This window comes from Procambarus clarkii, chromosome 45 (genome assembly GCF_040958095.1).
Source record: "Procambarus clarkii isolate CNS0578487 chromosome 45, FALCON_Pclarkii_2.0, whole genome shotgun sequence".
NCBI classification, from domain to species: domain Eukaryota; kingdom Metazoa; phylum Arthropoda; class Malacostraca; order Decapoda; family Cambaridae; genus Procambarus; species Procambarus clarkii.
In genome coordinates this window covers 23945303-24017391 of record NC_091194.1, presented here as the reverse complement: position 1 = coordinate 24017391, position 72089 = coordinate 23945303, and the positions used below count along the sequence as shown (strand labels likewise).

General features: G+C 45.5%; 2 protein-coding genes across 2 annotated transcripts; both read left to right on the top strand.

The window, feature by feature from the left end:
- Positions 1–41415: 41415 nt before the first annotated feature.
- On the top strand, positions 41416–42384 carry LOC123770077 (uncharacterized protein T26G10.4-like). Its single transcript, XM_045761751.1, has one exon. It carries the CDS (start codon positions 41416–41418, stop codon positions 42382–42384), a length of 969 nt encoding a protein of 322 aa, XP_045617707.1.
- Positions 42385–45539: 3155 nt separating this feature from the next.
- LOC138350316 (uncharacterized) lies at positions 45540–65569 on the top strand. Its single transcript, XM_069300937.1, has 7 exons — positions 45540–45658; positions 48901–49017; positions 51425–51577; positions 54869–55162; positions 62094–62481; positions 63409–63582; positions 65240–65569. Exons 1-7 carry the CDS (start codon positions 45540–45542, stop codon positions 65567–65569), a joined length of 1575 nt encoding a protein of 524 aa, XP_069157038.1.
- Positions 65570–72089: the final 6520 nt, after the last annotated feature.

Sequence of the window (72089 nt, the reverse complement as noted above, 5' to 3'; positions counted from 1 at the left end):
ATCAGGGTCCAAGGCCCGGAAACGGTTGTGAGTCTGAGGAAGGCGGGAAGGACGAGGAGAGGAAGAGCGCAACACGCGAGCATAAGAGATATTAGCATAAGGCGGGAGCCGGCGAACCTGGCGCCTCGCCTCAGGAAAAGATAAACGCTCCCGGTGCTTCAAGTTGAGGACGGCTGCCTCAAGCTTGTAATGGACACACGCACGGGAGAAGGTAGGATGGGCCTCACCGCAGTTGAGGCAACGAGCCTGGGGAGAAGCGCACTCCGACTTAGAGTGACCTTCGCCACCACACAAAGGACAGAGAGAGAGAGTCCCGGAGCAGCGGAGGGCACCATGCCCAAACCTCCAGCACTTGTTGCAGAGCCGAGGAGAAGGAATGTACTCCTGGACAGAGCACCTGGCACCAGCAAGAATGACAGAGGGTGGAAGGGTCCTACCATCAAAGGTAATCTTCACAACCCGGAGGGGTTGACTGCGACTACCACGAGGAGGACGAGTAAACGTGTCCACCTGGAGAATAGAGTGGCCCTGGGCAGCGAGGATATGTCGAATATCGTCGTGGCAGTCGCGCAGGTCCCGAACACCGGTCGCAACATGGGGCGGGAGCAAAATAGTGCCAACACTGGCATTCAACTGAACGTTCTTCGAGACCCGAACGGGGGTCTCGCCAAGGCAGGATAAGGCAGCCAAGCGGGAAGCAGCATCCTGAGAAGGAGCAGCAACGACACGTGTACCGAGACGAGTGGGGTTGAAAGTAATGGAGGCATCCACGGAATCAATGAGATGTCGATGGAGGGAGAAATCGTCAGGAGGCGCAGAATCAAGAGGGAGGAGATCAAAATATTTGGCCCACGAAGCGGGACCAAACAAGGCTTGATAGGTAGCAGAACTGGAAGGAAACGAGCGAGGGCGGCCGTGACGAGGACGGCGGTGAGAACCCCCAGAGAGAGAGGGGTTAAAAGGCGCAGTAGTTACAACTAGAGAAGGAGCCGCGCCAGGGGACGAGGTAGTCACCACTGGGGGCTTGGGGCTCGACCCAACCACAGAGGAGGGAGGGGAGCCAGAGGAAGGAGTCAGAGGCGCCAAAGGAGGAGCAAGGTCGGGGCCCAATGCAGCGGAGGCTACAGAGCCCGGTCTTCCAATACGGACCGACTCGGGGGCTTGGTCGCCCACCCCACGAGCCTGAGAAGGTAAACCAGAAGAAGCCGAAGCAGGGGTAATCATCTTGACGAAAGAAAGAATTCACTCACGAATGTGCCCCCACACCCACCATGGAGCCACAATTAGAGGCAGGACACCCAACAAGAAGCTATCGCCGATCCTGTCGGGGCCTCCTAGGGGTGCGTCGCGAGTATACGCCCCACAAACGCCACCTTAAGAAACCGACAGTCCGTCGAGATCGGGTTCAGTGACGAAGTGGGGATTGACAATAAAAGGTTCCCCTCGCTCTCGACGTCGGGTACTGCAGTTCTACGGGTGCATGAGTATGCCTCCTCAAGCACCCGGGCGTCAAAATAGAAGAAGTCCAAGGGAAGAACCAGAACGAGCAAAAGGTCGGTAGGAAACGGCAAGCAGATAGGAGAAGAGGGGGGAGAAAAACGAAACAGAAGGAAAAGGAAAAGATGCCCAGCAGAATTGGAGAGGACGGCAGCAGGAGCACAAGGCTAGAAAAAAAAAAAAAAAAAAAACAAGACGGAGGACTGTCCCAAGGAGCATCACACTCCGGCAGCCGCCCACTAAGCCCCCACACGGCGACAACGAGCTGAGCGGGGAGGGGGAAACTCAAACCAAATAAATCCCCAGGGCCAGATGAAGTGTTTGCCAGGACGCTTAAAGAATGCAAAGAGAAGCTTTGTGAGCCACTGTCTAACATATTTAATAAATCAATAGGGTCAGGCATAGGAGCCAGAGTCATGGAAGGTTGCTAATGTGGTACCAATTTTTAAGAGATTGGTCACTTGCATCAAACTATCGGCCAATTAGCCTAACGTCTATTGTGGGAAAGTTACTTGAATCGATAATTACAAATACCATTCATCTTCATCTAGAAAAACAAATTAATAAATGATTCGCAACATGGATTTACAAATGGCCATACATGTTTAACAAATTTGCTATCATTTATTCCAGCATAGTTGAGGTAGTAGTTAGTGATAATGATGTGATGTGTACCTTGACTTAAACAAGGCTTCTGTTGCAGTGCCACATGAAAGACTGATTAAAAAAAACCAGCGTTGAATGTAATGAAACGCCATTTTCTGGGTGAGTCCCGGAGGCTCCCCGGAGCTATCCCAGGCTGATATGCTAATGTCAGACTTTGGCATCAGTCATGTGTATGGAGTTCTTAGGCCTACCGGGGACCACGGCCAGAACCGGGCCCCCTCAGAGAGGCAAGGGGAGCAATGGCCTATAGAAGCCCCCGTGTAGTTGGAAGCATTCTATGTCTGCCATCGACCGGAACAGGCACCCAGAAAGGTAAGCGCCCCAAAACAAACCCCTATTCTGGTTAAAATTGCTACCTAAAACCGAACTAGTGGATAGAACTCCCCAACCGAAAACAAGCAAACTAGTGTGACGTCACACACTGCCGCGCCGCTGTCTGCGCAGCTCCCCCCTCCCCGGGAGGGGGAAGGGGGAGCCCCAGACCCCCCGCGCCGGCTACCCACACCTCAGTTCTTGAGGCTGGATGTCAAAAACGCGAAAAACCGCCGACCGGAGGGAGGGAGGGATGCCGGGGAGCCTCCGGGACTCACCCAGAAAATGGCGTTTCATTACATTCAACGCTGGTTTTCTGGGGGGAGCCCCGTCGGCTCCCCGGAGCTAACTACCCACAGACAGAAAAAGAGGGACTTACCCGGGAGGCGGTCGTCGCTCACCCCTCAACTCGAAGCCGAGACAACTGGCTGCAACCGCCGACCCAAAGCAACACAGGCCCGACGAGGCCCAGGGACATTCACAAGGTAACGAGCAGCCAGGACCCTGTTCGACCGCCAAAATCCCCGCGCCCGAATATCAGACCAAGACATATTCCCAAAGACGGCAGCAAGAGCCGCGAACTTACGAACGTCATGGGCACGGGGATAGACCGCAGGCTGGCTGGACCTAATAACCCTGCGGACGACCTGAGAGACCCGAACCCGCGAACAGGGAAGAAGGGAAACCGGATCAACCCACAGCGCGTCCCCGGACACAGAAGCTGTGGCGCGCAAATAACGGCGAAGCGCCGCAACCGGACACAAAACATGATGCACCCCCGGCCTGACCAACCAAGCATCAACCACCCATGGACCCCTCCGGAACGCAGCAGTCTCATTCTTCGCCAGAAAAGAAGGAGACGGCTGCAAACGAACAAAACTATCACCACGACCAAAAGAGCAGAAACCCCTGCGCCGGAGGAGAGCATGAAGCTCCCCTACCCGACCCCCAGAGGCCAAAGCCAACAAGAAAAGTGCCTTGGAAAAACAATCCTGGACCGAAGGGGCCACAACGAAACGAGGAGATGAAAGGAAAGCGAGCACTCTGTCCAAAGACCAGGACGGCTCAGGCGACGCATGAGCAGGCCGGAGGTGAAACAATGCACGAGACAGCTTGCGAAACGGCGCAGACGTAACATCGATACCGAAAGCAAGCTGAAGCGGCTCCGCCAGCGCCGCACGATACGAAGCGACAGTGTTAGGCATAAGATGACGGTCCTGAAACAACCACGAGAGGAAGGACAAGACCACCCGAACAGACAAGGAGCTAAGACGATGAAGACAAAAAGAAACGGAAGGACCGCCAGGAAACTTCATACTGCCGCCGAGAAGAAGCCCTCAGGTGGGACACCAACAAGGAGGCCACCTGATCACCATAGAGATGATGATAGACTCGAGTAAAAAAAACCATACGCTAAGACTCTAGAAGATCGAACCAGCTACGTGACGTACCGGCCCGATCTGCTGAAAGAGGCGGAGCCGCGGGAAAACCCTCGGGTTCGGACACCGAGCAACCAGCGCCTGAAACCAAGGCTGGGCCGGCCACCAAGGGGCCAGAAGGACAACTCTCCCCCGGTAAGTCTCTAAGCGAGTCAGGACCTGGAGCAACAGCCGAACCGGGGGAAAGAGGTACAGGAACCCCCACCACGACCAGTCGAGCCGAAAGGCATCGACCCCGACGGCCTCGCAATCGGGGAAGGGCGCCGTATAAACTGGAAGACGCCGCGACCACGCCGACGCGAAGAGGTCCACCTCGGGGCGCCCGAACGTCTGGCAAAGCCAACGGAAGGACTCGTCGTCGACCGTCCACTCCGTGGAGAGGGGAACGAAGCAAGACAGGGCGTCGGCCAAGACGTTGGACACGCCCCGTACGTGAACCGCCAGGAGAGCCAAACCCCGAGAACTCAGCAGACGAGTCACCCGAAGCGACCAACCCCAAAGAGACAAGGACCGCATCGAACCCCCACGGTTCAGGCAATGAACCACCGGAGAGCAGTCCGAATGGAGCCGAATCGTCGATCCGCGGGCCACCCGAATCCTCCCCAGAGCAAACCACACTGCCGCGAACTCCCGCACCGTACTGTGAGCTCGACGGAAGGACGGATCCCAACGCCCCTGGCCGGCCTGGTGAGCACTGGTCACAAAACCCCAGCCGAGAGACGACGCATCCGTGTACACATCGAGCGAGGGCTCGGGTAGGCGCCAAGGCACTGAACCCCGAAAAACCCGAAGAGGAAGCCGGTGACGCAGCAACCGACGCAAGTCCCCCGGGGGTCGAACTCTGCGATCGCGAGAGAGGCGGAAGGGGGAACCCCGAAGGAACCAGAACAGCCGTCGAAGCCAAACCCGACCCGGCGAGTAGACCACCATCGCGAAGTTCAGGCTCCCGCACAGCCCCTCGAGCAACCGCCGGGTGACCCGAGGGCCCTCCAGAAACAGACGAAGGCGGGACCGCAGCCGCAGGAGAGACTCCGGAGGAAGAGACAAGGAGGCGGTTCGAGAGTCCCACACGAGACCCAGCCAAGTCCGAACCTGAGAGGGAACCAGACGGGACTTCCTCCAGTTCACCAAGAACCCGAACCCGGCGAGCTGGGAAAGAACCAAATCCCTGGCTAGCAAGCAAGCTGATTGGCTGGGAGCCCAAACCAGCCAGTCGTCGAGGTAGGCCAACACCCGAACACCTAGGAGACGCAAACGAGCCACCACAACCCGTGTAAGGCGTGTGAACACGCGAGGTGCCAGGTTCAACCTGAACGGGAGACAACGAAAGCGGTAACTTAGACGCCCCACTACAAAACCGAGCCAGTCCCTGAACCGCGGATGAATCGGGACATGCCAATAAGCGTTCCGGAGGTCCAGGGACACCATCCAAGCTCCCGGCTCCAAGAGGAGCCGAACCTGAGACAGCGTAGTCATCCGAAAGGAGGGGCAATGAACCCAGGGGTTCAGACGGGTCAAGTCCAGAATGAACCGCAGGTCCGCGCAGTCCCGTTTCGGAACCGGAAACAGACGGGAAACCCATCTGAGGGACGACGTCGTTTCGACGACGCCCAAGCGTACCCACTCCAAGACGACTCGACAGAGCGCAGGGGAAGAAGCCTGCCCTGCCAGCCCCGACCCCCCAAAGGGGGAAGGGGCCACCCAACGCCACCGCAGGCCGCGAGACACGACCCGAAAGGCCCACGAATCGTGGGACCAGGCGCGGGCGAACAGCGCAAGCCGCCCCCCCATCGCCCCGTCAAAGGGGCAAACCGCGAAAGGGCCGGCGACCCTTACGAGACCCAGAACCCCGCACAGCGCGAACACCGCGCCGACCAGACGAGGGAGGGTCCGCAGGAGGAGCCAACCCCAAACCTGACACCAGAGGCCTACCACGACGAGAGGAACCCCGAGCCCTGGCACGACCTTTCCGGGAAGACCAACCCCAGGACCCCCGGAAAACCAACAAGTCCGACATCGGACGACAAGCCGCCGACGCAGCCTGAATAAACTGCGCCACAGCCGACTCCCCAAACAGGAGAGGACAAAAAGGTGAAGTACGCCTAAGAGCCAGAGCCCAAGCAGATTCCACGGAGGAACCCAGCACCGCCTGCCGACACGCGAGACGGGAAGCATAGAACAGGGAAACCGCATCCCGCAAAATCAGCGTGAACAGCTTCAACAAGGCAGCCGACGAACGCGCAGCCGAGGACAAGGTGCCGGACCCCGGGACTGACCCAAGCGTCCCCACATCCTCCACGAGCCAATCCGAAGACAGCTCCAGGAGGGAAAAAAACCGCAAGGCCGAACACAAAAGGCCCCGAGCGCGCAAGTCCTCCGCCACGAGCGCCGCCGAAAGGGAGGGAACCTGCACATGGAGCTGAATAACGCCCACATCGCGGGGAAGGGCAGGGGCAAACAAGCACTCATTCAGGTACTCAAGTTCACCCCCCAGGAAAACCTGAAGCACCGTGGAAGCTTCCCGCCACTCCAGCGTGCGGGAACGACAGAAAGAATGCCAGGAATCCAGACCAAACAAGGGGCAGTCTGCTAGCCAGGACGACTCCGGAACCTCGTAACGGAGCCAGAAAGGGAACGAAGTCCCAAACCTGAACGTGGACGGATCCATTTCCGAGGCATAATCCGGGTCACGCAGGAGGTAAGCTGCAAAGGCCGCTCGCACCACACCAGGTTGGATGCGATAAGCCGAAAACCTCCGGAAGGACGGAACCGACGTACCCGGGGGAACACGGAACCGTACCCGGGGAGGGGCCGACACCAAATCCAACTCGTACGCAGAGGGGGGGAAAGAAAACCCCACTCCTTGTAACAATAAGCCCCGCTCAGTGGGAAGAAAAACCCAGGCGGGGTCCAGCGGGGCCCAAGGCCCCCAAGTCAGCCCCTCCCCAGCCTCGAGGTCCGTCACCACAGGACCCGATGCCGAGTCCTCTCCCCAAGCCCCGACCCCACAAGACAAGGACGGAGCAGCCGGAAAAGCTGGAGGAAGGGGGGCCCACTGGTCAGACCCTGAAGCTTCGGCCGGGAGACAAGACTCGAATGCCTCTGCCACCCCCCCGGAAGGGGCAACCCCCGAAGCTGCCCGAGTCTCGAGATCAAGTAACCCCTGCTCCGACCCTGAAACCCTCAGACGCTTCGGGGCCGGAAGCAGGGGCGGGGGACCAGAACGAACAGAAGGGGAAGGACGAGGAGGTGCGGACTGAACCAGGATCGAAGCGACCCCCACCCCCAAGTCCGGGTCTCGAAAAGCAAAGCGGGGCAGCCCCGGGGCATCCGGGGAAGCAACCAACCGAGCGCGTTGCAACAGACGAAACCTAGACTGCAACGCACGTGCCGCCTGTACCCGAATAGAATCATCAGAGGATTGGGTAAATTGAGTCACAAGCAAGCAGCAACACTCACAGGACTCAGGGTCGAAAGTATCACCGACCCAACAGGCAGCGTGGCAGAGGCAAAAACAATGAGGGTCACCCTGAGACAAGGGGACCGAGCAACCCTCAAACTCGCACACAGCGAGTGGGGACTCCGGGGTCACATCCATCGGACCCACGCGCCCCCTAGGGGATTCCCAGGGTCCTGAGCGTTTACTTTAAGAGGACTCGCGCTCAGGTAGTCCCAGGCAGGGTGCTGCAAACTGGCGCCCAAAACTACCAAGCAAACTTCTAAAGCTGAACCCCAGGGACGTGTACACTCACGGGGACCTAGCAGGGGGCGCCACCGAGGAGAACAGTGGAAGGGCAAAAACAAACTGAATAAAATGACAGAACCCCCCACCAGGCAAAAACAAAAAGAAAAACAAAACCCCGCAAGAGGACAGCGAACCCCAAGGAACAGAGCCGGCCGCGATGTCGGGAATTACAAGCTGAGCAGCACCCTGCGCCCCTACCAGTGCAAACTGCCTCTTACCTGCCGGTAACAAGGGAGAACAGAACACCCAAGAGCCCAACAGGCGGCCGAAAAACCGAAAGGTAAAACGGACCAGCAGAGGCAGACCCCGAGGAGCCTGTGGAAGGTGGCCCCAAGCCCCAAGGGCAGTACTTACAGGGCACCTAGGGAAGGCAGCCCTAGGCGCATGCAGCCCGAGTACTGAAGATAACTCCTGGCTCTCGCACCCACAAAACTAACACCACACTCAAAGCACAGTGCAGTAGCGACACCGGAGCCAGAGCACACGACCATCGCCTATAGCATCAGCCTCAAGAACTGAGGTGTGGGTAGCCGGCGCGGGGGGTCTGGGGCTCCCCCTTCCCCCTCCCGGGGAGGGGGGAGCTGCGCAGACAGCGGCGCGGCAGTGTGTGACGTCACACTAGTTTGCTTGTTTTCGGTTGGGGAGTTCTATCCACTAGTTCGGTTTTAGGTAGCAATTTTAACCAGAATAGGGGTTTGTTTTGGGGCGCTTACCTTTCTGGGTGCCTGTTCCGGTCGATGGCAGACATAGAATGCTTCCAACTACACGGGGGCTTCTATAGGCCATTGCTCCCCTTGCCTCTCTGAGGGGGCCCGGTTCTGGCCGTGGTCCCCGGTAGGCCTAAGAACTCCATACACATGACTGATGCCAAAGTCTGACATTAGCATATCAGCCTGGGATAGCTCCGGGGAGCCGACGGGGCTCCCCCCAGAAAAGAGGGGGGCTCATGGTATTGGGGGAATTGGAAATTTCCAACACTTAATTACTAATATTCAGTACATTAAGAAACTATTCTTGTACTGTGTAATATATTTTACTAGTACTACTAACCAGAATAGTGAAATAAACATTTAATTAACACGTAATAATGCCCCTGGATAATTAGTTATAATCAAGTAACATTTACTAACCCTGATTATCATATACTTTTAATTGAGTAGTATTAACAGGTACTAGGCTATTTATATTTATTCATTATTATTTACAAGTGTTAGTAAGCCACACACGTTACAGCCTAGACCCCCATTATTCCTATTATAAATTTACTAGATTAAAACCAATGTCTACATCTGTCTTTAATGGGCTATTGTTAATGCCCACACATTGAGACCTATATCTCACTGAGTTGAGATTACTAGTTCACCTAAAGCAACTGCTCACAATTAATAACCTTGTGTTGATAACCACATTAACTTTGTCACCTATTTAACCATTAATTTCTTGGTGGTAATACCACCTATATGATTTTTGCCAGACTATTTTGTGATAACCTGTCACAGGAGTCTAAGGCATACGTGACCAGTAAATTATTAATATTGATCTTCACAGAAGATTGTGGTCAAAGAGCCAACATTAACTGTATATATTAAATTTCTTATATGCGTATTTCTACAGGTGTATATATATTCTTTATATCGAAAAATACAAAAATAGCACTATATGTATACCAATATCTGCACTTCATATAATGTATTTTATACCAACCCACAGAGGTAGAATATTTTTAGACTGGAACTGTACTAAGGTGTGTACAACTCTAGCTTAAACTATTTAGCTACTTAATAGGTAGTTTAATTTCTAACTAGTATCGAGTTACAGTTCTGATGTATTACTATTTATTGTTGTGCAAAGCCTAAACAGGGTGAAATGTATTATTTTACACAATTGTGTACCTATATTTCATTCTCTCTCATTGTATTCACCTTTGAGTACTACTAGGTGTCACTATACCAATCTAAGGTGATTATGAGGAGCTGGCCCCAAGGTACTACCATAGTGGCATTCAAGTATCACTCAAATCTTAGCTATTTACTATTAGGTAGGTAAGCTGACCTCTATACGAGGCAGATAAAATCAGCCTAACCCATTAGTTAAATATTAGACTATTAACATACCTGCTACATATATATGATCAAGTAACAGCTTTCTATAAATTGCTATATAACCTCTAAGGCTTCAACCCATAGCCAACATGGCTACACCAGGAAAAACTAGAATAATTTTGAAAGGCCTTCAAAGTCACTTGACAAGGTTAATCAACCAATGTGACAGCTGGGTACAAGTAGACACAGTTGATCTCGCATCACTGGAATTCTCAGCAAAGATAGCTAACCAAAAATTCAAACACAAAGGAGATTATTGTGCTGTACATAAAGTACACTCCATGTCAGTAACACTGACCCAGATGAAATAGATCTAATTATGTCTGACCTAGCCAACTATGAAGAAAAAAATTCAGGCCAGGTTAAATTACTATAATAAGATGCTTGCAGCAGAAAATGTTCCTGATGGATTGGAACACTTTTATAGTATACCCATACTACAACAAGCAACCAACTCAACAAATTAAATAAATGAGCTACCACATGATGAGGATACTCCTCCAATCAAGTCTGACCCTTACACGGGATCAATAATTGAAGTTAAACCTTCCTTTTCTTCAGTTTCCTCTAATACGCATATAACTAACAGAATCTGAACAGTTTCAGATATTACATCCATTTATTCCATGGATTCTGAGAATTTAATACATGAGGCTACTGAATTAATAAACCTTCCAAATGAACCTAGAGAAATAGTGAGGCTGCAATAGATAGTGAAGCTGAAACAGAAGATGCAGCTGAAGCTGAAAGTGAAGCTGACGCTGAAATTGAAACCGACTAAGCAAGAAGCATTAAACCAAATAAGTCTTAACCACTCAAACCAGTCTCCTAGAGGTAATGCCGAATGTGTTAGCATCAAGCAAGCAATCTAGCTCTCTAGAGAAAGTGCTGATAGAGAAAGCTATCATAATTCGGGTAAACCAACCACTGGGCTTAACCAGATCAATCGGTCGACTCCTTGCAATCATTTATTTTAAAACTCGAGTTACTGTTGGAATCATTTAGTGAAGTGGATCAACCCACTACTGCGTATATGACATTGTCATCCAAAGAAAATTGTCTAGCGAAATGCTAAATGAATTATATTCGTATCATAACAATACTGTCCTGACAATGCAGGATATATTAGCAAGTTTGCGAAATGCAAATATTAAGCAAGCAAGCAAACCAGGCATTCAATGCTAATACTGAATCAACAGAAACTGTACCCACGTCAAATTCCGTAATTAAAACTCCTAAAGTGACACAGTCATTAGGTGATAAGGGTACTGATAATGTAATACTAACAGGCCAAAAACTGATTTATCAGCGAGACCTAGGAGTACTATAAGTGCTCCCAAGAACCCAAGTGCTCCCAAGAGTCCAATAATTAATCCCAATAGTACAACAAGTGCTCATAAGAAACAAACTAATATATGCAAACGACAAAGCCTTCAAAACATGTAGACAATGTTACATTTAAACCGACGAATATTAAACATGCTGTGGCCTGGGGGTTATGTTTGTACATTCTTTGTACAAATTACCCTAATACACACACCCCGAGTCAGACGACTCCAACAGGTACACAGATGTACCAGGTGTCTCAAATCTGAGTCTGGCCCTAGCTTCGGTGCGGGGCAGACGTGTTGCATCGGCGCTCCAGCAGTTTGGTGTTGTTTGCCCGTTTCGGCCGGTTGGGGGCGGGTGTGTGTCTGCTCGCCTGTGCTGACGTGGCGTTACGATGGGGGTCCCTCTACCCCCAGTCGTCCGGACTCAGTCTGTGGGACTAGAGTTCTCTGTGCGGGCTGGTTACCCGGAGATTGCCCTGGCTTGTGAACTGCTCTCTGTCCCTGTGTTTGCGATTTATGGGGTCGAGTTGGTAACGGCCCGTAGGGCCATTGTGAAGTTTGCCGAGGAGGCGGCGTATCGCGATTTTCTCCGGCGATACGAGGGGCGGACACTGCCTCTGCCGGATGGTGCGGGCACTGTCACCCTCTCGGATAGAAGTGGTGCACTTACTTACATCAGTGTGCATGGGGCTCCCTTGGAGTTTCCAGAGGCTCTGCTACGGCGGTATTTCGGGCGGTTTGGCGCAGTTATTAGTGTGAGAGTGAACGTGGTGTCTTCTAGTCCTCTTAAGGGTGTGAGGTCTAACATTCGCACCCTGGGCATGAGACTCCGGGCGGATATTCCGTCCTCTGTGCGCCTTATGGGGTACAACGTTCGGGTGTTTTACGCCCGTCAGCCGCGGACGTGTTATCGTTGTGGTCTTTTGGGCCATCAGGCTGCTGACTGTTCTGCGCCTCCTGTTGCACCAGTGAACCTCTTCAGTGAGGAGGATTTTCCGCCCCTTCCTGTGGGGGATGATTCGGTGGGTATGGACGTCTCTTCGGCTGAGGAGGTGCCCTCTGTAGCAGCTGTTGCTCCGCCTGTTGCGCCCCCTGTTGTTGCCGCATCTCTTCCAGAGGTTGGGTCCTCGCCTAGTGCTCCGGCTGATGTCCCTGCGCCTCTTCCGCCTGCCGTTTGCTCAGACCCCTCGTCTTCCAGTTCTTCCTCTGCTGTGTCTGTCCCGGTCCCTGCACCCTCGCCGTCTGTCCCGGCTGTGCTGGGAGATGAGGTGGATCCGGAATTCCCTCCTGTGCCTGGCCTGGTGCCCCGTGTGGTTGAGGAGGCTGCCGTGCTGCGGCGTGCGTCGGTTCGCTCGGTTGGTGCTGCGCGGGTCGCTGAGTCTGCCTCCGGGTCTGATGATGTGCGGCCCGAGCCTAAGCGTTCCCGGCGTTCTTCTGTGTGGGCTGATGTTGGCGAATTCGACGAGTGTCGTCCTTCCGTTGACGGTGGCGTGGCTCCGGATGTGGTGCACACTACGGTGGTGGCGGAGGTACACTTGCCTGAGGATGCCGGTGCCGGCGTTTCGGCCTCCACTTCTGGTCCGGTGTCCGAGGGTCCTGCTTCAGGTGCGTTGCCTGCGTCGGATGGCTCCGGTTCTTCGTGGGCGGTGGTTCCCCCTGCTGTAGTTGGTGGTGAGCGGGGTGGCCTGGTGGTGATGTTGAGAAAGGATGCTCGCTCTGGATGTTCTGTGGCCCCTTCCTCGTTACCCGTTTCCTCGGCAGCGGTCTTGCCGCCTCTTCCGTTTCCTGCAGTCCCTTCCGTGTCTCCTGCGGTATCCGTGGAAGTGCTATCGTCTCAGCGTCCGACACCTGCTCCGAAGGCGTGGCAGGCTCGGCGTCCCTCGTCCGCTTCTCCGGTGTCATCTGCTTCCTCGAAGGGCGTGGTTGGCGCTCCCCAGCCTCGTTATGCGACTTGCGTCAGTGACCTTAGGCATTGGCCGATGCCGCCAGATATAGATGTTCCTGAGTTTATGTTACCCGCTCGAGCGCGGGGGGTCGAAAACCCTACCGACCTTGAAGATCTCGTCTGGGAAGCTTACAAGGCGAAATATCCTTATGATCTTTTCCCGGAGAAGTACATTTCTCACGAGGTTCCTCGCAAGTGATTTCTATGTATTTTGTGTTGCCTGGTTGTGGGGTGTGTATGTGAGTGGGTGGGGTGGGTATTGTTTCCCGGTTCCTGCGTGCTCCGGTTTGTATTGTGGGTTTTCTTGTTTGGCTAGTGGGGGGGGGGGGGGGGTGCGGTTCCTGTACGTTTGTGTGTTCGGTTGTGGATGTCGTGTGCGCTTGTTTGTCATCTTGTGTGCCCTTCAGGCTGTTGGGGTGTGCTCTTTGTTATGTGTGCATTATGTGTTTGAGGTGTTAGCAGACTTGTTTTGTATGTTTCTCGCCTCTCTGTTTCCCTTATGTTTGTATTACGCTGTGTTTATATTTGTGTTATGTTTGTATATGCATTTTTGTTTTGTGGTCAGCCCTTCTGGCTGGTCTTCTTCTTGATTTGTTCCTTTGTCATTGTTCATGTGTGTGCTTTGTACTTTTGTTCTATGTTATATTTGTTCTGTTTTTATTGTACATTATACGCATGCTTGCATGTAAAAATAAAAAAAAAAAAAAAAAAAAAAAAAAAAAGTGTCTCAAATCACATAATACTAGCAGCTGTGAAACCCACTGAACACCTGTAATAGGTGTAAAACGAAACAGCATCATGCTGCACTGTGCAAATTTATTAAATCAAATTTTACAAACCCAAGGGTAAGAAAAACTCTACCCAAGTACAATGCTACAAGGTGTGAGAAGTTTACAGTGTACAATCACCTCCATTTCAAGGAGATGCAATATTGCCCACTGCCCAACTCCAAGTAAAGAATAAAGGGGCTAAGATAACCATTCGTGGCCTATTCGATCAAGGGTCCCAGAAAAAAAATTTATTCCCCAGAAAGTGGCAGAGGCACATAAATTAAAACCAATCACACAGGTAAAATTAAACCTGTCAGGGTTCATGATAGAAAACCCCAAGAATACACAGTAGTGCAACCGCTCGTACGACTAGGTGGACATTTCAGGCCCGTTCAGGCCAGTGATATATCAAATCCAATTTGACCTAAATATTAAGGGTCTAGGGTACGCTGCCCATTTCCTACTGAAAAATGGAATTAACTCAACAATGCGAATCTACCAGTATGAGCAGACTACTACCACCAGTTTATTGCTGGTCAAGTTAAGCATGAAACTGGGCATGAATTTGCTCAAATCAGCAGGAGGCTATCTACTTACAGGTAAAGTTTTGAACCTGAACAAGCCTATACCTGCTAACAGACAATATTAATAGAAATTAAACATCAGCTGACAATAATTCTCCAGCAACAAGCATATAGGAGAACACAGCTGAGTAATTAAACCCAGATTGAGTTTTGTACAATTAATATTAGCCGAGAATCTTCTGAGATTTTCTGAGTTTCTATGAATCTCAGTGAAAAATCAGTGGTTCGCAGACTAAACAGGTGCATGTCCCAGGGACCAAGTCTCTGACCCCACTGTAGACTCAATTATTCTCAACAGTAATAACTGACCACACTCAGTCCCCTTATGTTAAACCAATAAAATTAAGCTAGGAAATTCTAGTACCCAAGAATCTCTCAGGAGGATGAGTCAATGGGAAACTTTTATACCTGCAAATTTACCAGGACCAAGGTCCGTTATATTCTGGTGTTTAAGGTCTGCCAAGAAAACCCTAGATATTTGGCGTTTAAGGTCTGCCAAGAATACCTTAGCTTAGTCTTCCAAATAAGACCCATCTTGTGAATTGGCGCATAAGGTCTGCCAACCTTATGCAAGTCTTAACCAGATAACCAAATATATTCAAAGTTTTCTGCACTAGGATTCTAGTGATTCACCTGATGTGTTGTTTTAGTTTTGCTTGAGCTGCTACTGCTGCTTTCTCGCTTCTGCCCATAAGCAGTCGTAGGAAAGTTTATGAAGAAACCAGGAAAAGTAAAACGGAAGAATTGCAAATCTGTAAGTGAACATATAACATAGAACTATAAAGGTGTGAAACGTATAGGTTGGGATAATCCGTAACAAATTACTTTCCAAGCAAGATTGATCATAGTAACAATATTAATTCTTTCCAGCAACCTTAGGTTTCCCATAATCGAATGGATTAATATTAAACTTTAAGTTGCTATGCTTTGTTACGTCTCTAGAAGGCTATAGTACTGTAACTTAACCTGATTAATACCTATTAACTCAACAGATTATACTGCTCATGATGAGTCACTATAATGACTGCTAATGAAATTTTTGTGAAGGTGTGAACAGACCTTTCTTAACGGTAGGTTCTATGGAGGCAGTTTTATTTCTTACCCAGCAACGATATGAAGGAATTCTTATGGAAATACGGGAGGGGAACGAGAAGCTGACGAAGGTAATTATCTATAAATACCCTCAGATTCTAGATCCCGAATTCATCCTCGACGACCAACAATTTGTGTGGGCCAAGCGTCACCTTATTAAAGGTGAAGCTAGGAGTCAGGTGGTGGCTCTAGTGAGAGGTGAAGTTCCCGAGTGTGTGTTCATCACCGGGGTTGGCTACACACATGTACCAACGTATGTGGAAGAGCCCATAATATGCCTGAAGTGCTGCAGATGGGGGCATAAATCGTGGAGCTGTGAACATGATCCACGATGTCGTTTCTGCGGAAAGTCTCACCTCTCTAATGTGCGTAGAAACAGACTTAATCTGGGTGAGAAAATAGTTCCCAGATGCTGCAACTGTGGAGGTGTTCACAATGCCAGCTCGGCTGTGTGTAGCAAGAGGCCGAGTATGGATGTTCCCCGGCCGGTGAATGTTACAGAGCAGGCAAGAGCTCTTACCCAGACATCGGGAGCACAGCAAAATAGTCCGCCCCAAACAGCGCCAGTGAACCGGACGAATGCGTGGGTAAAGGAGTCACCTTTACTTCGTCAGGCTCAAGCAACAAGCAGTCACGCCAACACTCAGGACTCCGGCAGTGACAGTGTAACGGTGAGTGAAGTGGCTACTGTGGCTCAGAAAGAGGGCCATAATGATATGGTCAAGGAGGTGTGGGCTGAACTAAGAAAAGTTGTTGAGTTCCTCCGAAATCTTGGGCAGAGAATCGAGTTCATCGAGGCGAAATTAAACGTTCAGGAGGTCAAGAAAAATCACAAAACGGTGAAGGAAAGTCGGGATATAATGGTTGAGGGCAATAATGAAATACTGAGTGATGAAATGAAGGAAAGTGAAGTGTGTGTGTGAATGATGGTAGTCTTAGTGAAAGGAAGAACCCTATAATTACACATAAAATGAAGGAATCATTTGGGCCAATAATGGACGTCACAGGACTGAAAAAATCTCTTGAGAAACGCAATGTCGCTTTTACTGGTGAACTTGGGAGGAGGTGGGAGATGTTATACAAGGTATGGCTATCATTTAGTGAACTTATTGGGGATGACTTAGACAGTGAATTGTTTAATAATGGATCACCCTAGACTGAAAGTGTTGTCATGGAATGTTAATGGTTTAAGAAACAGAGTTACAGATGTTCATTGTTATGTGATGGGAAATGATATTGATGTTGTAGCTCTCCAGGAGACAGGGGATAGGAATGAAGGCTTATTGAAATTAAATGGCTATAAAGGGTTTCACCTCTTCGCCGCAAATAACATCAGAGGGACGTCGATTTATGTTAAGAACTCCATACCAGCAGAGTTAGTAGAACCGCCATCAAAAACGCAAGGTATAGAGAGTGTCTGTGTTAAATTATCATTAAGGGAAGGGGAATTTATTGTAGTTAATTTGTATGTATCCAGGAACTGCTTCGACACTATCTACCTGACTGCATTTATACTAATCCTTCACTGGTCATTGGGGTTATCTTGAGATGATTTCGGGGCTTTAGTGTCCCCGCGGCCCGGTCCTCGACCAGGCCTCCACCCCCAGGAAGCAGCCCGTGACAGCTGACTAACACCCAGGTACCTATTTTACTGCTAGGTAACAGGGGCATAGGGTGAAAGAAACTCTGCCCATTGTTTCTCGCCGGCGCCTGGGATCGAACCCAGGACCACAGGATCACAAGTCCCGCGTGCTGTCCGCTCGGCCGACCGGCTCCCCTTACTTACCTTAATGGGGACCTTAATGCTCGGCACACAAGCCTTGGGACAGTGGGTAGTATTAATGCTAATGGGGTCAAGTGGTTACAGTTTCTACAAGATCATCCAGATACCTGTCTCTTGGGGAAACAATGAACCAACTCGCATCAGGGGAGGGTGGCTTGACTATGCCTGTATTTTAAACTCTCAGGGGATTATGGGGGAGACTCGGGTTGTTCGGGAACTACTTAGTGACCACTTTGCCTTGAACGTTGAATTACCACTGGGGAAAAAACAAGTCCACTTTCAAAGGAAAATGCTAAATATTAATAAAGATATGAAAAATTATTTTACTCAAAATATGGGAGATTGGTATCAACAATACACGCCGCTTTGCGTTGATAGTTTTTACGAGGACATGGTCGAGGACATAGAGAAATTAGTACAGAGGGAAAATAACGGGGGCAGGGGAAGCAAGACGCATGGACCTAAGAAATTTAAATATTCTAATGATCGGCAAGTTAAAGGGGTGGGAGAGAATGCTACGGAGTGCACATAAAGAATGTTTAATAAATGGAATGAGGGATGAAGAGAAAAATACAATGTTGGAAGTGGCTAGGGAATGCAGTCAGGTGAGGATGGAGGCGCGGGACAGATACTGGCAAGACTTTGCTCAATCCATTGGTAATACTAAGAACCTTAAAGACATATGGAGAGCAGTAAATAAAATCAGGGGTTGTAAGACCAAATTCATTGCTCACTCAGATCCAGGGAAGGCTGCTAATGAGTTAGTAGATAAATGGGCTAGTGTTGCTGGTATGGAGTCCTTACCTGCAGACACGAGTCACCATTGAGTCATGGGAAAATATTAGAAATGGAGTAACTTTATGTGCCTTAAATACAAGATCTGTAACATGCACCGAGATAACTCACGATGTGCTACTGGATGCTATAAAAAGTTGCAGCTCTACTGCTCCGGGAAAAGATGGAGTAACGTATGACATTCTTAATTATTTAGCCAGTATGAAACCTAGTCCCTTACTTGATTTGTTTAATATGAGTTATAGAGGGGGGAAAGTTACCAAGAAAATGGAAAGAGGCTGTCATCATTCCTATCCCTAAGTCAAACGGAGGCTACAGACCTGTCTCCTTAATATCCTGCTTTTGTAAAATGATGGAAAGGATTTTGTTAAATAGGCTACTCTACCTTGTAGGTGATAACATGTCCAGTAATCTCTCTGGTTTTATCAAAGGCAAAAGTACTGCGGATTGTCTCTTAAAGTGTTTGTCTAATGTGGATGACAATTGTAGAGTTTTTGTTGATCTACAAGGAGCATTTGATAAAGCCAATGGGGAAGTAATCTTATACGAATGAGCCAATTTGGGAATAACAGGGAGATTGCTACACTGGGTAAGGGATTACCTACAAGGCAGAAAAGGTCAGGTGTATTACCAGGGATACATGTCTGAGGAACGGATGTTTCAGTTAGATACCCCACAAGGGGGAGTTTTAAGTCCCACCTTATTCAATGTATTAATGAACAAATTAGCATCAGAGAAGTATCCTCCAGGGGTCACGACGATCATATATGCTGATGACATTCTTATACAAGGCACTTCTGGGAACAAAATTCAAACTCCTCTTAACATACTTGGTACAACCTGTCACAAGTTAGGCTTAGTTATAAATGCAGATAAAACCAAATATGAGTATAGGAAACGAAGAAATATAACACTAAATGGTGTGGAACTGAGCCGTGTTCAGAAGTACAAGTATCTGGGCATGTATGTTAGATACACACGTGAGAGTAAAAATGCTGAAATAAATCATATCAGCACCTTATGTAAAGCCCGTATGCATCCTCTAAAAGCACTGGCTCTTTCTGGTAAAGGTGTTGGGGTACCTATCTTGCGGATGTTATACACAAGTACTGTTCGGTCCCTGATAGACTACGCAGCACCCGTATTGTCTTACACAGGCCAAGGCAGAATTCAAAAAATAGAGCTGATACAGAACAAGGCTATGGGGATTATTCTTGGATGTCAAAGAAATGCAATGATTGAAATAATGAGAATGGAATTAAATTTCCAGAGTGTGTATGATAAGAGTCCGTGACATTAACACTAGATTATCTATTCGTTTCATGCGGAGAAAAGGAGAGGATAAGCTGTTTGAGAGCGTACAGACCTGCTTGAGTGACGTACACACTTCCAGGAAACTGAGGGAGACACGCTACACGAGGGGATTAGCTCATGACCTCAGGGAATACGACGTACTTGACAGCTGTAAACCCTCTCGACAGTGTAATAGGTCTGCTCCCTGGAAAGTACAGAAAATAGACGTCGAAATTGTACCCCTCAAGGTGAAAAAGATTCATCATGAACCGGGACAATTACGGTGTTTGTATGGAAGCATGATATCTGTTACCAAGAGGCAACAGTTTACATGTATATTGTGACGGGTCGGAGGATGGCAGGGCAGGGTGTGGTGTCCTAATAAGAGAATATACAGAGTTTGGGACGGTGGACAGGATAATTGAACTCCGGCTTAGTAATTATATATCATCCACACAAGCTGAACTGCAGGTCATTCTGGCGTGTTTGGAGGAAGTACCTCATGACAAAAATGTTTTTGTTTTTGTCGATAGCCGAGGAGCACTTGAGTCTTTAAACAGTCGAAACCCAGTCTTCATGTCCATAGTTGAGGGTTGTAAGAAAAGAATAACTGAGATAGAGCTGAAAGGTCATAGTGTGAAATTCGTGTGGATTCCATCTCATGTTGGAATAGTGCTCAACGAGGTGGCGGATGACTTGGCCAAACGTGCCACATCAAAACCACAAGTTGACATTGGATGTGAATTCACAATGAGAAATAAGAAGCAAAATCAGAAATATTCAGGCACAGGCAGAAGTGGAGAGGAGAGATATAATGTATGAGAGAAGTCAAACCATGCAACACTACATGTATGTGAGTCAAAACACCCATTTCACTTATGGTAAAAGGAGAAATGCTTGGAGTGACTGTGTACATGCGGCTCAGGCTTGGGTACAAATATTACTGGGAATATGGGATAGGTGTTCATGATAATGACACGAAGTGTAAACTATGTGGTATGTTCAGGTCTCACACACTTGCCCATTATGTTCTTGATTGTTCATTGATTAATGTATATTGAAACACTGAGATAAGGACTGTTCCTGAACAAATAGCCTGGATGTGTCACAACGGAAAGGTTGATGATATTCTTGAGAGAAGAATTTTGCACCAAGACTAATTTTTTGTTGAATTATCTGCATATCTCTTGCAAATTGTCTATACAGTATACCTAGGTCATAAAAGTATTTGTGTGTACGTCTGATACCATACTACTTATGTAAATGAGGAAATGTAGATGTTTATCTCAGAATGTTTGGTAATATGTTTATTGTTTGTGATGTGGGTTTATGTATGCATTAACACAATTCATACATAAACGAAGAACGGGGTAAGAATAGCTTGAGCTACCTCATCCCTTTGTGTGTATTTTACATCAATAAACTTATTTCAATCGAAGAGATGGTGCAACTCTACCAGTGCTCAAAATGTTCTACGCTCAAGCAATTAGGTCACTCATTGACTGATGCTCCTGCTTTTACATCCCTTATTGGTAACCAATGGAAGAAACTTTAAATGTCACAAAATGAAGCCCCCAGAACAATGCTGGGAGCACCTATATGGACGAATCTTGAGAATCTAAGAATGGAAAACTTACCAGCCTTACAAAGCAGAAGTAAAGTTGTTGAATAAACCTCATTTTGCTAAGACAGTTGCCTATGTTGTTATTCCTTACTCTGCAGTGCTGACCCCATTTAGTAACACTATTTGCTACTTCGAAATTAATTTGAATTGGCAAGTGTGAGAACCCATCGGCTACCTGCTAAATTTCATGCAAGCAAGTTGCAGAGAACGATCTAAGTGTGGACGGTCTGGTTTTGCTTTAAGAATTGAAGACCGCCTTTGCCTTCATCTTCACCTGAAGTAGATCTTTGGCGTCTTGCTCACGCCTCCACTGTGTATTAATTTGTTGGTCGAAGACAAACATTCGAATCAACATCCCAATAACCAGTAAAATCTCTCACTCTGGTGGCCAGCACGGTGCTAGACTGTTGTAGGAAATTGGTCACTTCACATCTGATGGCCAAAGTGGGGCCAAGACATGTATAAGGGATACGGAAAACAACCTCACAATACCGTTTGGGAGAGAAAGCTGTTGACAGAACGTCAATATGGAGTCGAGATTTGCCTCAAGACGAAGCTTGGGCTGATATCTAATTTGCTTTTTAGGGTGAAAAGGGAGCGATTGAAATTGAAAGTGGCGACTCTCCCACGGTGCAGGAAACTGAAGTTCTTGTCTCTTTGTACAAATTATAAATCTCTCTCACACTCGGTTCATTTTCAGTTTTAGTTTAAACATTTGGAACAATGGTAGGATCCATTTTAGTTAGAACATTGGATCCATTTGGAACAAGGTTGACCTTCTGAAAAATTATGGAGGGTTTCTGTGCAAGGGTAAGGATGAGCTAGCCTAAGCATTTTTATGCCATTTGACAGTTAATTTCAGAAACACGATCAACGACCCTCGGGATATTAAGTTTGTTTCTCATTAAGTATCTGTGGTACGAAGGCACACACAGATTATCCTCAAAGCTTCGTTCTGTAGTTTTTCAAGCCCCCAAGATATCTTTCAGGTATCAAAGCAAATAGAGGTGCAACATAATCCACTAAAGTTATGATGAATATATATACATCATTTTGTATACATCATTTTGACAATGCTGACATTGCCACCACAGCCTGAGTGATAACTTTCAGAACTTTGAGTGTCTCTTTATACTGACGACAGAGTCTGAATACTACAGGACCATACAGTGGCACCTCAAGGCCAAGGTAATTAAATCTTTTAACATAGTAAAGCTGGGAGCCATCATACAGTTGCATCTTGCGAATAGCTGCTCCCTGCCTGGGTGGACGCCGATTTAGAAGTTTTTCTCTGCTGAGATGACTAAACCTAGGTAAGGCATGAGTCTAATAAAGAGTTAAGAGTTCTGCGTATTAGCATACCCAGTGTTGTGCATCACTTAGTCTGGTGCAGCAGGAGCGGCAGTTTATGAAGAAGGTGGAGGACTCGACCCAGAACATCAGACGTAGATACATGCTCACTCACACACACAATTTGCTTACGATTGAGTATAAATTTGCGTATAAATCAATTTGAGATTGATATAGTAGCATTTCCACTGTGTCCACAAACTTCACCTATTTCTAAGTTGTTTCCAAACAAACTGTTGTCTCTTGAATCCCCTGAACTGCCATTTCTCCTCACCATCAATGCCTCTGTACTTGAAGTTCACCTCTACACCAGCCAAAATGAGTCAGTCCTGCCACCTCTCCACACCCAAGAGCCTGGCTCAGCCTGGTAGACTCTGCGGCTAGCAGGGCGCCTCAGCTAACCGGTAGTTTGCCTTCACAAACGAGCAGTTATCCGCCATCAACTAGCAGTGGTACAGCCTCAACACAAACACGCCGCCAGCCACAGACTAGCAGTTTGCTAGTAGCGCTTGTTACCACTGATGACACTGGCTGTGACGTCATCACCGCCAGGCTATATAAAGGGCACCGCCTCCCTACAGAGTCTACGGGCTCACCATAGCCCGTGTTACTTGGAACTTTTTGTTCCAGGTAGCGAATCTTTAACAACAACCCTACAGAGCCACAGTCCCGCTCCTGTGCCAGGTAAGTCCACTACGGGCTCACCATAGCCCGTGCAGCTATGGTGAGCAGAGTATGGTGATTCAGCTACTCAGAACTTTTGTTATGAGTAGCTGAATCTGAAACAACCTGGAGAGCCACTCACCCTGTGCTCTTGGATCACCTTAGTCTCCTGCAACGCCGTCTGCCGTCAGCCTACGTCGTGTGCCGGATGCTGTGGTGGTATGGTAGTTGTCTTCTGCACTCCAGTATACTCTTGTATTAGATTTAAACTTTCATTTACTTATTTGTTCTATAATAACATCCAAGTGTTCTCAGGTATCAATTTTGTTCACAAAGATTTAATCAAATTGTTTTAATTTGATTTTAATTTGTTTCCACCTGCGAGTTAAACACTGCAAGGGCCAACCCAGCAGTTTTTTTCTATCTGTGTGACAGAGCAATACCACCTTGGTTCAGAATTACTGTGATACCTTAACTCTTCACACTGTACAAATCCTCTTTCACATAGTTTAGGTTTAATGCAAGACAATGTACAATATATTTTAATACCTCGTACTATATGTTGTTAATGTTATATTGCTTAAAGTTTATAGTTTTTTATATTATAACCCAACGAATCCCAGAGCACATCCAATGGATTAGAACGTCTACCACAATATGGAAGACATTGAGGAGTTCTTAAATTGAGTGAATAAAATGGGAGATTGCTTTGTGCTGGCGCTAACGGGAGCCATCACGGAGAAGGGCGCCACGTCTTGGTGGTTAAGATCACAGACCCATTCTCCACTGAACCCGAGACGATGATCTGGATGGAAGCTAGTTAGAGAGTAGCTTGTTTGTCCTGGCTACTCAAGACAGTAAACAATAATAATTCAAATGTAAATATGAAATAATAGCTAATTAGTCTGACCATTTCCGTCTATTAACTGTTTCAGGTGTCCATGCTCTCTTCCGTCTTCACGTACATCTTGAACCTGTTGATTACGTACGAGTCTTGGCGAGACCTGCTGAAGGTGACAGTTGTAACGTACGATTATGTTATGTTGTTCAGTAGATTAGATACACAGTGTTTAGTGGGTTTTCATATTTATTTAGTAGTCTTGGATACAGCAGTGTCGTGGACGTTGAGACGGAGCTTGGAGCAGAGCAGAGCTAAATGTGGCCAGAGTCGCAGAGCTCTATGTGGGAGAGCGTTGTAGCTCGATGCGGTCCTAGTCTGTTGTCTGTTCTGTGTTGAAGCTGTAGCGTCTTGGGGTCGATTAGAACTGCATATGCTGAGTGCTACATTCTTGACTGTGGAAAGTGTACTGTCGGCTATTCTCATATCGCCTGCTTATATTCGGTGACTACACATCAGCTTCCTCCACTAGTATAAAAGGATGGAAGAACTGTTACCTGTAATTAGGTTAGAGATTATAGTTTCTACAATTAGTGCTAATTAGTTACGCCATTAAGCTAATGAGAAGTTGGAGTGAGTATATTGTTTGTACTCGCTACGGAGTGGTACATCATGCCTGTGGTCAACCCGGACGGCTATCAGTACACCTTCACCTCCGAGAGCACCAGGTCAGTCAACAGTGACTGACAGTGTTCATGATATGCAGCACAGTGCAGTGTTCATGCCATACAACCTCCTACAGTGTACATGTCATACAAGACCCTGCATGTTACGGCCACTATGGGTCGCAACCGGGTTCTTTGATGGTAGAACCAAATTGATAGTATCCTACCCCAAGTCGGTAGTACAAGAAAATGGCGATGTATCTTCTTGAGGTTATCTTGAGATGATTTCGGGGCTTTTGGTGTCCCCGCGGCCCGGTCCTCGACCAGGCCTCCACCCCCAGGAAGCAGCCCGTGACAGCTGACTAGCACCCAGGTACCTATTTTACTGCTAGGTAACAGGGGCATAGGGTGAAAGAAACTCTGCCCATTGTTTCTCGCCGGCGCCCGGGATTGAATGGTATTAATGGTACCAATTTGAAATATCACTTTCGTCGAGCTAGAGCCCAAGTAGCTTAACGTCTATTGTTGGAAAATTGCTTGAATTGATAATTGCAAAAGCCATTCGTATTTATCTTGATAAACATTAATGAACGATTCAAAACTTGCTTTTACCGACGACCGTTATTGATTAACAAATTTGCTATCATTCTATTTCATCATAGTTGAGGTAATTGACAGTGGAAAAAATTGTGACATTGTATACCTTTAATTTAGCAAAGCTTTTGATAGTGCCACATGAAAGATTGATTAAAAAAGAGTGCCACGGTATTGGGGGTGCCATCTTTAGTTAGATTAGGGCAAATTTATGCAGAAGAACGTGTTAGTATTGTATCCCACATTGTAGTACGTGCAACCCGTTCTCACACTTGCTTATAGTCAAGATTTGGCTTACAAATAATTGCATATGTGACATTAATTTATTATGAATATTTGAGTTTACCTTGAAAAGCTGAATAGAAAACACCGACCTGACCTAACCTAACCTGCTTATTATGTTAAGATATTACAATTATTACTTAACCTAAACCTATTTTGTTATTACAGTTTTATAAAAAAAATAAAAAATAAAGTAACCCAGGATATTGTTAAATTTTGTATAAAATCTCTATTTAATAAAACAGAGGAAGAGTTAGTGTCCTGGAAAAAATACTACTTGGAATGTTACACATGTACTTATTTATAAGCGAAATATTTACTATAAGCAATAAGTTATATATACTGTCTTGTGTGAGAGCGGGTTGAGTACGTGATGTGTGTAGTACGTAGTCTGGAGTATTCGTGATCGACAACTCCACTCTTTAGCTTAAAGAGAAGTATTTCATCCTCTAATACCTCTTCCCTAATTACAAATAACACTACTTCCAACCTATTAGACGAGGTGTAGTCCGATTATATAAGCAATCGATAAGTGAATAATCTTAGACACAGTTACAGCCCTGCTCCTGTGCCAGGTAAATCCAATACAGGCTCAATAGCCCGTGCTACTTGAAACTTTGTTCAGCTGAATCTTAAACGTGAAATTAAGGCTATTCATGCCCGTGCCACCTCTTGGGTGGCTTAATTTTCATCAGTCAATCGTAACTATGTGATGGAGTGGAAAAAGATACAAGAATACAGAGACAATTCTATACCATGTTCATGAGGTGTAAATATTTTATAATAATTTTATCATAATGATCTGCAACCAAAAATCTTAGCCAAATATCCCCAGTTTGTTAACTGTATATTGTAACTAAGTTATTGTAAACTCTCCCCAAGATGGGAGGAGGGGTGGTGTGCTGATATTGTATATAAATTGTGACACTAGTTCTCCACATGTACAATCAACTTCCACCAGATGTGTTAGCAGTACAGACCGGACTAGAGGAAGAAAGGTGGCACAGAATCCTTACAGCATGTGAAGAAGTCCCTGACACTAATGCTCCCTTCACACTGGACGAGCTCAATCGGGCTAAGAAAAACTCCAAGGATACATCCCCTGGAGCCGACAAAATAACCTATAAAATGATTAGAAACCTCGGCCCAGAGGGAGACGCTGCATACCTAAGGTTAATTCATTTAGCCTGGACTTCTCAAACTAGACCTTCTGCTTGGAACAGAGCAGACATAGTGCCGATCCCAAAACCTAAAGATCCAGCTAATCCCAGGCCCATCTCTCCCCAAGTATGTTTATTGAGATAAGCAATAAATACATCTCAAAGGGATAGAGTATTTTAGGCTATTTCTACCCCCCCCAAATCTCTCTCCAAAGCACGACACCTACACGGTTCAAGACTTCCTCATGGAGGCCACGTCACCAAACTAACGACAGCACTGCTCCGCCAAAGTCGCAGGCAAAGAAAAAACGGAAAACCTAGAGGTCTACACTAACCCCACCAGCTCCATAACTGGTATAGCCAGCCCTCCAGGCTGAAAACCATCATGAAGACCCCCATCCATCGCCACATCTCTAGTATCAGCCACTGATACAGATAATGGCTCCAAAGAGCCTCCACTTACCGGCTCACCATAGCCCGTGCTACTGGAACTTATTGTTCTGAGTAGCGAATCTTAAACAACAACAACAACTCTCCAAAGCTGTGCAGCCAAGACGGCTGACAGAATGGCACTCAACAGACTGGAGTGGAAAATGCCTAAACTGCACCATGATATGTATGCCTATAGAAGAGGGGTTGGCACAGTGGAATGTATTACAACTCTGTTAGCCCACTTGAATGACAGACCAGGAATGCTGATATTCCTGGACCTCGAAAAAGCCTTTGAACTGGCTAGCGCCCCAGCTATTCTCTGCTGCCTCATTGACAAAGAGGTCAGAGGCAACCTGCTCTCCTGGACCAAAAACTGTCTCAAACAGAGAAGCAAGAGTAAAACTTCATGGCACAGTGAGTACAAAAGACATGAAAATGGTACACCGCAAGGAGGTATTCTCAGCCCTCTTCTCTTCAACTGTTTAATGGAAAGAATAATGAGGTCGAAACTTTCACATCACTGCAGGCTGCTAAACTACGCGGACGACTTTGTCATCATAAAAGGAAGGGATGCGGTATGCCTTGCACCCAAATGCTTAGACTGCATCAGTAAAGAGGTAAAACCGATTGGGATCAAACTCAACCCCTCAAAGTCAAAGGCCATGCCCATAAAAATAGTGAAGCCCAACATCCAACTCACAGTACAGGGTCAACCAATTGAATGGGTCGACACCTATCAGTATCTAGGAATCATCCAGGACACATGAATTTTACTGCTGAGGTCACTTACTTGAGAGAGCGAACTGCGGCCCGGACGGCAATCCTCACATCGCTAACCTCCCTTTCTGGAGGAGCCAATCTGCAAGTCCTTCGCACATACTATGTACAGGCAGTCAGATTAGTGATCGATTATGCCGCACCTGCACTCACAAATCTATCACACCAACAGTGAAAAAAGCTTGAAGTTGCCCAAAACAATGCTATGAGAGCCGCACTGGGAGCCCCCATGTGGACCAGGCTTTAAACTCTTAGACTGGAGACGGGTTTGCCCTCTCTACAAGAAAGAATATCACATAGGACAGCTACAATTATCAGAAAGATAATTATTTCTTCTGATCCAATCCCAGTACGGCAGGCCTTGGTGGTTGGACTAGGCCAAAACAATGGAAACTCTTGGACTGCAAGAGCAGGAAAAGTCATAAACAGACTACATTTAAAAAGTATGATTCTTGATAGAGAGGGTGATCATCGACACCCAAATTATACTCCTTCCGTACCGTGGGAAGAGCCTACTTTCAAAAAAATAATAGAAAGTCTCCCAATGAAAAAGGCTGCCTATGATCCGACAATCCTAAGGCGCATAATAGAAGAGCAAATGTATAGCATAGCAGTAGCAGGAGCCACCCACATCTTCACAGACGGATCGGTGGACACAATATGAGAGTGCTGGCGCTGCTCTTTGCACGGCCAGCGTTCAGGCATATTGGAGACTGGGAGGACTAGTATCATCAACCCAAACTGAGCTGTTTGCCATACAACAGGCATTCGCATATGTGACTGCACAAAACACTCAAAACGCAATCATACACACAGACTCAAAAGCTGCACTTCAAATACTAGGACAAAAACAGTGGAAAGATAACGTGGAAATTATTACCACCATTTTGTATCAAGGAGCAGTCGCTAAAGGCAAAGGACTCAACATAACCTTAAACTGGATCCCATCCCATATTGGAATCCCATTAAATGAATAAGCTGATGAAATTGCTAAATTGGCAACTCGTCATCCAGTGATACATAAAACAATTCAACCCAGCCTAGAGAACATAATCAACAAAAAACTCTCATCTCAACAACGCCTACCTACACCAGAGAATAGCTGAAGGTTCGCCATCTGCAACATGGTATCTTCAGGCAACCCAATTAGAAAGGTTAAATATCCCTAAAAGAAATCCACAGGGAAATAGCAGTTAGGTTATATAGACTACGTCTAGGTTACAGATGCAACTGGGAGATTGGTGAACCCCGACAGAGAGAGTGCATCTTCTGCCAAACTGTCACAGAAAAGCCATTACTTCACTATCTTCTGGAATGTGAAGCAACCAATGACCTTAGAAGAGCTTTAAGAGTTACTGAATCATGCAGTGGCCACCATGAAGCCATCATCAACACAGCCACTCTCCTGGTCAACAAAGGTGTCCAGCAGCTGGACACCCTCATAAAGACTGAAGCAGTATCCTCTCCCGCGATAACAGCTTGATGGTTAAATGCAACCTCAGAACACTGAGAAAAAAAAAATTGTACCACTTACGGGCTATTCATGCCCGTGCAACCTCTTGGGTGGTTTAATCTTCATCAATCAATCATCTCCACATGTACAATCAGCGTAACAGTCCCGCTCTTATGCCAAGTCAGCCAGCTACAGGCTCACCATGCATAGACCGAGCTACTTGGAACTTTCTTCAAAGTAGTTAAAAAAGTCTTACAAATCTATTCCATTTTATGTTAAATCTGATTTCTTTGTGATCACTGTTCCCTACCTAACTCCCTATTTCGATGTCATTAATTTGTTTCCCTGTTAGTTAACACTAAGTCTAAAATATTACTTTCCCGCATTGGTTCCTTAATGTGTTGTTTAAAATAACAATCAATTAATTCCAGAAAATCTTCTGCTTTATAATTCCCTTTTGTTAATCCAGTTTATTCCACTAAAATTAAAGTGTGTGAAATAGTTTAAATCTTTATTTGATATTCAGCAAATAGTTCTGTTTTCTATATACATCAATGTTTTGGCAAGTGCAATAATCTCTCGTTACTGTGCAAACAACAGCATTTAAATGGTTTATTTTTGTTTCCTCAGACCCCTCCTACTCAGATCCCAAGCTCCTAATTATATCCACCCAATCTCATTCATATGTCCAACCTACACTGGAAACAATCAAATAGTGAAACAAGCCAAACAAATCCCAAGGGCCGGAAGACGTGTTTGCCTGGGTGCTTAAGGAATGCAAAAAGGAGCTTTGCGAGCCATTGTCTTCCGTATGTAATAAATCATTAGAGTCAGGCTGAGTGTCAGTCATGGAAGGTTGCTTATGTGTTACCAATTTTCAAGAATGGAGATAGATCACTTGCGTCAAACTATCGGCCTAGCATCAATAGCTTAACATCTATTGTGAGAAAGTTACTTTAATCAATAATTGCAAATACCATTCATCTTCATCTTTAGTAAGTGATTCACGACATGGTTTTACAAATAGCCATTCATGTTCAACAAATTTGGTATGATTATATTCTAGAATAATTGAGGCAGTTGGTAGTGGTAAGGTTTGTCATGTTTACCTTGACTTTAGCAAAGCTTTTGATACAGTGCCGCATGAAAGACTGATTAAAAAGAGGCTCCCGGTATTAGGGGGTGCTGTATTAAGCTGGATTAGAAAATGGCTATATCAAAGGAAACAATAAATGGGGTTAAGTCAGTTGGGAAAATGTGCAAGTGGAGTGCCTCAAGGCTGTCCTGGGACCTGGGTTTTCCATAATATATAAATGATTTAGATTCAGGTTTGAGGAGCAATATTTGCAAATATGCCGATGATAAAAAGTCAGAAGCGTAATGAACACGGAAAAAGGACTCACCATCACTTCAAGACGATCTAAATAAGGTTTTGAAATGATCAGAAGATTGGTGGATGCAGTTTAATGCTGACAAATGTAAGGTTTTGAGGCTTGGTAATAATACTATAGCTACAAGATACGAGCTAGATGGTGTCGAGATTTTAAAGTCGGATTTCGAAAGGGATCTGGGAGTTATGATTAATACGAATTTAAAACCAGAAAATCAATGCATAAATGTTCATAATAAGACCAATAGAACACTGGGATTTATGCAGGCGATCAGTCACAATAACGTGGCTCATTTACAGCCCCCTGCATCATATGCAGGCATTATCCCTGGTCTTATTAGACTGGTGGAGAGGCTTGCCGGATCAGACAACTACCGTTTTGTCAGTGAACTGAACGCATTATACCTAGCTAATGGCATGGACCCCATTACAGCCCTTGGCGCAAGTCTCAATGCTTCCACTACCACTCCTGAGACTACCACCAGGACGACCACAAGGTCAATTTCAACACAAGACTCCAGAACCACCAAAAACCCAGATTCCCTCTCAAGCTCCCAACACTCCTACCATCACTATCTCAGCAGAAGAGCTAGCAGACATGCTGTCTACAAATACTAACAGCACCACCAACGCTGCTGAAATAGCTTCTACCACTAATCCACGACATCTGAACCAATCACAGTCTGCAAGACAAAGACGAAAACACCAAATACGGATGTTATGCACTCCACAGACGAGGAACCCTTAGTAGGAGCTCCACTGCCGCATTACAAATACGATACCTACTCGGTACGATACCACCTCATGGAGGCCACCTCGCCAAACTCCAAACGGCAGCACGGCTTGGGCAAAGTCTCAGGCAAAGAAAAAACTGAAGACCTAGAGGGCTACTCTAACCCAACCAGCTCCACAACTGGTACAGCCAGCCCTCCGAGGCTGATATCCACCATAAAGACCCCCATCCATCCCCAGATCTCTAGTATCAGCTGTTGATACAGATAATGGCTACAAAAAAACACCACCCACGGACTCATCATGGCCCATACTACTTGGAACTTTTTGGTCTGAGTAGCTGGATCTAAAAGAAAACAGCATAACCTCCATCCCGGTTCACGTCAAATACCAATCTTTGCTGCCGACCCAAGATCCAGAATCTGCGATCCTGCAATTGGGTCCAGGACTCAACTGCACTATGTTGCATAGGGTCAACGACCGCCTCCAGGATAACTTCGTTCTCTCCACCGTCGACATTTTAGCCCAAATCTCCGCCGCCAACGTCTTATCGGCCAATATCTCGGAGACAAGAGATGGTGTTCACCTACTCCTATCCAGAGATTCGGACCTTAAGAAATTCACCACCACCGCCTCGACCACCCTGTAAGACGCCGGCATCACCCTCACGACGCTTCCTGGGGGACAGGACCTTGTTCGTCAGGAATATCGGCACAGGGATCACCGACGACGACGACGACACCCTCTCCAGCATCAACAACCAGAGCCCGACGTTGACAGTGGTAGCGGTAAATATCTTCAACGTCGAAGTCAACCGCAGACCAACACTGACAGTGACCCTCATCACACCCATCGCAGTCCACGCCACGGACTACAAACTTAAATGCACAGGAACCATCATACCACCCACCTAAGTGACTATGGGACACTTCACAAAACTCCTATAGTGTTTCAAATGCTACCAATACTCCCACAACACCAGGAAGTGCACTGAGCGAGCGCAACGCTGCAGCCTCTGCACCCAGGGCCACCACTACACGTTCTCCCACCGACGCTGCCTGCTCTGCAATGGCCAACACTCTGTCTCGCCTGTCTCCTCTGGCAGAAGGAATTCCAAATGATAACTACCTCTTCCTCCACCACCATACCTCGACCAGGAAACTCACTCCCGTTAGAATTCCCAGTCTTACCTGGAAACACACACAAATTGCAATGAATCCCTCACCACTGCCTGGCCCCTGGAGATGCAGCACCCAGCCGATTGCACCACTACTGACCACACGACCACCGGCCTATCCTACTACCTCCACCAAGATCACCGTTTTACCCGTCCTCCTTCACCTCGCTGACAAGATAGCGGGCAACGACATTACCCACTATATCCCGTCAGACAGGCTCCTCGTTGCGAATGGACTTCCAACAGCTGTTGTACCCGATGACCTCCTTCCAGCTTCCACGATTGCTACCAGACCCTCCACCCCAGGGATTCCTGAGCTGACCCCAAGGGAACACTCCCCGTCTGGCCACAGTGACTCCACAGTTCTCGAGCATGTGCCACTGACAGGGACGGAAGCAACACTCAGTACAGCTGACCAGGACGACGTAGTCGACTCCGAAAACTCAACTGACTGATGACTTGACTGATTCCGATGATGAACCAAGGGAAGTGAATCACAATGACTACTGACTCCTTTTCTTCAGTCGATGTCACCGGCTCTCTATCTTATGCAGCCGCCCGGGCATCATCTCTTCCTCCAGATCCAGCACTGGCACCAACAAGACAAAGACTTCCATTGTGCTTAATCTGGGCATATCCAACGTGGCCATCGGATATACTTTCCAAAAAACTTCCCCCGAGACTGACCCGACTGTGGCCAGCCCTGATGACTCCTGTGGCACAACTGTGAGCAACGTGTGTTGCAACCCCATCAATTCACTGGTCTGACCAGCCTGATGGTCTTCGATTGGCGTGTCCACGGACTCCATCCCCAGCTCTCCATTATCAACTTTTGCTATATAAAATGGCTCCAAGGGTCTCCACTTACTGGTTTACCATAGCTCATACTTTGAACTTTTTGTTCTGAGTAGCTGATCTAAAAACAACAGCAGCATAACCACAATCTTTTGCTTCTGGTAGTTAGTGTTACTGAATAATATTAGTTTAAAAATATTGACCAAATATCACACTAGAAATAGAAAAGACGACGACGTTTCGGACCGTCCTGGATCATTATCAAGTCAATTACAATCTACTTGATAATTGTCCAATTTCTAGTGTGTAGTTTGGTCAACATTTTTCAGCCACGTTATTGTGACTTCATCTGCAAATAGATGTTTAAGTTCTTGCGTCACTGCAGCGTTTGTTGTATTCCACAATGCTGCCGGTTTTGCTGTGTTTGGTGTGTTCGGTATGATCGTCCAGGGCGACTCGAGCATTCAGGCGAGTTTTCACATTATTCATCTCGTTAACTTCATGATTTATGCACATTGATATATGGTATGTTGGTGTTGATTTTTAATTAATATTTATATTTTATTAACATTGTCTATTAAGGCAATATTTATACAAAATTTTAAAAACCTTACCGACTTTTTTTTAATGAGAATTTCCAAATATAATTAACATTTATCTGAAAACCTTGCCTCAATATTGTAAAGTTATTTAACATTAATGTTTTGTTCGAGGGATGTAGTGTGTTGATGTACCAAAACAGAACGAGGTGATCCATGAACTAGAGAACTTCACGAGATGATCTTCGTGATTTCGAGAAACTCGTGAGAGATATGATAAGGAAGGTGGAGGAGACAACCAAGAAAAACAGGTAAATACATGCTCACTCGCATACTCAATGTGCATATAATTGAGTATAAATTTGCATAATACAGTAATAAGCTTATCGTGAATAACCCAACTGGATTACGGGCTCACCATAGCCCGTACTATATGAAAGTTTTAGTTGCGAGAAGCTAAATCTAAACGAACAATGTACTCAAGGATCAGTTATGTTTTCTTGTAGCAGTAATGTGTTATTTTTCAGGAACCATGCTGTATGCCGTACTAGCATATTTTATGCTGACCGTCATGGTATATTGATCTTCCCAGACAACCTTGGAAGACGGGGTTGGCTTTCAGCTGGACGCACTTCAGAATTCCTGTCATAAATGACTTCCCCATACGAAATGCTTGAATGTCTGTACGGTAATTTATCCAAGGCCAACACTACCTCAAGATACAAGAAAATATCACTGTACCCAAGCATCCGACAGAGGGTAGCAGCAAAAGGAGTAGCAGAGGTTTGAGGACAACAAATTTAACATTTGATGTCAGAGGAACAGAGAAGCTGGGGTTTGGAGAACTCCTCCAAAGGACCTGCTTGAAGAAGCGATCCTACACATCACGCGAGACACGATACTTCAGTTCGACAGAGGAACACACCGAGGAAGGTGACGACGGATTTGAAACTTGCCGTCAGCAACTCCTCCCTCTCATGCACATTCATTGTTAACTACCATGGTATTCTGGTCTCTCGTGGCCTTCAGCGATCTGGTCCACGATTCAGAATTCACAATTAGTCTGCAGGACCCAGGAAACTATAATGTATTGCCACCTTCTGTTTTAAAATCAATAACCTCAGCCTCCCAAAGAGATGCTATGATTATGTTATCGTAAATACAATTAACAATTACTTAACGATGAATTGGTCGTGTTATCCAATATAAATGGGCCACATCAGGGGACCGGTACCGAGAGATGCAATACTGTTCTAACATACTACAGACGTTCTTCCCATGGCTAACATACTACAGACGTTCTTCCCATGGCTAACATACTACAGACGTTCTTCCCATGGCTAACATACTACAGACGTTCTTCCCATGGCTAACATACTACAGACGTTCTTCCCATGGCTAACATACTACAGACGTTCTTCCCATGGCTAACATACTACAGACGTTCTTCCCATGGCTAACATACTACAGACGTTCTTCCCATGGCTAACATACTACAGACGTTCTTCCCATGGCTAACATACTACAGACGTTCTTCCCATGGCTAACATACTACAGACGTTCTTCCCATGGCTAACATACTACAGACGTTCTTCCCATGGCTAACATACTACAGACGTTCTTCCCATGGCTAACATACTGCAGACGTTCTTCCCATGGCTAACATACTGCAGACGTTCTTCCCATGGCTAACATACTGCAGACGTTCTTCCCATGGCTAACATACTACAGACGTTCTTCCCATGGCTAACATACTGCAGACGTTCTTCACATGGCTAACATACTGCAGACGTTCTTCACATGGCTAACATATAACAACCAGACCAACCAGACACTAGAGTGTATATAGACGAGGACCACAGTAATCTTTAGACAACAGCTATTTATAAACCAACAAACTTATATGCATACCTGAAGTACGACTCCAGCCACCTACAGGCACTAAAGGAGTCCCTACCATACTCCCTTGGTTTAAGGCTGAAGCGGATAAATGGCAAGGAGGACCTGGTGCCCCAACTGGACTGCCTATGGACTCCCTCTTTGGACACACAAGGAACCGAGACAGGCCAATGGAAAATGCCAAGGTAAGCTGCAAGCTAGGAGTAGAACCGAGCTGCTTCATTAATGGTAAGACCGGAAATGGAAGATGGATATTACCCACGCTGTTTTTCCCGGGCCTGGCAAAGCCCAGGAGGATGAAAATATTGGAGCTATGGGACTGGCTTAAGACTACATACGGAGACCACCTGACCTAGGAGGTCTTTCCGATAGCGCTAATTGCTCAATGATAGCGTGGAAGAGGAAGGTCGCACAAAGACTACATAGTCAGGGCACAGGAAACGAACCTAGCAACCAGACCTGACCTAATTCACGTTTGAGGGGGTGTGGTGGTCATACATTTTAATGTCTCGGGGAAAATAACATCTTTTACTTGAGCCAAGGGGAATTCAATGTGTAGGGAAACAACCTAATAGATAAATGACATGTATGTTAATAATACACACGCAACATTACTAAACATAATTAGTTCCTTACAACTCGGTCATTCTGAAAGTAACATGTGGGAAAATAATCGCCCAAACGGGCTTTAGTCTCCCATCACTATCAATCTAAAGTTTTAACTGGGCACACAGCCACCACACCTGTCAACCGGTGACATATAAACCAAAAATATATATTAACCTGGACAACCTGGAGAGGAGAGGTGAGACCCGATCTCCTAGCCCTCTCTCCCTAGGAGATTCCTCTCACTCTGGGTTAGTGCTATTTCTGAGTTTCCCTTAGTTTTCTCTTCACCTGTTTATTGCTCTGTTGATGTAGCTTTAAGTGTGTATTGTTCCACCTCATCGGTTGCCGTTTCGTTGTCCCCGCTCGTCGTTCCATTGGTCGTCATTCCTGTCTCTCCTGTAGTTGTCATCATTGTGGAAGTTTCCTCCGTCTGTGTTCCTGTACCAGTTGTTCCCCCTCTGGTGGTTTTGTTCTCTCTCCGTTGTATCGTCTTCCATTCATATTTCCTATAAAATCCTGGCTACTATGATTCCTAATTCTTAAAAAAAAAACACCGTTGTTGCTCTTATCCAATATCCCTGTGCCTACCCTGGTTGCTGTTATCTCTCTCCCTGTACCAAATGTGGTTATTGGGATCTCTTCATTGATCGTCTTGTTCAGGCCTGTAGTTCTGCGTCGGCCGTACCTGTCCATTGTTTCTTCTGTCGCGGGCTGAGTTTACCCCGTTTGGCCCTGTATCTTTCTCCAGCCTTCCCCAGCTGCGTGGTACGTTACCTCCTATTATCGTTCTTGTTCCCTGGTTCCTGGTGATGAACCAGGTCAGGATTCGCTTCTAGATCCTTTTCTGCTTGTAGGAGGACCGATCTGGGTTTATCTTGTATTTTGGCTTTGATTGCTGGTTGCTCTTTTATTCCGAAGGCTTTGTGGATAGCATCCATAAGGTTTTATATCGTTCCTTCATGGGGGATGGAGATGGAGTCCTCATAACAAATCACAATAGTGAGATGCATCAAATGAAGAAATCCACAAGGACCTCGTCCAGGCCCTTGTGGATCTGTTCATTCGAGTCCTCATACTTCAGGTTTTTGTCCTCCAGCTATATCTTACTCTTATTAGGCCTGATTTAGATTACATGTTTCAGTTTTGGTCGCCGTACTATACAATGGAAATAAATTCACTAGAACACCTCCAGCATAGGATGCCAAAGTTAATCCCACAAATTTGAGATCTCATATGAAAAAAATATTGACAAAGCTTAAATTACACTCGCTGGAAAGGCAAAGAGTTAGGGGTGACCTGACAGATGTACAAGTGGAATGGATATAACAAAGGGTATATTAAGTATTAAAAGTATCAACACAGGACGGAACACGAAACAGTGGGTGTAGATTGAATGGGTTTGGAATTGGGAGGGACCTAGGTAAATGCTGGTTCGATAACGGGGTTGTTGATTTGTGCAACCAGTTGTCACGTGATGTTGTGGGGGGGGGGGGATCCTTTGATTGTTTGGGGGGTCGGTTGGACTTGCATGAGTGAGACTGGGTGGTTGTGGGTGGGGGGCGGCCTCGTGTAGGCCAGTGGGTCTTCTACAGTTGCCTTTGTTCTTATGTTCTTAAATTACACTAGCTAGAAAGGCGAAGAGTAAGGGGTGACATGACAAATGTGTACAAGCGGATGAATGGATGTAACAAAGGGGAATATTAATAGGGGTATTAACAGTATCGCCACAAGACAACACGAAACAATAGGTATAAATTGAATAAGTTAAGATTTAGGAAAGACCTGGGTGAATTCTTTTTTCAGTATCAGTATCATTTGTAAAACAAATTACCCCATAACGTGGTGGAGGTGGGGTCCCTTAATTGGTTCAAGCATGCGTTGGACATGTATACGAGTGGGATTGGGTGGTTATAAACAGCAGCGGCCTCGTATGGGGCAATAGGCTTTTGCAGTTACCTTTCTTACGAGTGGAGAAACAGGGCCTACACGATTCGCACTCGTCTAGCCCCGATCTTCAGCTTCTAGCACAGCTAAGCTGTCGTGTTTATAATTTATCACTTTCGTGCCATCTTCACTTGGATGTACGGGCGGTTTATTTAAGCGCTTGTCGGATCACGACGTACATTTACGGTCCGTGTTATAGTGGGTATATACTACTCGATCGACTTGGGGTTTGTATGAATATGTTTGCCAATAAATTTTCGTTTTCTCTAATAGGCACAGTGCCTATTTGAGAAAACGGCAATGTATTGTAACTTAGAGGAGAGACTATTGAGTTGGGGAATCAACGAGGGTAATCGCCCACTCCACACACTCTTGTGTTGGCCGCGATCATGATTCTACATTTATATGCATATGTCTGTGTAGAGAATTTTATTGCGAGTTCAGTGATATAAAATTTAACGCTGTAGGACTAATGTGGAGCTGACAACAAACAAAAGAGTATGAACATTTTGTAGCTGTTTGGGCGTACAGCTAGACAAGTGATCTACGTTTTTATTTATTTCGTGATGGAATAGCTAATGCTTTGGTTAAATTTTATACATATGATCTTGTAGAGAATTTTATTGCCAACACATTGATACCAAAAGGAAATACGTAGCTCGAGAATTGGTGTCAGGAGAGTGAACAGATTCCACACTGTTTGGTGTTTACGCTCATGAGAAAAAAACGCCGCGCGCACAATGCGCAGAGTTTTTTCGCGGGTGCCGGGTGCATCAAACTGTTTAATGGAACGAATTAACTTTAAATTAAATTCATTTATTCAACGTAACTAATTTACTTCAGTCTAGTCGTTTCTGAATATAAACCTCTACAATTGTGGAATCCCAAAATACAGTCCACTGCTTTTAAATTCAATATAAAATTGGTATGCCACCAATGAAGGATATCACCTTCGATCTACTTACATTGTTATGACCACTTAAAATGCACTACGACGAATGCACTATGGCCAATATAAAAATGCTGTATGCAAAGCTGTCAAAATGGCTGACCTGCCATCGACAAGCTGGGGCCACTAGAAACCATATGCAAGTGTACACAACACAACGCTAACTAGAACATACAACCATCCTGGTATCCACCACTGACCAGAGAAGACTGCAAATACTAGAAGCTATACGCAAAGAAAAATATACTAACCCTTAATACAGAGTAACTTCTTTGATACCTTGCCTATGGTAAAATCCAGACCTCACCATTCAGTACCGACTAACGAAATCTCTACCGAGTTCTCCCCACCCACTGCCTAACCCAGTGTTTGATTGACATTAATCCTAATTACTCCCCTATTTCTTCACCTATTGTCACATAATTATCCTTCATAGTCGGTAACTTTCGTCCTGTCTTATCTTCGGTGATCATATAGTGAAGACTATTCAGGCACTAATATTTATGCAGTAACACGTGTACGATGCGCCTCCTTCCAGTCACCGCCCTTCGCACCCGGTGAAAACCCACACGAAACATTCCAGTTTCTTCCGTTCACAACTCATGACGTCACTGCCAGACGTCTGGCAGAATCGTATAAATACCGGTGCTCCGGTGTCACAAATCGCTTCTCGGCCTTTTGGCTAAGATCAAAATGTAAAGCTCCCAACAACACCGACCGTGCAGCCATCTAGTGGCGGATTCTGGAGTTATCCCAGAACCGATCACTGGTAAAGGGGGGAGCAAGCTCCTTACACTTTACATAGTGGCTGGCGAGACGGCAAGTCCCCCGTGATTGCCGTCGACCTTCAGGGGCTGGCTTGTCCGGGGCCAGTCGCCTGAAGGGGAGACCATAGACCCTGTCTTCCTCCACACTTGTGCCTTGAGCCAGGTGCTGGAGGACGAACATAGCCTATGTTCACATTGATTGTGTTGTCGTCCGCACGCCCGTTTTTACGGAGTTTAATGGGGCAACACAATCAATGTGTCTCTGTCCCAGTCACGGCCTCGTGCTTCTGTCACTTGTGATGGATCCACGACGGCCTTCGAGGTTGACGGTCCCGTGGGTGGAGAAGGACCAAACCCTGCAGGCAGCGACCCAGGTCGCTGCCCATAAGCAAAAACCACAGTACCCACACCACACTGGCCGCCTGAAAGATGGACCGGCGACGACGGTGGGACCCGAGGTCGACCTTGGTGAGTCGGCCTCAGTACTCAAGATGGACCACGACTCGAGGACGACTACCTGCCCTGACCCCAGCGATGTGAAAGTGGAAGTTGACGACTCCAGGGACGACTCCAGTGATGATGACTGGTGATCGACTTGGACGAATCGACCGCGTGGATGACGACGACCGCTGGCCATGAGGTCGCCCTTGGCGAGGCGGCCTCAAGGAGGACCATACTCCCCCACTCTGGGGTCAGTCTTGGGAGGCTGGCTCGGGGTGGGGTCGACGCTAGAGGCAGAGACGCGGGGGTCAGCGATGTGAGGCTGGCCCATTCTACAGACAACACCGCGGTCGCCCTTGGCGAGGCGGCTTCGAGGAGGACCATACTCCCCCGCCCTGGGGTCAGTACTGTGAGGCTGGCTCGGGGTGGGGTCGACGCGAGAGGTGGTGTCATGAGGGTCAGCGCTGTGAGAGTGGCCCGTGACGCTGCCGTCAACACCGGGGTCGCCCTTGGCGAGGCGGCCTCGAGGAGGACCATACTCCCTTGCCCTGGGGTCAGTCCTGTGAGGCTGGCTCGGGGTAAGGTCGACGCGAGAGGTGGAGCCGCGAGAATGGCCCGTGATGCTGCCGACGACACCGGGGTCGCCCTTGGCGAGGCGGCCTCGAGGAGGACCATACTCCCCCGCCCTGGGGTCAGTCCTGTGAGGCTGGCTCCGGGTGGGGTCGACGCCAGAGATGGGAACGGGTCAATATTGCAATTGAACCCATCTTACGAACAGCCATTGCAACTGGCCTTGATACCAATCCTGACTTCAAACACCCCTGCCTGGCCTATGCAGATGACATCACACTGCTGGCCAGAACTGAAGCGGGTCTACAGAGCCTCCTAGACGTCACAACGGCGACCTGTGGGGATCTGAGATTGGCTCTAAACCTCAGAAAATGCTCCTCTATGCATATGTCTGGGAGACAGCCAAGGGGAATGAGAAATACGACTTTCCACATCGGCGAGACAAACATCAACTGCCGTAGGAACGGCGAAGAAACTAAGTTCCTTGGCAGGCCAGTAGGATTCCACCTACTGCCAAATTCTACAGCAATTGATGAATTCAAGAAGCTGGGGGAAGCCATACTGACCAGCAAGTTGGCGCCCTGGCAAAGGATTGATGCTCTAAAGACCTTTGTATTCCCTACGACGGTATTTGCAATGCGAACGTGGCAGCTGAGAAAAGGAGATTGGCAGGAACTCGATGATCACCTACGAAAATTAATCAAGTCAACGCTCTATCTCCCGACCCGAGCTACAAATGACTACCTATATGGCAGCGCAGCGGCAGGCTCCTGTGGAATCCCCCTTGCTGCAGAGGACTCAGACGTGTTTGTGATTGATTCGGCCTTCAAACTTCTTACTACGCCGGACCAAGACACAAGAAACATCGCGAGAGAAGACTGCACCAAGGTCGTGACCCGGAGACTACGAGAAGACGCTACATTAGTGAATGTCTGCCAATATCTGTCCAAGGAAGCAATGGCTCAGCGGCCGACTGGTCACGAAACAGTCTGGTCCAGAGCAAGAAATGCATCTGCAAGACTAGACACGAAATGGTCTGCCGACGGCGAAGAGCTAGCACTAACATGCGGGGAACGGACCATGACAAGGAAGGAAAGAAGACTCGTGGCAAGGAACATCCGCAATCACCATCGTGGACTCAGAGACGAAAGCCTGCAGGACAAGCCGGACCAAGGAAAAGTGATGAAGCAAGTCGCAAAAGTCCGAGCCTCGTCCTCCTTCATCTACGACGGAGCATTCACTACCTTCGCAGACTGGAGGTTCATCCACAGGGCTAGGCTTAATCTCCTCCCCCTCAATGTAGCAAGGCGCTTCAATGTTAACTCTGATAAACGTTGCAGGCGTTGCAAGAACCCAAACGAGACTACCACACGTCCTTAACCACTGCATGAGGCTGTCCAACCCCATGAACAAGCGCCACAACGCACTAGTTCAACGGATCGTGAAAGCTGCTGAAGGACGATTCTGGAAGGTCATCACGGCGAATCAGCAGATCCCTGGCATCGACAGCAACCTACGGCCGGACATCGTCCTCGAGAAAAATGGAGAAGTCCTCCTCGTCGACGTGACGTGCCCCTTCGAGAACGGCGAAGCCTCCCTGGATGAAGCTAGGCTGCGAAAGGAGCAGAAATATGCGCCGATTGCAGCTGCGCTGCGACGGACCTACAAGCAGGTCACTGTCCACGCCTTCATCGTGGGCTCACTAGGCTCGTACGATCCAAGGAATGACAAGTTGATGAACAGGTTCGCCTCCAAGAAGTACCAGAAACTCTTCATGAAGCTCTGCGTCACCGACACGATTCGATGGTCGAGGATGATCTACATCGAACACGTGACCGGCGCCCGGCAGTATTGATTTCCATTTATTTGTGCTCTCTCTTGCAGGACCATGCCATTTCTTTCAGAATGTGTCTATGCTATTTGTTTCAGGAATTTACATATTTTATGAAATTATTATGAGTTCCATTGTAAAATTTTCATATGCACCCTCTGTGGGAATTGTCACAAGGCATTATTTAACAGTCTCCGTGGTGTAGTGGTAAGACACTCGCCTGGCGCTCCGCGAGCGCTATGTCATGGGTTCGTATCCTGGCCGGGGAGGATTTACTGGGCGCAATTCCTTAACTGTAGCCTCTGTTTAACACAACAGTAAAATGTGTACTTGGATGAAAAAACGATTCTTCGCGGCAGGGGATCGTATTCCAGGGACCATAGGATTAAGGACTTGCCCGAAACGCTACGCGTACTAGTGGCTGTACAAGAATGTAACAACTCTTGTATATATCTCAAAAAAAAAAAAAAAAAAAAAAAAAAAAAAAAAAAAAAAAAAAAAAAAAAAAAAAAAAAAAAAAAAAAAAGTACAACTCATGTAACATTATTCAATAAACAAATAATCTGTCACAAATTACTTCTCAGGTGCCCCCAAGGTGTAGACATTTCGAACTGTCCGTGACCTGCACTGGAAGATTATTCTCAGGTTGTGTTGTGGTAAAGTATAACTGAAGCTGTGTTGTTTGTATTTAAATTCTCATTCTTTTGCTGGGTCTATAAGGCCCTCATTTTCATTAATGATATTTGTTTCAAATTATATTGTGTATATGCCAAGCTGTACGTAAAGTATTAAAAATATTAAAATGTCAACTATTGTTATTGTGTTCATTATGGTCTCAGAATAGCATATATCCTTCATGTTCCTCGGTGAAAAATATTGTTTGAGAATACAGTTTACTGTAAAATATTCTTTCAATGTGGCCATCCAAATGTGCCAAATTTATACGCAAAATATTTATAACTCCAAATGTTGTGACTATGACTAAACGACATAGAGAACACCTTAGAACAAAGAACTATGCACAATGTAAAAATGGTGAGAATCGGCCAAAATTTTTCTGAAGCTGTCTCAAAGTTGAAATTCCTGTTTTAGAGATAATTGAAGTTGAAGTTATTGACATTGACTATAGCAGTTCTATTGAATGAATTTTCTTGTAAGTTAATAAACATTGCTTGGTATTCGTACTCAGAAGTGAAAGATGTAAGACTGTTGAAATGAAGTCACGGAAAAAAACTATATGGGGATATGTTAGGGATAAACATATATTGCATTAACTATATTGCCCATATATAAGAGATAAGGCCCTCATCTGGTCCTCATGCATCAATACAACCTAAAATGACAATAGTTTGAAATCTGTAAATAGATCGACCAAAAAGAAATCAGTCAAATTCTGCCACTTTTGGCTGCTTAACATGTTGACCAGTTTCGTTCAAACTTCACATGCTTAGTGCCGGATATGCATTCTTCAAGATGTAGAAGTCAACAAAATCCGCATATAAAACAAAAAAAGTGGTTGTCAGCTTTTTGTAAAAAGAAATACATTACCCAATGGCAATATTTCTTATATATAATAAAATACACCATAACATACTAACTCCTTATGTGTGAAATCTGGCCCTCCAAGTGGCACCAGCTGCACGTCAACTTTGTAGACCCTCACTATTAATCTACTTCTTTGTGCATCAGACAGGTGCTTGCATCTCTCTATCCCTGATTGCCAGTAAATAGGAGATGTTACCGTTGTCATCAGTATAGGTTGCCGCCCGTCGCGCACGCATTTATTTTTTATAATTCTTAAAAAGTTCATATCCTAACACATCCGGATGAAATTTTCACGACGCTGATGCCAAATAACGAGAAATTTGTTTAATATTTTCCACTATTTTTCCATATTTAAAAACATTCTCAGTCACCCGGCCCCTTGAAGATAATTCTTTTATTTGGATTAAAGTTGTTTGTATTTTGCTTTAGTATTTTCTGATACTTCTGTTAAGTTAACTTCATTTTTTTTGCGTTACTGAAACATACCATCTTTTGGGTATTATCGGATTACCTTTTCGCGTAAATATTTATGTCCATGTAATTATACACAATTGTGTGACTAGCTTCACAATTATTCACCTATAAACAAAAACGGCCAATGTGCATTCCATACACCTGCCAATCAATATTTATAAATGAAAAACGGTTTATACACGACTCAACTGATGATGTTCGAACACCATCAGTTCTTGAACAAGTGCTCCACTGACGACTGTTGCACTTAGTACAATTCAGTAAAGGCTTCACCCACATAGTACAAATTCAAATAATCGCCAACAGAATCTAAACACCTATCCTAACCAATGCCTAAATATGCAGAGTAAGCTAATATTAAATTAGCTGTTAAATTATATTAGAAAATTCCTCTCTTGAATGAACAGATTAAAATTGATGAAGGCGATGAGTCACAATAACGTGGCTGAAGTATGTTGACCAGACCACACACTAGAAGTTGAAGGGACGACGACGTTTCGGTCCGTCCTGGACCATTCTCAAGTCGATTGTGATGAGGAGGAGGAGGTTGTTTAAGATTCGCTACTCAGAACAATAAGTTCCAGTAGCACGGGCTATGGTGAGCCCGTAAGTGGAGGCTCTTTGGAGCCATTATCTGTATCAGTGGCTGATACTAGAGATGTGGCGATGGATGGGGGTCTTCATTATGGTTTTCAGCCTGGAGGGCTGGCTGTACCAGCCAGCCCTCCAGGCTGAAAAAGCCTCCAGGCTGAAAAAGGTTACGGAGCTCCAGGTTACGGAGCTCCAGGTTACGGAGCTGGTGGGGTTAGTGTAGACCTCTAGGTTTTCCGTTTTTTCTTTGCCTGCGACTTTGGCTGAGTAGTGCTGTCGTTAGGGTTTGGTGACGTGGCCTCCATGAGGAAGTCTTGAACCGTGTAGGTGTCGTATTTGTGATGCGGCGGTGGAGTTCCTACTATGATTTCCTCGTCTGAGGAGTCCGTAAACTCCGTAGTGGGCGTTTTTGTCTTTCGCCTCGCAGCCTTAGGTAGGTTTAGGTGTCGTTGATTGGTGGTTGTAGCCATTTCAGGAGCGCTGGTGGTGCTGTTATCGTTTGTAGACAGCACGTCTGCTAGCGCGGCTGCTGAGATAGTGATGGTAGGAGTGTTGGGAGCTGGAGAAGGAATTACATCTGTCGCCAGGGTCATGGGCGGTTCTGGAGTCGGTGTTGAAGTTGGCCACATGGTGGTCCTGGTGTAGTCTCCGGAGTGGTAGAGGAGGCAGTGAGATTTACGCTAGTGGCTATGATGGGGGCCAGGCCATTGTCTATGTATAATGCGTTTAGTTCACTGACAAAGCGCTGCTTGTCTGGTCCTGCAAGCCTTTCCGCTAGTTTAAGAAGACCAGGGATAATGCCTGCACGTGATGCAGGGGGCTGTGAAGGAGTCTGTGGGACCTTGGGTCCACAATGAGAAGGCTGTGTCACCTGCTGGGAGGAGCCACCTGTTGGTAAGACCGGAAAGTCTTCTGGTCGACTAGTGAGAGCTAAGGTGGTGGGTTGAACGCTTGGGGCTCTGGTCGAGGAGGTAGACGAGTTGTTTCTTTTGGCTTCAACCTGGGCCTTGATGATTTCCTGTCTGCGGGGGCAGCGGTAGGAAATTGCGGGGTGATTGCCATCACAGAGCAAGCAGTGATGGACTGTTGCCTTGCATATGGAGTAGTGATGGTCCAGTGCGCACAGGCTGCACCTCTGGACAGGGTGCTGACACTTGTTGGTCGGGTGGGAGAGCTCGTAGCACTTAAAGCACTGCTGGATCTCATGGTATCGTTCCTTTTTTATTTGGTGGGGTGGTATTTTTGACCGAAGCAGTAGAATCCTTGTGTGGCAGCCTGGGTGGCCGCAGCTATGATGGTGAACGTAATCTTCATTGATGTTTTGTCAGTGTTGCAGAACTCTAGGTTGAATACCGACAGGTTTGGATTTTCGTCCTCGATATTGTTTATGATATGATGTTGAGGTCGCTCAGCGATCCACCGGCTGGTCCTGCTGGTAAAAACGGTTCTTCCGGCCAGGAACTGACGTGGGAAGTGAGGATGTAGGTAGTGCTCTTTGTGAAGAATGGCATCGTTAGTGAGGAGTGTTAGTGAGTTAGAGAGGAGCTCCTCTTCACATGAAAAGTAGAGCACGATATCTTCACCTTCCTGACTAATGTCAGCGGGTTTGAGGCCAGTTACGTCCTTCAGGACCTTTAAAGTATTGCTTCTTCCGATAGCATGACCGTCAAGTGGAGTAGCTCTGACCTTAAGACGTTTGGGTCGCATTGTGACCACACTGCGCCTGGTGATGTGTTGGCGGGAAATGTCTCTCCCGTGTGCTGTGAATCAGAGCCGATTCTACAAGACGGCGTCTGTGTAGAGTAGAGGCAGAAAAGATTATTTGGAGGAAGACCAATCAATGGGATGATTAGAATCCCTCGCATGGCAGGAGAGAATAATCTTTCCTGCCTCTACTCTACATAGACGCCGTCTTGTAGAATCGGCTCCGATACACAATGTACCCAACATGAATTTGAGTCCTGGCTTTGTTGCTGTGGACTCATCCCTTTCACAGTATATACTCAAATACTCTAATCTTTCTAACAAACGTGACTTAACATAAGCTTACCCTTCCATTTATCTTTCTTTCTCTTTCCTTTTCTTTCTCTTCTCCCCTTTTTCTGATCATTGTCTTCTCCTACGCTCCCTTGCTATCCTCTTCTTTTTCCTATTACTATCTCCTTCTCATTCGGTGGTTATAATAGGAGCTGCCTCGAATGGGCCCAGAGAATAGAGAATCCCACAAGATCTTAACTTTCCTTGATCTTGAATGTCTTCATTAACGTATCAGTGGAAAGGACCCACAACATAATACTTAACTATACATCAACAAGATTACCTCCCAACATTCAAGGTACCTCGAGAAATTTTGCGGGATATGCCAAGGACCAGCACCACATAAGCTTCTTGAAGGTGCCCAGAGGGTAAGCTCTCTTTTTGCAGGTTGATGAGGTCCCCACTAGGAATCCTGTTCGCCCAAGTATTTATGTACCATCTCGAGTCGTCTACCCTTCAGATGCATGGGCTAAGCCCTAGCTTAGCCAATCCACCTGAACCCAGCACACCTAGGCCATACTGTAGCTATGTTTATAACATTTGTTGACTACGAAAAAACAATGGAGAGGCTTCGAGGCAGCCTTCAAGAAGTCTCAGGCGTGAGGTTCACTACCAAGAAAAGTGCAGGAGGCAGAATACCATTCCTCGGTGATCTTGTGGATGGTAATTATGGTAGATTCGTCACAGACTCATCGTAAATCAACTAATACGAGTAAATGCATGAATGGTAAGATAAATAATTCATGGTGCCATGGAGTATCGTACCCCAAAGCCATTGTGGTGTTTAAAAAATATTACTCAGGCCTATAAAAAAGATGAAAAGACGATAAGGAATATAAATGAGGAATTTTAAACTACACACTTGAAACTCAAGGATTCATACTATCAATCACCCTTGTATTACTTCTCGCATGAAAAAAAAAAGTTCTGCCTCCTTTGACAATCTGAACCATACTAACGTAGTATAAATACAAGTGCAGTTACAGAGACCTCACACTCAAATGTATGCTACATTGGACACCACAAGTACCGAGTAGATATCTTGCATTTAATTTGCAAGGAAGTATTAAGCATCACGACATCCTTCTGTGTTATTAGGACAGTGAAGTACACAACAATCACAGGCACCAATTATTGAAGGAGGCTCTCAACACATGGAACCGTGTTCATTCAGGAGCAAACACCGGTAATAAATATTCAAGTGAATTCAACTTCGAACATTCAGTCGTTTGATGGCGCTCCTCTGATCCATAGGATAGATAACAAACCTGGTAGGCAAGAATTAAACGCAGTGAGGCAGCTATCACCTTGCCCAATCCTTTGTCGCTCTCGATGATTAAGAACGACTATCAACGGGCGAAGTGTACCGATGCTTATAAATATTTTTGCGTGTAGAATTAATATAATTGTCCCTTTAGTGGCAGTACGTATATTCCTATAGAAGACGCACTGTTGATGAAACGTAGAAGAAATAAAATATCAAGATCGTGTTCAGCCATCAGCAGGGGCGTCTCATCAGCATTATGGGCCCCAGGGCAAGTCATCGTGCTAGGGCCCTTACGACAACCACTCTCAGGAAGACAAAGTCAATGGTCAACATTTTGTTATTGGCACTAACAAAACTGGTGTTAAAACATTAAAAACATGCTGTAGAGCACAACTAATCAACATGATAAACATTTGAACAACACACTCAAGGCTTAAATAAAACAATACTTCTCAGTAAGCTAAACATTAGATGGCACACTTAAATTATTACAAACTTATTATAATAAGCATTTGCGGCATTTCGTCTCTGAGAATTTTTTATTATTACTAAGTCAATGGTCTTCAGTGTCACTTTCCATGCACACGAGAGAATGCCAGTTCTAACAATGCTGCCCCATTGTGATACGAAGCAGATTTGTTTAAGATTCAGTCTTGAAAAAGCACTTATTGCTGTACCGTTGGTCACCATCACGTACACGAGCACACTGAGGGCAATTTCAACATTAGGGAATACAGATTTCAAATTGCCTGAAATTTTTTTTCTTTACAGTGCAATGAGTCAAAAGGGATCAAGAGACGTGTATTGCTCGAGATGCTCACATTTATTTAAAAAAATCATAATTCAGGTATTTGTGATGCACATTTGCCAGATATTTACTTTTTCTTTAGTGCATCAGAAGCAATGGTTTTCAATTCACTGAAGAAAGAAAACATTACCAATCTGTGAACAAGTCTCTGCACGTTTTGTCTGTTCAAAGACTATAGTGTTCAGAATATTGAGGAAAGTTCCAACTTCCATTTTTCGGTTTTAATAATAATTACCTCGTCTGCTGATCCATCATATCTACTAAGACGCATACTTTATTGTTCCCGTTTTTCCCATCTTTAATCTATCTGGATACATCTGGCTTTGAATTCATATTAACTAATTTTGTCTCTAGTTTACTGAAAAAAGGTTTTCATACACTAGAAGATTTGTGGCAATAAAGGATGTTAACATCCTTTGATTGCAAAACTTTTTTTTGTTTTGTTTATTCTTTCTAGCACGTCATTCCAAATAATTGAGAGATTGTATCTAATTTTTTCCCTCATTTCTCCTGCCTCTCGCCTTGTATTCACTGGCTGTTCATTGTCAGCTGAGAGAGAAACCAGTGCACGTTTTATTTCCTCGAAACCCCCATACAGAGCATGAACAGCACCAAAATGTACTGACCATTGTGTCAGACAAGTTTAACCATAAAATCTTTTCCGAATGATGTGGAATACATTCCAGCAATGAGTAAAACCAGCAAAAAAGGTACACAGATGCTGAACAAAGCCAACTATTTTTGACAGTCTGTAGACAACGCCCTGCTGCTTTTACTCCCACCAAGTTCAGGCTGTGTCCAGCACAGGGGACATGGATGCAAACTCATTGAATTGATGAATCCGTACTTGCAATCCAGTATATAGTCCAGACGTATTTGAGACATTATCGTATGACTGACCACGTCAGTTTGATAGTGGAATGTTGTTCTCATTAAGAAAATCCCTGTGTTGGATGCTTTGCTCCATGAGAAAAGATGGGGATGAGCAAAGAAACTTTCCACAGGCTCACAGCCTTTAATGTATCAGACAGTAAATTTCAGATGATCTGTGTGCGAGATATCTGGAGTGGAATCTACACTTGTTGAATAATACTTCAATTCTTTTACTTCAAGAATAGTACAAAGAGGCTGTTGTTCTATCAGTTCAATAAATTCCTCACAAATATTTGCAGATAAATATGACTGATTCTCTTTTCCAGTATTTTCGTACATCGAGATGTTCTTCCAAGAAGGGATGAAATCCACTCAGCAGCTCTAGTATACTTAAATATTTGCCATTTTTGGCTGACCAAATTATCTGATTTGCATCTTGAAATTGCGAACTTCTCGAGGCAAGAAAGCGAATTATATAAACCACACGTGAACACTTTATGCTAATAATACTGCTTTGAGCGATGTTGCTCAAGTAATACAAACTCTACACTTCATTTCTTTATGCCTTAATAAATATGCTGTCGTGCACTTTCGGTGTTCTCCATTTTCATGTTCTACAATAGCGTTGCTGTGCTTCCAGTCATTGAACTCCAATGTAGCAAATGGAGATTCTTTCTTGGACCTTAGGCGACAAAAAGCAGTACAACCTTTGGATGGTGAATAGAGTAGCCATTCATGTTTAGCACACACTCCATTCCGCAGTTCACGTTTGAAGACTGATAAATACCTTGCCTACATATTCTCTACTCCAGCCGTTTTATACTCGGCGTGAGTTTGAATTATTATTATTATTCTGAGATGAAGAGGGCGCACTACGAATACATTAATCTATTGTGTTAACATCATTAATGTTCCATAGCCCCGGATCTCTCTTGGATTGCAAACTCCTTTACCGTTACAGATTTTGGTATTTTCTCATGTAAAATGTCACCAGCTTCGGTAACAACACTGATGGTATGTCTGCTGAAACAAGATGGTTGGTAGCAGGAATGGATGTTGATGTGGATGCTATATCTGAAGGAACAGTACTAGTGGCTGACATTGCAGGAGTGGATACTGATGTGGATGTTGTAACTGAAGGAATGGTGTGAGTGGCTGTCGTCACACCTGTGTTGAGCCACGATGTTAATTTTGTATGTTTCCCATTTTCTTCTCTGCAGCTCTTCCTCTGCTGTGCTCCACTCAAAACATTGTTTCATTTCTGCTTAAGTGGTTATTCACCTGGAAATGTACATCTTAAATATTTAATAGTTAGTCCCACACCAGGCTGTAGGGTTATGTTATATAAGTGTGCTTGAGACAAGACCTAAATATTTAAACTTTCCGCTTCCATAATGAACATGTCCTATGCTCGTGGGGACCCTATAATCGTGGGGCCCCCTGTCAAGTCCCCATCAGGCCCATGCGGAAAGACAGCTCTGCCCTTCAGATTGTGTAAGGCATTTACAAAGAACCAATTATCTAAGAAAATTAACAAGTCAATTCAATTTTGTTTAATTATGCATGTATTAGAGAAAACCTGCTCTCAAAATATACTAACATTACAATTATATACACACACTGTTGCGGGTCCTCACACAGCTCTTGTACCTGTGCTATGTTCCAGTTAAAAATCAGCACTGTCACACAAGGACTACAGGGACCCTAGCAATTTCCCGGAGGACTGCCAGAAACCCTCACTGTCCGCCGAGGGTGGTAGAGTAGAGGGGTGTAATGGGGCGTGTATCTCCGTGATCGCCACACACTGGGTTATGCCTTTGGTTCTTGGTTGGCGGGGTATGCAACTCTTCATCCAGAGCAACAAATTAGTTCACGTTCGTTCGTTCGTTTACGATTGCTCCTCCAACTACTCTCCATGGTAACCGTCAAGCAAATTAGAAACTAGGTTACCTCGAAGTCCTTGGACCTACTCAGGATTAGGATTCCCTAAACAGCAACAACACTACTGCGAGACCTTTGTTTACTCTTGGCCAGAGTCCGGAACTGCCGCACTCAACCAAGCAGAAATGTTGCCACGACGACCATTTCTGATCACAACGCTAGCCTAGCCTGCCTCTCCTCCCCCTCTCATGTGCGCTTTTAAAACATTTCTACAATGTTGGACATTCTTTAATAATTTTAATACTCAGTGGTAGTGCAAGTTCACTTTAACTGACAAAGCATAATATTGGGGCGTACAATAACTAAAAATAACTAACATTTACCAAGAATAATAAATACAACACAGGTAGCACTAGCCTTATTCACTTAGTATTTATTAGCCGCTCGCTAATAAATACTAACCTCTAAATACTAATCGAGAACCTCGGTTCTCAATTTTTACTCCATTACAGAGATACTGGTAAATACAGTCAATGACAAATAAGTAATAATTCCAAATAATTATGAGGCTTTGAGCCAAAATTTCATTTCACATTAAATAATCAAAATTCTGCAGATTACTTCTAACAGACACTAGGCTACAGCTCTAGTTTGAATATTATGCCATATCAGTTCTCAGTACACTTTAATATAGTGTGTGACGATAATCTCTTTCAAGAGAGATTGAGTCTGCTCTTCTCTACATGAAGTTACGTATAATATACAAGAATAAGATGCTACCTTCAAGATACGTCTACCAGTAGCACAAAACGTTTGGACCAGGAGGCAAAACGTACCCAAGACTCGCCCCCCTACTTAGCTCCCTCCACGCCGGCTCGTCATCAACCAGCCAACTACCCTTCCCAGCCTTCCTGCTTCTGATTGGTGACTCGCCGACTGCACACCTGCACACTGCACCTCAGCGCCCTCTACCTGAGTCGATGTCTGGGCTTGATCCAGCCATTGAAGTCAGACTATCCTTGTGCTCTCACACAGTGAACAACTGATATATGCTGTATCAGGTGGATGTCTCGCAGCTAGCGCTATATTCTCGGCACCCGATTATTTTTCACCTTTAACTTTATATTATTGAAGAGTAACTTTATCCCTATTATTCATTTATGTTATATTGTTTTTGACTTGTTCATTTGCACTGTACATTGCCAAGGGATTGTCTTTGTTTATAATGTCTTTGTCTTTGTTTTTCTATATTAAAGTTTTTGTTCATACTTTGTGTTTTGCGTGTCTTCCCTTACTTTACCACAGACAAACAGGCAAGCAATCTATCTTTTTTTTTTGTAAGTGTGATTAGGCATTGGCACCAGCCGTTGGAGGACTGCCGAACATCTACACTCCAACACTTTCCCGTCACATTTAATGGGGGGCCTGTCCGGGATGCTTCACTCAGGTACTAGTACCAGAACGTCAATTTGTGGTAAGCGTACTTGGCTTTGATACAGTTGCTTTTCAATATTTTCATTACTTTTAATATTTATATTGTGCTGTGTGTATTGTGCATTCCGAGAGTAGCATATAGCGAGTGTTGGATAACTTTGGATTACGTGGTGACTGTAGGCCGCAGTCATTCTCTTAATTGGTCAACCCTCCCTCTGTGTTATTACTCGTGTTTTCCACCTTTTGTCCCCAGGATATTTCTCAGTCTCAGACAGATCATTTTGGATACCCTGATACTTTGGTTTGTCTTCGGGTCAAAGCACCATATCTTCTGCAATCCGACCGAAGGAGGATAAAGAGGGCCATAGTTCCTCTAGCACGGACTACGTTGCGAGTTGGGACCTCAGCAGCAGTTCTCGTCACCAGTTGACACTTGCACCCCTACACGTTGGTCAGAGATGATGATATTTACTTAGGTAGGGAATTAGCCTTCTTTTTTCAGAGCACAAAGTTTACTAATTCTGTAAGTATCATATTTCAATTATTGGGAAAACCCTTGCTTCTGTCCTATAGAGACTCGGCAAGGTATGCCTACATTCTTGGACTACCTTATTCACTTTTGGAACAATTAAATGTTTCATTTGTTTTAGAAACTGTTTCATTTATTTCGTAGGATTTTCTTGCCCTTATCCTCTTACATTGAGTACCGGGTACAAGATTTCCTGCGGTTTTGATTGACTAATCATTTACCATTCTAAAATTAACATTAATTGTTAAATATTAAATTCCACAGGATAGTTACCAGTTGCCACGTTATCCTGTTACTGACACTTACCATATCACAAGTATTCGTTGTACATTTATTTGCTATTTTTCACCATGTTTCGTCTCCAAGCTTTTCGTAACAATCCAGCAGGTGAAATAGGGACCTTAAGTCGTGCCAAGAGAACCGAATTACAAACTCTTGCACACGAGTATCAACTAGATGTTCCCGATGGAGCCAACAAAACTGAATTGCATAATTTAATAATAGATCACCTCTTAGATGAAGGGACGATTGACTGAAACTCACGAACATTATTCTATTGCAGATAAACATGATCTGGCAACAATGAAACTCAAGCTCTAACTTGCAAAGCTCGAGAGGGAGCAACAGAAAAGCTCTACAAATGAGGAAAGAAGCAGCTGCAATCAGGAAGGAAGTACTAGAACGTGAGGCGGCCCTGGCGAAAGAAGCTCTACAAATAAGGGAAAGAGAAGCTGCAATCAGGAAACAACAACAGGAACGTGAGACTGCACTACTCCGTCAGCGTGAGCGAGTACAGCTTGAAGCAAAACAACGTCACCTGGCGATACAACGCGACCATGACAAGAAGCAAGCGGAGACGGCTATAGCATATCGTCAACAAGAACTCGCGTTGGAAACTACACACCACACTCAACGCCAGCAAGCTACCGCTAGTCTTCCCGTAAGTTTCAATATCTCCCATGCAAGTAAGTTAATGCCACCATTCGGTGAGACAGAGATTGATGTCTTCTTCACCACTTTTGAGACCCTAGCTAATAAACTTAGCTGGCCTGCAGATCAATGGTCTACCCTTCTCAGAGTGCATCTCAGAGGTAGAGCTGTGGTTACGCTCAGTACCTTGGCGTCTGAGAATGACCACCAGACCCTGAAGCAAGCAGTTTTGGACGCCTTCCTTCTCTCCACCGAAAGTTACAGACGAAAATTCCGTGACCATCTAAAGGCAAGTACCACCACCTTTCTAGAATTTCCCAATACCAAGAAAAGATATTTCATGAAATGGCTGGAAGCAGCACATGTCTACATTTTCAGAGCTCGTCAACCTCATGCTAGTTGAGGAATTCTTGAGACGTGTTCCCCCTTCCGTCTGTTTATATTTAGCAGATAAAGAAGAAACCGACTACATCAAATGTGCGAAATCAGCTGACACCTACAGCCTCATCCACCGGCTTACACCATCACCACCTCCCAGTAAGAAGTCTTGGTATAGTTATGATAAAGTAGGTACAGATCAAGCAAGCTCTCAATTGTATTGTCAGTATTGCAAACTCTATGGACATACCATAGATAGATGTGGGAAAGCTCAATACAAAGGCAATGAAACAACTAAACCCAAACCGACTCCTCCTAAGTCCGGTAAGCCTGTGATGAATGTTGGTGGTCCTATTAATGATCTCTCTCTTCAGCAAACACCTGTATCCTGGAACTGTCTCTACCAACGGTACAGATTCGGAGGGACGTTTCAAATTGAAGACCTTGAGGGACACAGCGGCTCTTCAGTCCATAATATTGAAATCAGCTGTGCCTAACATCACCTATACCGGGGAAACCGTCCTTATCACTGGCCTCACTGCTACCACTCCGTATCCACTCGCCAAAGTCCACCTGAATTGTCCTTTTGTAACCGGTGAAGTCCAAGTCGCCATCAGGGAGAAGCCTTTTCCCATGTCTGGAGTGGGACTTCTCCTGGGCAACGACTTGGCAGAAGATCTGCAACCGACCAACCTGATCATCACGGACAAACCCCAGGTGTGTAACTCTGTAGTGGACAATCCCATCTTTGAGTATGTTTCAGCAGAGGTCCAAGAAAGTGTTGGAGTTTCTCCTCCGGTTTTGGTGACCACCCGTGCACAAGCTGCACGCCCGCAACCAGCTGACTACTGCTACCGCTGTCCCTCAAGACCCCTCAAAATCTACCACCGAATCTTATTAGTTTGGAGTTCCATAAGTTACAGAGGGAGGTTCAATCATTAACACCATTATTCTTCCAGGCTGAGACTCAACCTGACAGTATTGCTGGGTTCTTCCTAGAGAATCAGTTGCTCTACCGCAGGTACAGACCCAGTAAGCTGAAGGAGGACGACGATTGGGCAAATGTCGAACAACTAGTGGTTCCCACCAGCCTACGGCCCGATATTCTACACCTGGCCCACGGAGCTCTTTCTCACTATGGCTTTAACAAAACCTACCAAGGAATCAGACAAGACTACTACTGGCCAGGTATGGTTAAGGATGTCAAAAAGTACGTGCAACAGTGTCATACATGTCAGGTGGCAGGTAAACCTAACATCTCTCTTCTCTAGGCCCCATTGACTCCTATTCAGGTGCCTGCGGAACCTTTCCACAGACTCCTCATAGACTGTGTTGGTCCTTTACCCCGGACCAGTTCTGGCAACGCCTATATACTAACTATCTTGTGTTCTACCACGAGATTCCCCATAGCAGTTCCAGTAAAGAACATTATGGCTGCTACTGTGGTGAAACAGCTATTGAAGATCTTCACCCAGTATGGATTTCCAAGAGAGGTCCAAAGTGACTGTGGCACCAACTTCACCAGTGATCTCTTCAAGAAAGACACTGGAAGAGTTCAACATCACACAGGTACTGTCCAGCCCCTATCATCCTGCTTCACAGGGTTCTCTTGAACGTAGTCATCAGACTATTAAAGCACTCCTAAAGAAATTTTGCAATGAAACCTTGAAGGACTGGGATAGACAACTTGACCTCATTATGTGCATTTTCAGAAGTCTCCCCAATGAGTCTGTAGGAGTATCTCCTTATGAGATGCTCTGCAGACGTAAGTGCCGTACTCCTCTCAAAGCTTTCAAAGACTCTCTACGTAATGCCACCTTCAGTGACCCTCAAAATGTGCCCCAGTTTCTTCAAAACTTAAAACACATTCTAGAGAGAGTACGTAAATTTGCTAATGACAATCTATTGAAAGCTCAGGAGAGGATGAAGACTAATTTTGACCAACGCAGCAAACTAAGGAAATTTAAACCAGGAGACTTCGTGTTGGCATATTTTCCTATCCCAGGTTCTCCATTGCAAAACAGGTTTTCAGGACCTTACCGCATCAAGGAGTGCAGAAACAATCACAACTACGTTCTTGAGACTCCAGATAGGCGGCGGAAGACCCAGTTGTGCCACGTCAACCTCCTGAAGCGGTATCAAGTTACTCCCCCTACTGTGTTGGTATCATTATCCACCTTTAAAGGTCCATACCTCCACAGTGAGACCTTCCCTGCTTCTCCTCCCGAAAGCACTAACACTGAGTCGGTGCGTTAATAAGACAAGTAAGACTCTGAAATCCTTAATGATCTTCATACCTATTTGCGGGACAGTAATAATGCTCCTCTCATCAGAATCTTCAAGGAACATCAGAAGTTGTTCAGCGATGATCCACAGGAGTGTAATGTGGTTCAGCACGACATCCAGCTACTCCCTGACACCCGGCCGATTCGTCAACCTTTCTACAGAATAGGCGCGAGCAAAAAGGAAGTCATGCATGCTGAGGTACAGTACCTCCTGGATCATGGGCTGGCCACCCCTTGTGAGTCCCCTTGGGCCTCACCCTGCATCTTGGTGCCGAAACCGCAAGGTAAAGTGAGGTTCTGTACTGATTACCGGAAATTGAATCTTGTGACTATCAAGGATGCTTATCCATTGATATCCTTGACGCCATTGGTAATGCTCGGTATCTATCAAAGTTAGACTTACTCAAGGGATACTACCAAGTATGTTTGACAGAGCGAGCTAAGGAAATATCTGCCTTTACCACTCCCTTTGGCCTTTACAGATACGAACGCCTTCCATTTGGACTATGTAATGCCCCGGCCACCTTCCAGCGAGCTGTCAACCGCGTCATCCAGGGCTTAGATAACACCTACGCCTACTTGGATGACATTGTTGTGGCAACCAACACCTGGAGCGAAACCTGCTCCAGCTGCAACGATTGTTTGCCAAGATCCTGACAGCCGGCCTCACCATCAACTTGGGCAAGTCCACCTTTGCCAAAGGTAAAGTGTGTTATATTGGTCATGAGATAGGGAGTGGCAGCATAGCTCCGTTAAACATACATACCCAAGCCATCCAGCATTACCCACAGCCTACCACCAGGAAGCAGCTCCTGCGCTTCCTTGGTCTTGCCTCCTACTACCGTAGGTTTGTGAAGAACTTTATTACGGTGGCGACACCTTTGATCACTTTAACCAGCCACAAGCAACGGTATAATTGGACCATTCAGCAGACCATTGCTTTTGAACTTAAATTCCTGCTCCGTTCTAATCCTATTCTCGCCTCGCCAGATATCACGAAGCCTTTCATCCTCCATGTCGACGCCAGTTGTACCGGCATCGGGGGTGTCCTGATGCAACAACGAGGCGAGGATGTTCTACCTGTTAGCTACTACAGCTACAAGATAAAACCACACCAGAAGAATTACTGCACGATCGAAAAGGAGCTACTCTCCATCGTCCTGAACTTACACCTTGCAGGTATGATTCAAAGTGCTGCTCGGTCTACCACCATTTACTCGGACCACAATCCCCTATGCTTCCTGCAGCAAGCCCAATTCAACAATCAACGGCTTCTACGATGGGCTTTATATCTGCAGAATTTCAACCTGGAGATCTTCTACATCAAAGGTTCTGACATCATAGCAGACGCCCTCTCCAGAGTTTATGAGGTAGAGACAGCTCCAACTACCATTCTACCACCTAAAGACGTAACTTCACCCGTAAGTGCAGGCCTTGGGGGAGCGTTGTGACGATAATCTCTTTCAAGAGAGATTGAGCCTGCTCTTCTCTACATGAAGTTACGTATAATATACAAGAATAAGATGCTACCTTCAAGATACGTCTACCAGTAGCACAAAACGTTTGTACCAGGAGGCAAAACGTACCCAAGACTCACTCCCCCCCCTACTCCACTCCCTCCACGCCGGCTCGTCATCAACCAGCCAACTACCCTTCCCAGCCTGCCTGCTCCTGATTGGCGACTCGCCGACTGCACACCTGCACACTGCACCTCAGCGCCCTCTACCCGAGTCGATGTCTGGGCTTGATCCAGCCACTGAAGTCAGAATATCCCTGTGCTCTCAAGCAGTGAACAACTAACTGATATATGCTGTATCTGGTGGATGTCTCGCAGCTAGCGCTATATTCTCAGCACCCGATTATTTTTCACCTTTAACTTTATATTATTGTAGAGTAACTTTATCCCTATCATTCATTTATGTTCTATTGTTTTTGACTTGTTCATTTGCACTGTACATTGCCAAGGGATTGTTTTTGTTCATAATGTCTTTGTCTTTGTTTTTCTATATTAAAGTTTCATTGTTCATACTGTGTGTTTTGCGTGTCTTCCCTTACTTTACCACAGGCAAGCAGTCTCTTTTTTTTTTAAGTGTGACTAGCAATTGACACCAGCCATTGGAGGACTGCCGAACATCTACACTCCAACACTTTCCCGTCACAAGTGTGATAAAGTGCGCTTTCATATAGCACACTAATATGGTAAATCAAATGACATTACAAATTATTAGAGCATAAATCCTTTTTGTTCCCTAAGGAGAAATGGGAGGGGGGAGGGCGAGATATTAACAGCTGACTATCACCTGAAGTGACGCGCTTCTGGCCCGGCGTCACTTCACCTGTTCTCCGATGTTGGGTGCACCCTTCAAACCACTCCAATTTCCGGTAACCTCAGTGGTAACCTCATTCTAGTTTCCTCACAGCTGAACCCTCCACTACTGGGCTTCTTCGTAGATGTCGCAGTTCACATTCCCGGGGCCCTTCCCGAACCCTGTTGTTGTGCTAGGCTCCTGCTAAGGATCGTCGCTCTACTAGCCAACTCACTTCCCCCTTGTAGCTGTTGGTAAGTGGCTTCACACTAAAACGCTACACTAGTGCCAAGAGCCACACTATCACTACTACTCGTTGACCAACATTTATCAATACTGCCTTTGCTAATCAATAGTTTCCTATCACTGCACTTTCTGACCTTCAGTGATAAGTGTCACCAGTTGCCGACTTCCTCTCTACGTCGGGACTGCGTTCAGGACCTGGAGGGTGACTTTACGCTGTTCACAGCTACTCTTGGGCTTGGTGGACTCGTGTCCTTGTTCATTTCACTGAGCTGTGAAGCGACCCTCACTAGGCCCTCCTGCATCAGTCATAACTGCACAGCCTCTTCCATCGTATTTACCTCTTCAAAATGTCATCGGCTGCCCCTCACTTAAAAGCTGAGGTCTATTATTGTAAAGTTGAAGCTCAACTTTACAATACGAAAGTGAATCCTGCATAAATCTTGGAGCACTCGCACGTACTTCCATCCTCGTCTAGATCTGAAGAAACTGACATCGGCAGGGCCTATAAGCTGTCTCGTAGCTCGGTTCGCCCATAAAAATCTCGGGTCACCTATTGACTAGAGTAAGATGCAGAGCAGTAACCAATCAAGTCTCATTGCATCTTGAGGATGCCAGTGTCACCACTCTAGGCGGGAACTTACTCCCCTATATCTACCACAGGGGCCAAATTTAGGGTACTAGGCCATTCCCTTGAGGTCTAGTCCTAGACCTTCCCTTGCGAATTCCTCAAAGTTGTACTTTATAAAAAATCGAGCCACTCGCACTTTCCCTCAAACGTGTACACACACTCGGCCGCCTAATACATTTGTAGTAGTAGTAGTAGTAGTAGTAGGTAGGCATTCTTCAGTCTCTGAAGACTATGGAGTTGCACTCTGGTTAGGTCGATATGAAGAAACTGCCTCCCATGCAGCGGGTCTCCCCCCCGCCCCCCCCCCCCTCCACGTTCCTGAAATTATCCAATGGAAATGCACATGCAAATACACACGGTTCCAGCACCGTCGCAGGAGCTGCCAGAGCGAGGTCGAAATCGACAACGAACTGCCTAAGGGGCTCAAACTCCGGATTTTTTCCTCGAGGTTGACTCCAGAAGCCTTTTATTAAAATTGGGTTATGGCTGCAAGACAGCGGAGGTTTAGAATCAGTTTTTTTCCCTAATGAGCTGCCTTCCCAGGATAAAGAGTTCCATCTACCCGGAACACATTTGTAGGGTGGATATATGACGATGTGGGAAGAACTGAATTAAACATAAGTAATTATCAAAAGAAAGCACCAAACCCGGAAGGCTATGTAGCACCATCAAATGTGTGGAATTATCAGAGGGCGCTAAATATCACCAAGGATGCCAATACGAAAAAAGAAACGCATAGGGCAAACGATATCAAAAGTATCTGATTCACCAAGAATTCTATCGAGGGACAAGCGACAGCGAGGGATGGTCGGAAAACAAGACGCGCTCGTCCCGGAAGTCAGGACATTCAACAAGGATATGCACAACTGTAAGAGGGACAATGCAATTTGGACAATATGGAGCAGGGCGGCGCTCCATTAAGAGACCGTGAATTAATCGTGTATGGCCAATACACAACCTCACCAGAGCCGTTTTCCCTCGCCAGTTACGGTGGTAGGAGGACGGCCATGAGACACTACTCATAAGAGTACGCAGTTTGTTACCAGTAACAGAAGACCAACAATCCTGCCAATGGGTAAGAATGAAGGAAGGAATAACTGTAAAAGTGGGAATAGGGAATTACCTTTAAGGGAGATGGGACAAGAGCGGACAGCTTCCTTAGCGGCGGCAGCATCCAGACGCTCATTTAAAGAGACCAATATGGCCGGGGACCCAGCAAAACTCAACCAACTTAAATTTACTGGAAATAAGAAACAGCCAATTCTGAATCTCAACAACAACCGGATGGACCGGATTAAAGGGACCGAGAGCCATGAGTACACTGAGTCGACAACTACAAAGGAAAATTGTAAACGAGAAAGCAAGAGACAGAGCATAGAGAATAGCATAAAGTTCCGCTGTGAAAATGCTAGTCTCATGAGGAAGGCGACGCTCGTAAGTTGTCAGGAAAAACAATAGTAGCCCACACCGTCCAAAGACTTAGATCCATCGGGAAAGATGGAAATGGAGCAGGAGTGCGAAGAAAAGTGCTCGAGGAAAAGGCATTTCAGAACTGTAGGAGGGGTAAAAGCTTTGGTGATGCAAGTTAAGGATGAACAAAGCTTCGGAAGGGGGACTCTCCACGGGGGCAAGGAAGGAACAACACGAGGAGAAATATTAGAAAAACGAACTGAAAGAGAATCCCGTAAGCAAGAAACGGACAGAAAGAGGGATGTGGTGAAGAGGAATAGGAACCGCAGGAGAGGTAAAAGTTAAAGCACGACAAGCGAGAGGAAGGCTGTTGCAAGGACCGTGCAAGATAGCGAAGACAGTAGCTATCACGTCGGTCCTGGAGAAAGAGGAGCCAGTGTCAACATACAAGCTGAGGATGGGAGTCAAACGAAAGGCACCAGAGCCGAGGCGCAGCCCAGTATGGTACATCGCATCAAGACGGCGAAGAGCGGAGACAGACAGACAAGCAGGGCAACCATATTCGAGTAGACAGGACGAGAGAGGAATGTAAAGGGAGGAGAGTGCGCCTATCTGCTCCCCAAGAAGTATGGGACAATACCTGAAGGAGGGTAAGGGCCTTAGAGCATTAAACTCTGAGGCGAGTGATTGGGCGACCAAGACAAACGAGTGTTAAAATTAACTCCAAAAGCTTAGCGAAATCCTTGTACACAATGGGGTGACCATAAAGCGACAAAGAAGGACCAAGAACGACACGCTTCCGAGTAAAGGTCATAGCACAAGTCTTAGACGTAGAGAACCTGAGGCCATAATCGGTGGTCCAAGACGACACGTCATCAATCTCAAGTTAAAGCCGCCGTTGAAGGAGAGGTAAATCATCACCCTAACAGCAAGTGTTAAGATCGTCGACAGAGCGCGGAGAAGACGCCAGAAGGAAGATTAAAGAAGACTATTGAGGGCTACCAGAAAAAGGGTAGTGCTTTGAATACTATTTTAGGGCACACCCTCGTATTGCTGAAAAGAAGCAGAGTGTGGTACCAAGTCTCACCCGAAAAGAACGACGAGAGAGGAAACTTTAGAGAAAGGGTGAGATTACCACAAAGGCCAAAAGAATGAAGTTGGCACAGAATATGACCTGGCAGTGGTATCGTAAGCCCTTTCCAGGTCAAAAAGGACGGCAACAACGGAGGTCTTCGCAGCAAAACCAGTACGAATATAGAGCTCGAATTTTACCAGGACATCTGTTGTGCTGCGGCATTTGCGAAAACCAAGTTAAGAAGGGGAGGTAGCGATAGTGTTCTAAGAACTACATTAGACGAACGTTAACCATACGTTCAAAGAGTTTGCAGACAACTCGTGAGGGCAATAGTGCGAAAGTCCTTAGGGGATGTCCCCAGAGACGCTGGTTTCCGAACAGGGAGGGCAACGTCATCGAGCAAGTCCTCAGGAACTGACGACTCCCCCAAGACCCGATTATACAGACTTAGTAAATACCGAGACGTGCACGGAGGGAGATGGCGAAGCATCTCAATGAATGCCATCGGAGTCCGCTTCCGTAGAACCGCAGAGGGCCAGGGCAGACTGAAGTTCAGAGAGAGAGAAGGAATCGTTATAAGGGAAGTCTGAGATGAGTGCAGAAATCTAAAGGACGAGACTCAAAGACAGGTTTACGAAGAAGGAAAAATTGAGGAAGATGAGAACCAGAGCTAACAGAAGAAAATTGGGAAGCCAGTTCGATCGCGACCTGCAACGGGTCCGCCACAAGACAATCATGGAGGTAAAGGACCGGCGAGACATCGTGAACGAACTTGCCCGATAACTTGTGGACACTTCCAAATCCGAGGCAGAGGAGTTTCAGACGTAATGGTAGTAAAAAGTCTTTCAATTGGACAGCAAGTCACAACCTAATGCAATGGTTGAATACATGCTTGTGGTCGAGTTGGTTGAACCCACGTGTTTCAACCCGTTCCCAGACCAAGTCCATTCCACCGAGTCGTCGACCCCCAATGATGCATTCACAAATTTTACCATTCTGTTCATTAAAAACGGAAAATTTCTTATATATAAAGTAATATATATTAGCATATTTAAGTATTGGTTAGGTTATATGTTTAGGTCCTGTTGGAGAATATTTGTATATGTTGTATGTGGGTGAAGTATTTACATCGTGGTGGTTCGAACAATAGCCGTCAGCAAAGCACTTGTCCAGGAAGTGTCCGGACGTCATCAGTTGACAATCTTATGGAGAAAGTTTTTCATTCGTAAACAGGGGGTTTGGAGGGTGAATGGAATGTACCTTTGCTAATGAGGATGGGCTGCATGATTTTATTCTATCCCCCATATCTAGCCAAAACTACTATGTTAATTTAGAGTGACACCACTCAAACCATCTTGCCTCCTTTACTTCTCTAGAAACTCATATTGCTTCAGATATCACTGCTCTTAAGAGTTCCTTCTGGTGTGGGGTTTCTCTCGAGATGTTTTTGAAGATGTTTTGGGTTTTGTTCCTTAACTTCTTTACTCCAGAACCAATAGTTCTTTCGTTTCGTTTCCACCTGGAATTGGAATAGTTTTGCTATTCCACTATGATTGGAATAGTTCTGTTGCAGCAGCCGCAATTCCTGGGGATTCGTCTCATGAATGTTCAAATTCCCAGGTGGCATGTATTTATCATACCATTTTTCAAGTTCATCCTGGAATATATTCCAGTTGGCCTTTATTAAAATCTATCACGTTTGTGCAGGTGATGCAAGTAAGTAATTATCAAAAGAAGGCACCAAACCGGGAAAGCTACGTAGCACCAGCAAATGTGCGGAATAATCAGAAGGCGCTAAATATCACAAAAGATGCCAATACGAGAACAGAAACGCACAAGTCGAACGATATCAAAAGCATCCGATTCGTCAAGAATCCTATCGAGGGACAAGCGACCGCGAGGGACAATCGGAAAGCAAGACACGCTCGTCGTCCTGGAAGTCAGGACATTCAACAAGGATATGCACGACCGTATGAGGGACAATGCAATTTGGAGCAGGTGATGCAAGAGATCGTTCTATGTTTAGCGTTGCGATAGCAGGATAGTGTTGATCACCGCATCTGCCTCTCACTTCGTCTGATGCTCAAGTGCAGCCGAGATTAACTGCACTCTAGAGAATCTGGTGAACCAGCATACATTCAAGTAGTGTTGAGAAGTTTAATCTCGGGTACTTCTCGCAGAACTTCAACAAAATGGTTCCTATCTGTATTAGCTGGTCCAGTCACACCTACTTTCTGATATTGAAAATTAAAATCCCCGTTAATTAAATTTCCTTGCGTCGCTAAAGCAAGCACTCCCTCTGCTTCCAGTTTACGTCTAGTGGGCTTGTAGTCATTGAATACGAGAAACTCGATATTAGCCATATTCACTCTTACTGCTAATACCTCTACTGCTATTCCATCCACCCCCCACCCCCCCCCCCCAAATGGTATTTTCTTGCTGGGATGGTGTTTCAGACTAATGATTAACCTGTCATTCACTATTATATTACTGATCCAGATCTAATAATTATTATATAATCAATGCAGTCGGATTTGTAGGGCACTACATGCCAAGTGGAGAATATGGATGTCGATTCCTTAGAGAAGTTCTACTAAGACAGGTAACACCAACAAATTGATTCTGCATTGATTATTGATGCCAGTTTCTGGTGTTGTCTGAGTACATCTCTGCCGTCCAATATTTCGTTGTTGCTGCTGCGTGTCTGACTGTATTGACTGTTCCTGCCTGTGCCTTGTATTACAAGATATCGTTGATCTTGAGTAACCACTGCTTCCTGCAACTTCGTTTGTTGATCGTTAAGGTATCGTGTCTTGACTACCTAACTGTTATTGGTAGTCTATTTCCTTGCTATCCTCTTGTGCTCCGTCTTCTCATTCTGTTTGTGAACTGTGGTCTGATGGACGATCTTTTCCATTATTACAAAAAGTGATTTATTAAATTAATTATATTATTACAAAAGAGTCTTGTCGGGAGGCGGCCTGTGTTATCTGTAAGCAATTGATAATTGTCTATGCCACAATCTCTTTTCAGCTAGACCTCCGTAAAACAATCTGTAGTGTTGACTCCAAAAATGATTGTATTTTATTTCCATGTTGTCTTTCTGCCTTGGTTTTTTCCGATTTGGAGTTGATCGAGTCAGGAAACTGTTCTGTGAGTGCACGAGTGTTCCAGACGTTGCTGTTTGTTCATGTAGTGCTGGTCTGATTAACCTGGCCCGAGCTGTCTGCATCTTCTCTGTGTGACTCAGGTTGCGCTCTGAGAATGATGTTTTCCCCCATAACTTGCACATTTGGATGTTGTGATCTGGTTTGCCTTGAGCTCGGCTGTAAAGTCTCTGGTTGGATGCCTCAGGCTGCACACTCTTGAGGTTCGAGTGGCCCAGTGAAGCCATTAGGATATTGTGAAGACATAACATTAGCTAGAGCTCAGTTAGGTAGCATGTTAGAGCTAACAGCCTGGTGGAAGGGACAGGTTGTCAGGCCAGGAAGCACTCGTCTCTCCTGCCCAGTGCAGCGTGTTTGATTGTGGCTGTATTTCTGACATCTGAAGCAGCGCAGGGGTTCTGGGACGTATGGTCTTTGTCGGAATATTCCCCAATGTCTAAGATTGAACGTTTCTGGCGCATGTCCCATTACGATCACTAGAACTTTACGTGTCACTGCTTTGTCTATTTGTGTGAACCATCGTTCTGCATTCAAGATTTGCTTGTGTTCAAGTATTGGATCCAGTGTTAAGTCGCCTGGGTATCCCAACAGCATGACTTTTGCATCTTTCTGAAGGGTCCAGCTATTGCAAGCATACTGGTTTTCCTTGCAAAATATTACCGTTTATAAGTAATTTGCAGTCTTTTGGTCTGGTTGTGTCATTCTAACTTCTCCTAGGTTGACCGATGGAATGTTTAAGTTCTGGTTGCCTCTTCCATTCCCGTTACTACTACATATGCTGGCAGAAAGTCGTCTGTGCGTTATCTTGAGTTTTGGAAGAAATGCAGAGTGACACTGGCTGGTGTCTGACTGGTGCTCTCCCTTCTAGGTCCATTATGTTCGGCGTCTTGCTAGTAGAAGTACTTTGTGTAGCCTCGATAGCAGGCTGTACTTCTGTACTTTCTGTACCTCGGTGCACCGCCCCCCCCCCTTTCGTTGTCTGAAAAACAGTTGTTTCCACTTCCTTCTCAACTTTCCCATGACGTCTTCCCGTAGTGAGGACCCATTCATTACCCTACCTAATGCCGGAAACGCTCCTAAGTCTGGGGAAATTCATTTCCCCTCCAGGGGAGGTCGTAAAGTGATTTCCCAGGTGGCATCAGGGATACCTAACACCTAGTTTAGCGGTTTGGTCTACCTTTCATAGTTAAGCACAGTGCACTTTCCAAAATGCCCACAGGATATCGCCTCGCCCTTCGGGGTGGGACCAAGTAACCTAGGCAGTGATACTTCCCTCTCTAAAAAAAATTACAGGTCATGGGGAGCCGGGTGAGCAGACCCATGGGGTTGCAGTATGGGTCGCCTGCGTACTGGGGTGCACACAATGCCAGCCAAGTGGACGGCAAATATAGTCAACAACTGTATCTCAGAATTGCAGACGAAATCTGCAACGTTCCTTCCAAACAAGACATGCTCAGTCTGGGTATTGATGAGCTGTTCCTCACGAGGCTGACAGGATTTGAGCTGATGGTCCTCCCAATTATTAAAGATTCTAGAACATCACGCACTCCTGGCGGACAGACAAACACGTATGCAGTAAACATGTTATATCAACAGCTGTAGAAATACACTTCCTTGTTTCACTGGAGATTGCTGCTAACCCACAATGTTTCGTCTGAGAACATTTAATACGAGAACATTAAGACCAACAGCTGGTATGAATGGATTGTCCACAAGAGCAGCAAGGGCAGCCAAGTACCATATTCTTACACATGTCCCCGACTGTGTACGCCACCAGCTATCACTAGCAGCTTCAAGCCTCAGTACTACAGGTACAAACGTTACCCTCCTCCTCCTCCTGGTGGTGGTGGTGGTTACTGAACCTCGGGCAGCTGTAAGTGCTTGACCGCAGTGGCCACCCATCTGTGGTCACAGTCAGCATCTTGTGCAAATAAGGACACCTGGATGTGGATTTGATTGTCAAGAACTTGTAATTTGTGTATTGAATTGTCTGCCACTGACTTGTCCGTGCATCATAGTCCTCATCGATCAGCCTGTCAGTGCCTGAACAGGTGAAGGCTGAGTCTGAGACGAAGATTACCTGACCCATCCCTGGCGTGTCCTACACTGGGCAAGTTGTCCCTCAGATGAGTCGGTATGTATTGCAGATATCTTGTTTAACAATGCACATTTTAACACTTATTAGATATTAGATGTATCACTATGCATAACGAAGAACAATATCTTAATTGGAACTTTTAGAAATCTTTCGAACTTGGGGAGAAGCCATATTAGTGAGGCAAGCCAAAGTGTTAATAAAAGGTTTCCTTCTAGAGGGTTGAGTACCAGTCCAGTTGGATTTATTGTACCTCTGATACACAAAGAACAATCATACTTGGTATCAATGATAAGATTCATTGAAGCCGTGTAGGGGATTCGAACCTGTGTGCTGGATACAAATCCACAAGGGCCGTGACGAAGATTCGAACCTACGTCCGAGATCATCCCAGCGTCTGGGATGATCTCTGACGTAGGTTCGAATCCTCGTCATGGCTCTTGTGGAGCTGTTCATTGATGCATCACGCTATTGTGATTTCTGTGTGCTGGACATTCCCATGCACACACACACACACCAGTCAACCAGGCCATGATATGTTTAATGGGTTGCAACCTTGGGTTCTAGTGAACCCTCTAGGCTTCAGTATTAGCCTCAGATCCGAGTATGAACCCTCGAGGGTTCAGTAGGATCCCAGGTTTATTCCATTGGTTGTATGGGACGTGAGCCTGGTTATGCCCAGTGCATAGGTTGTCTGTGTGTGAGATGGAATCTTTAACTTGTTAGACAAAGATTTTCATTGTGCGAGTTCAAACACTCATTTTAATATTAATCCTCAAATTCTGGAGTTCGTTTCTACGTCAGTGTAGTATTATGATTTAACACTCGGTATAACTGACACTATTATCCTCAATACTCGGTATCAACGTTTGTAAAGTAAAACGATGTTTTCTGAATAACCTTTTTCTTAAACCTTATTAGAACATGCACCATAATGCATGATGATTAATACACTGGATGACGAACACGTCACTGTTAAGTTAGGTTGGATTAACGATCCAACCCTGCAGATTGGGTTGGGTTAGATCGTTAATGTATGATTCTCGACGCTAATTAAAAAAAATAAAGGTGCTAGCACTTTGGGTCACCGTTATACGGAGGAGATGGTAGGCGGTGGGTAACGTCATGAACAGTTAGACGAATGCTGGATTAAATGGACGATGGATCGCTGTGGGGGAATGGTGTGTTAACAGGGGTCACTTTAGTAAGGGAACTAAGAGGAGGAAGGGCCACGCCATTAGACTATTTAGCAGTGTGAAGGGGTCAGGATAAGGACCTGGGATGGAATGAGGGGAAGGAATGGTGGGATACTGGTGTTAATATCACCCCAAATTCACCTTGTACACGCAATAAGAATATTTATGTTAGGTAAGGATAGTTAGTGATGCATCGACATTATTTACACGTTAAATACGTAGTGAGAGGTGGTGGGGTATGGAGGGAGGGGGGTATTTATCAGCTGATGAATGGAAGGGTTGATATCCTTGACTGGGTTTTGCACTTGTAGGATAAAGAATTCATTGCTAACGGCTATTTTATTTCACACTCCCTAAACGTTAGTTCATGCTTGCAATAACCTTGAAATGCGTACATACTCGCTGTAAACCTTAATGGCTTCACAGAATCAATTTGAAAAGTTCCTTTAAGTAACCCTGAAAAATGCTCTTCCTCTAAATCCTTATTTGCGTCACTGAAACTGACAACCAATTTGAAACTTCCCTAAACGTTTCTCCTCCAGAAGTTTAAGTCTAATGCTTGCTAAGCCTTACAGTGTACGAAATGTTGTTCTGTACGAATCGATTTCAATCCATTTGGAATTCTTCTCGAATTTCCCACTTCCCCCTCATTCAAGTATTTTGTGATGAAAATTACAATTAAAAACCATAGCTACACTAACTTATGTACGAAACATTTTGAAAATACTATGAAACTTATTTTCACTTCGTTCACCGCTTATTCTCACCGTTCAATTTTATCTTGCAACATCTTACATGTCCAAAAATTTAGTTTTTTATTGGATAGATGGGAAAAGTAGCCGTGAGAAAGTCTTATCTATACTCTGGGTAAGTCCAAGCAAATGCCTTTGACAACCATCACGAAATGGTCAAAAGAATTGCAACCTGAATGCTTGAGAGTACCCAGAGCGGAGGTTCGAGCCCTACTCACAAGCTCCTAATTTTCTCATCGATACATCACATTACTGTAATTTCTTTGTGCCTTCAGACCCACCTCTGTCATCCTGTAATTGTAAAGTTCTTGAGATAATTATTCTCGACAGGTTAATGCTTCAAATCAGACGCCAACTTTGCTCCTTACCTGTATAATTTCCTTCCTGGAAGACGCACTAAGTCTTGCTTTGCTGAATATTTTATTAGACAAGGACCATGCTATCAGGCGGCATCTATTGACATCCAAACTGCTTTTGATACAGCACAAAGAGGAAATAATCATCGAACAATTAACCTCTGATATAATGTTAGACTTGACAGCTCAAGGGATACCAGCTTATCAAAACTGCTTCAGTTCTCTCATGGGGGATAAAATATTACACAGTCTGAACCCAATAAGTTGAGTACATCCCAAGGAGGAGTGCTTAGCCCAACATTGTTCAAGGCCCTAAAGCACAAAAACATACCCACACCAGCTGATGAAGCTGTCATCTGTTTTGTCTAGGGCATTTGCATTGTTTTAAATACCCAAACTTGACTGCAAGCTCTACTCTATTCACTCGCTGCTAAAAGCATTGAATTCGGTCTTGCCTATTATTTCATTCATCGCTCTCCCCCAGAAATGAACTAATGTCTAGCTTTCAAAGTCAACAACCAAAACAGAAATATGTGGGCATCACAAATGCCTTAGAGAAGGTATCAACAGTGACATTGTGAACGGCCTACATCGCAGGTTAAAAGATAAATCACTGAAAATACTTTCTGGTAAGAATATTGGTATCAATGTTAAATAAACTAGACTAGTCAACATGTGTTTTATCCTTTATCATGTCATGCATTTATCTTCCCTGCTTCTGTCTGTAACAAACTGGAAGAAACACAGAATGAAGCCACGAGGGTAATTCTTAGTGCCTCAAGATGCGCAAGAATCAACTTGAGGGAAGAACTGAAGCTTCCAACCGTACTAGAGAATCATCCAAGTCAATACAACCTTTTCGCTTCAAGTCATGAGAGACAATATCTCCAGCATTGCTGAGACAAATTATTCTGTGCCATTAACACTTAAGTGATGCAATACACCAACATACTCTTTGTATGACAAATGGCCGAGTAAATATGCCTAAATC

Excerpts from the sequence above, each read along its gene's own strand:
- LOC123770077 (XM_045761751.1), top strand. The coding sequence starts at position 41,416 with ATGAGAAATACGACTTTCCACATCGGCGAGACAAACATCAACTGCCGT.
- LOC138350316 (XM_069300937.1), top strand. The coding sequence starts at position 45,540 with ATGGTTTTCAGCCTGGAGGGCTGGCTGTACCAGCCAGCCCTCCAGGCT. Across the intron at positions 45,659-48,900 it reads CAGGTTACGGAGCTGGTGGG|TGGCAGTACGTATATTCCTA; the intron begins GTTAGTGTAGAC and ends TTGTCCCTTTAG. Across the intron at positions 49,018-51,424 it reads TCAGCATTATGGGCCCCAGG|CTTCGGTAACAACACTGATG; the intron begins GCAAGTCATCGT and ends AAATGTCACCAG.